The 71,119-nt window shown below is 45.8% G+C and overlaps 3 protein-coding genes and 1 non-coding gene across 4 annotated transcripts in view; 3 read left to right on the top strand and 1 right to left on the bottom strand.

The window, feature by feature from the left end:
* The window catches only part of LOC149364234 (uncharacterized), a 9,760-nt gene extending 1,944 nt beyond the window's left edge, over positions 1-7,816 (top strand). The window contains exons 4-11 of the mRNA XM_089568653.1: positions 1-87; positions 318-478; positions 1,232-1,330; positions 1,979-2,093; positions 2,677-2,749; positions 6,309-6,354; positions 7,147-7,166; positions 7,732-7,816. The exon at positions 1-87 is cut by the window's left edge and continues 26 nt beyond it. Coding sequence (XP_089424779.1) covers positions 1-87; positions 318-478; positions 1,232-1,330; positions 1,979-2,093; positions 2,677-2,749; positions 6,309-6,354; positions 7,147-7,166; positions 7,732-7,816 — 686 coding nt within the window. The remainder of the gene's footprint in view (positions 88-317; positions 479-1,231; positions 1,331-1,978; positions 2,094-2,676; positions 2,750-6,308; positions 6,355-7,146; positions 7,167-7,731) is intronic.
* Positions 7,817-18,622: 10,806 nt separating this feature from the next.
* On the bottom strand, positions 18,623-34,974 carry LOC149364233 (uncharacterized). The gene is made up of 10 exons (XM_089568652.1): positions 34,805-34,974; positions 33,894-33,951; positions 31,917-32,053; positions 29,232-29,344; positions 26,304-26,464; positions 25,384-25,482; positions 24,230-24,344; positions 22,756-22,828; positions 21,226-21,271; positions 18,623-18,730 (listed from the first exon to the last, which is right to left on the bottom strand). Exons 1-10 carry the CDS (start codon positions 34,972-34,974, stop codon positions 18,623-18,625), a joined length of 1,080 nt encoding a protein of 359 aa, XP_089424778.1.
* Positions 34,975-37,183: 2,209 nt separating this feature from the next.
* LOC149364231 (uncharacterized) lies at positions 37,184-58,874 on the top strand. The gene is made up of 16 exons (XM_089568651.1): positions 37,184-37,306; positions 38,831-38,983; positions 39,173-39,445; positions 40,856-40,968; positions 42,002-42,472; positions 43,960-44,134; positions 45,412-45,502; positions 47,945-47,981; positions 49,187-49,297; positions 50,731-50,829; positions 53,547-53,627; positions 54,025-54,096; positions 54,886-55,045; positions 57,011-57,181; positions 57,260-57,397; positions 58,531-58,874. The coding sequence occupies exons 1-16, from the start codon at positions 37,184-37,186 to the stop codon at positions 58,651-58,653; spliced, it is 2,391 nt and encodes a 796-aa protein (XP_089424777.1). The 3' UTR covers positions 58,654-58,874.
* On the top strand, positions 52,190-52,271 carry TRNAL-UAG (transfer RNA leucine (anticodon UAG)). The gene has a single exon. It is a non-coding gene; the product is annotated as a tRNA-Leu (tRNA).
* Positions 58,875-71,119: the final 12,245 nt, after the last annotated feature.

The following is a 71,119-nucleotide window of genomic DNA, read 5'->3' as shown; positions in this document are numbered from 1 at the left end:
CGTCGCAGCAGTGCTTCACGCTCGACGTTAACGCTATTCCCCAAGAGGAACACCCTTTCAAGGAATGCCCCAAGCAGTGGGAGTGGGGTGAGTGCACGTACTCAACCGCCGCTGGTAATTCTCGTCGAAGAGGAGTTATGTTTATCCGGGGGGGGGGGGGGGGGGGGGGGGGATTGCAGATTTTCATTGAGACTGTTCGTGAAGAATAAGAATAATGCCGTACTGGATTCAGGGCACCTCTAGGTGCGATTTTTGTAGACCCGCATACTATTCGAAGTTGTAAAGGGATAATCTGCATGATTTAATCCACCTTGCAGAACTGGAACTGAGCTACGGATTTTCCAAGCGCGACACGATGATGCTGCTCCCGCAACGGGTGTACCCTCTGTTCGTTCACCAGACTGGACTCAGTCCGCCCGATCAGCTCTCTGCAGTGCAGCTGCTCCCAGGGAAAATCATGCACGCCACCGTCAAGCAGGTGAGAAGCGTTTTTCTAAAAGCGCAAGTACCCGGTTATAGCCATGGCGATGATTGGGGGTGGTGGAATCGTCAGTACTTGCATTATACTCAAGACATTGATGTGCGTTAAGAGATATTGCTCCGAAAATCTGAATCCGTTCACTAGGCCATGGTTCTTGCCTTACAAGTTACAGAGTTGTCCTGGGGGGTGCAGATGAATGACTGCATAGATAGATCAATCGGCGAGTGAATGGATGAATGAATGAATGAATGAATGAATGAATGAATGAATGAATGAATCAATCAATCAATCAATCAATCAATCAATCAATCAATCAATCAATCAATCAATCAATCAATCAATCAATCAATCAATCGTTATTCAGCCTCCTATGAGAGCTTCTACAGACGTGTGTTTGTTCGAAGCCAGCCGGCATTGCATAACAGATTGCTTGCTCTCAGTATCATTTTATTGGTGATAGTCAGAAAAGTAAGAATGTTTTTCCTGAAGCATGCATTGGGGCAAAGTCCAAAATCACGTGGCGTATACGTTCTGAGAATTTTTTCGTGAAAAAAATAGTCTTCATGTTTGACATCGCGATAATGAATGGCGAAAACGAAAAATAATGGTTATGATGTCGCTTTGTTACATGATGGCGAAAAATAAAGTGATTTTCTTGTACTGCGTCCATAATTTTTACTTCCTTCTCTCTTCGACGAATCGTTCTGAGAAATGCTTCGACGCGTGCCCCACGTTTTACATGGCACGCAGCTTCGCACTTTCAGGCTTCCGGCGCCTTACAAAAGCAAGTGCACCGACTACAAGGCACTGGGTCCTTTCCCGGAGTTCAAGGGAATCCTGAACTACGACGTAAGCATTTTAAACTGGCCGAAGTTTAGTTGTTTTTTTTATTTCGAGGACTTGCCATGTGGCAAAAGATGAGGCTGTTAATGCGCTATAAAAGGTCGTGTAGGCTACTTTGTCCACTAACCACAGGGTAAAGTGGTTTTTTTATTTAAAACCTTTTACACTTGGCACATGCATGGACGCCCTCCTGCAGCTTAGAAGCCATCGTAATCATCGGGAACTCTTAAATATGTCTCCATAAGTTTTATGCTAATCTTCTAGGAGTACAAGCATCTTTCCTGGGCGTTCGAGATAACAGAGAAAGAAAAATTATCGATCTATAGCATGCATGGAAGCGCTGTAGTGTATCTCCTGCGAGATGTTGAAGCGTTACCGAATAGATGAACGTACCCCTTCATTTCTTCTTATTCGAGACGTTTGCCATTAGGAATAATAAGAAAGGGAGTGAAAGTTAGAAGCAGGAGTGTAAACAAGCCTCGCTTGCACGCCTAGCTTGTACAAGAGGATGCACCGACGCGGTTTCTGTGGCATGCCATAGTTCATGACAGCCGCGCGATCAGCCATAAATCTACTGTGACCAGATCGCCCAAGCATGAGAACTTTAAAATTCGAAAGGCAATCTCAGCTTTCGCGTCCTGGCGGTGTTGCCAGCTTTGCATGCAGAAGTGCGCCATGGAGCTGGAGGTGGTGCACTGCGGCTGCGTGCAGCTGACGCACGAGTTCACGGCCAGCTACCCGGCACCCACGTGCGACTTCGCCGTCACAGGTGAGCTTCTCTCTCCTTCCAACCGTGCCTACTGCCATTCCAATAACAAAGACATGCGGCACTTGGCGGCTGATTTATTAAGCGAGGGCGAATTAGTAACCACCGTTTTAACTGGAACGACGCGAAAACGTCAATGCGTTGAGGCGTAAACGATGAGGAAAAGAAACAAAAAAAAAACACCCGCCTTATGCAGCGAACAGCAGATGCTTTCTTATCTTTCAAAAACCTCTTAAGGCTTTACCCAATCTTCTGCCGACCATGTATCCCGTCCTCAAAGAGCCGTACTTAGCTGATGGAAGTGCTTCTATAGCAGGAGTAGTAGAAATAGGCAGTGCGTCCAACTACTAATATTTTCTTTCCATAATCGGGCTCTTACAGCATCCAGAAAAATTCGCTTCGTGAAAATATAAGCGTTCCATATGTGTATGTGGTTTTTGCGTTACAGTTATGTCCCAAGAAAGTAACTAATTATCCCAAGAGGTCGATTAAGTGAAAATACGTATAATATGCTTGAGGAATCTGTAGGTGAAGCAGTTTGATCTATTATACAAAGGCTACCACTTTTATTGTGATTGCTTCGCAGAGAGCTGCCAGGCAGAATTGGCCGCCAACGGAACGTATGACAAGTGCAAACGTGTTTGCGGACTGCCCTGCGAGTGAGTGCATTTGCCTGTTCTCTGCAGGCGCAAGTGCTTTATTTTGTGACGATGTTGCGCGAATCAGAATATCTGAATGGCACACGAAGTGTTAACACAAGGGATCAAAGATTAAAGGAAGGCTTGCTCGTAAGCATCCGTCCGAAACAAGACATACGGCTATGAAGGAAAGATACATAGCTTTTCCAGGATGTTGGCAGTTCACATACCCAAAAATTCTGAACAAAATAATTTTTGTGCAGGAACCAGTTTAAAAACGCAATTTTTTCATATATAGCAAGAATTAAATGTAACAAACAATGCATCCGCAGATCACCCGACGGCAGTCTCGCATTTGTTTTTTCTCTGAACGTTTTTGCTGTCGTCAAAAGCGTTCCCCGTTGGTTTTCCATGGCAGTCGCAACTGCTCGATGCGATGGCTGGAAACACTTTAAAAGAAAGATTTTGCTACACACCGAAAGAATGGGCCATTCTTCAATATTCCCACAGCAATAGCTTGCAATATTTCAATTTTACAAATTTTTATCCAAGAATGTTGGACATGAAAGATTCGTCCTATAACGGGGCGAAGATTCTGAAAACTGAAAGACGTTCCCGCTCCGAGTTGCATGTTTATCAATTCGCCCTCATTCTGCCAGGTGCTAGCCGTTTTGGTCGGCTCAGTTAATGTCGGGTGAATTGCACAGATGCTTGCGGTGGGATTGATCCCCGACAAAGAAGAGCTTTTCGTAAACTGCTAAGATTCTGTTAAAGCTAGGTATAGTTTTTGTTTGTATGGCTGAGCAGTGGTGGAGGTTAATAGGGATTTGATTAAAATACCTCGATTGAAATACTTCGCCCAGTATAGTTTCCGTAAATATGACAGAGATGGAAGATAAGAATTACATTCGCTTGATATAGGTTACTTTTGAGGCATTATCGGCCTCGCTAAATACAGCCGTGTAATTCTGTATACAAGACTCGTGCTGCTTTAGCTAGCGAGATCAGAATCGCGGTTAATTTTCAGTTCAGTGTACTAATTCACTGGCTAAATAATGAGGCGCGTTATTAAGTTATAACTATAATCGAGTTCAGAAATTCTAGATTCGTAAGACAGCAGAGGTACTCAGAAGCTTGGCTGAAATGTCACCGAAAAAAAAAAAGACAGAATTTTGGCCAAAAAACGGCAAAATGTATTGTCGTTCTGTCGCAGCAACAGATTTTTCCGTGTCATTGTAGTATCTTCTGTAGTTTTGTTGCTACGACAAGGAACGGTACAATGCAACACAAAATGCTGTTGTTTCTACAGAAAATTCTGTTATTATAAATTAATGACTAGAAATTCAGCAAAAATCCTGCTGGGGTGACAGAAAATTTCTGGTTCTAGTTTTCGACATGGATGTGTATAAGTATATGTATTTCATGGTATCAGTTGTTTTAAGCTTTTACTGTGTTGAGGGTTTGCGGGGTCGCAGCGGAGCACCAGAGAGAGACGACCAGCGTGGCAGGCTTCTAGTTCCGGACTGCCCGTGCCGGGCGTGCGCCACGAGCACGCGCTGTCCGTCTTTATTTTCCTCTAGCGCGCGCTGTAACGCCGATCTCAGCGCCGGCGCTTTACAGCGTCGCCGGGCGCTACAGGGCCCCCCGCCTAGACGGAACGGCGAAATGGACGCGCCGACGGGGTACAGATGGAGGGCACGCGATGGAGGGAGGGTCCGGTAAGTTCATGTCAGGGTCCGGGAAGAGCCGTCGGGTGGAGGGCGCGGATTCAGGTGGACGAGCCTGGCTGTTGCGCAATGGGCGAATGATGCAGGGTGCCGAGCTGACAAAGCATATTAGGGCAATGGAGGCCATGGTGGGGCCGTCACCGACTGTAGTGCTGCCCGCTGGCACAAGTGTCATTGGTGCTGGACCGTTGCAGCTGATGTCGGCGGGAAGCTGGCACACAGAGTACGCCGTCACAAGCAAGGGAGTGGTCGAAACGGCTCCGTGGACAGATGTGGTCTTTAGCGTGGTGTCGTGTCGCTGCTGTAGCGCCAGCTTCAAGTCGTCCAAATAGGTGGAAATGGCTGGCTTACATGGCTCAGGTGCCCGTGATGTAGGGCGCGAGCAGTGCGGTCCGGCCACTAGGGTTGGCACAGGTGTGACCGACGAGACAACGGTGACAGCTATGGTGATGACGGAGGAAGTTGCTGGGTTCAATTCCAGGTGCTGGGGTAAAGCGGGAGTGGCCGTCCGGAGCGACTGGCCAGTGCTGATGCGCGTGTAGGCATGGTCGGGCTTGAGAGCAAGCACTGACACTGGGTCAGGAACTGTTTCAGGCAAAGTGGGGCTGGAGGCGATCGCCGTGCTTGTTACTGCTGTCATCGGGTTGGCTTTCTCATCCTGTTCCTGATGACGAGTAGTGCTCTGCGGACCTTCTGAGGGGCTGGGAGTGTGACAAGCAGGCTTGGTCGTTGTCGAGGGCTCTTTATCATCAGCGGGCGACGGCTTCAACCTCACAGCAGAGGCCTGCAGAGCTGTTGGCGGTAGTGACGAGGTAGATGGAGATGCCGGAAGCCTCGGCACGGCTGCTGCCGCAGAGTCGTCTTTGGCTGCAGGAGGCTCTGGCGACAACGCCACTGAAGCGCAAGGAGGCAGGGCCAGAGACGCGGGTACGATAGGAGTGGGAGAAGGACGCGAGGCGAAGCTAGTGCGGATCCCACCTGGTGTGGCGTCGAGAGAGACAGCCGGGCTGGAGACGCTGGACGGGAGTGGCGGCGAGGCGGCGAGGGGCTGCTGAGGCGGGCCGGGTTCTGATGAAGGCTGCGTGGGCGCGAGCGAGGCCGGTGCAGGGCCAGAGGCTGGCGGCGGCGAAAACGGGTCCGCTGCGTCGTAGAGCGGCGGCGGAACGTAGTAGGCGCCGAAGTACGCCAAGACGGCCGCACGCAGCTCATCGTATGGCCGGCCGCCGAAAGCAGAGTAGGTGAGCCGACGCAGGAGGTCGGCCGGGAGGATGTCACAAAGGACTTCGTGTTTGAACGGCTGGATGGTGATGCCGTTCAGGTACATCGCAGCCTCCAGATGGGCGAACCACCCGCCGACGCCTGCAGGCCGGAACGCCGGGAGCGGCGGGTCGAAACTTGGGTGCTGCCAGTACGCCATGCTGGAACGCCGCTGAGATAGAAGGCACGGTTCGCCAGGTCGCCACTGTTGAAGTATTAGCGGGGTCGCAGCGGAGCACCAGAGAGAGACGACCAGCGTGGCAGGCTTCTAGTTCCGGACTGCCCGTGCCGGGCGTGCGCCACGAGCACGCGCTGTCCGTCTTTATTTTCCTCTAGCGCGCGCTGTAACGCCGATCTCAGCGCCGGCGCTTTATAGCGTCGCCGGGCGCTACAACTGTTAAATTACTGTCGAGCTGCTTTTACTGTATACCTGTTTACTGTTTCATAGGGTCTTACTGAAGCCTTCGTGCGCGGCCTCTTTTCTGCCTCCTAGGCCGCTGTACGTGACTGTAATAAAACTTAACTGAAGTGAAATTCATATTATACTTAGGTAATAATGCTGTTTATATACTAATAGGCCTATTCCATCTTTCCAGGCAGATCCATTACGACGTCCGTATATCCGCAATTTCCGATGAACAGGTTTGCATTTCTGTACACTTCTACACACCAGGCATTTAGCAGCAGAGAAAGATCAGGTAGAGGTCAAGGCTAGAACATTGCGGATGCTTAGTGTATGAAAGAAATACGTATATTCGGGGGCATCAACAACGAATGACACCACCATCTTGCAAATATAGATGCGTCATTTCATGTTCTGTCTCACAATTTGTTGAAATGCCTTGGAGTGCGAGCTTCGAGATCACTCTTGCGGTCAGGACTGAGCACGAAAAAATAGTGCCGTTGAGGGAACCTCTTGTGTCATTGCTCACTTATTTGCGCAAACACAATGCTCGTAACATCTCAGATTGGCCCAACTGATTTTCATATCTACCGACGCTCTCTTGAAGGGAAGCGCCTCGCAGTGTTACACTGCGTAAGCACGATCTCGTTCCTCATTGGCTGGAACCACTTTAGTGTTAACGCGTCGTGAGACAGAGTACAGATATGTGCGCAAGTGGGGTCATTATTTATCTCAACTGACGTGTTTTGATCGCTGTACAGCCTGTTTGCTAAAAATTACAAGCGTGTTCGACGAGCCCTCGTTCGTCGTTTAGCCACAGGTATACACTTATTTGTCAGTTGGTCTTTATAGCTAAGGATCAGTTATTTTATTTTATTTGTTTTATATAGTCGATGATCCCTCCGCACGTTAAAGCTTAGCGCTGTTAGGCTGTAGACTACCATGCACTATACACTTCGGTCCCATATGTGAGAGAGATTTAGGGTCGTGTTCTCGAATCACAAACTGTGCGCGCATTTTTCTGTTTACAGGGCCCTGCGCAAGACACAAGGTACGTCACTTTGTACTCGACTTGGTAGCGAATGAAAGTGGACAGATCTTAATTGATGGAGTATTTTCTGGACGCATCTATTATCTCATTAAAACTAGTTCATGATACGGTTGTTAACGATGCACATGCACTTTGCAACCACTTGACTGCAAAAGATAGGCGGTAGCAGTGTAGAAGTCAGTCCTAGCAAACCGTTGTGAATTGATGTCGCATATAACGTTTTTCGATGAAAGGCATGGCGGCAAAATTTATAGACGCGACCTTACGCGCTTCTGCAGGTATGCACGATTAGGTATTTCTGTTCTCACTAAGCTTCCGTGCCGTGACGTTTGTGGAGCTGTACGCGTTTGCGTGAAAATACCGAGCAAGAATATAGTATAAAAGACAAGCGCTCATACAGAACTGTATTGATGTGTATTACATTTGTCACCCGCAGAAATTACGACCGTAAATTCTAACATCAAACACTTTTAAGGGGTAAGAAAGTAGGCGATGAATTCATTTCCTATGTGTGCTGTCTTTATTGCTTTCTTTGGCTGCTCGCTCATCTTGACTTTGGGTGCAGAGGAAAGTTGTTCACCCTGAAACTGCGCTACCGGTCGGACATCGAGGAGCTCGTGCTCTACCAGCCGACGCTAACAGTTGAGTAAAGGCTTACTCTGTAATCATACGTACACAGAGTTGATGTCAACGAACTCTACGAGGACGTGATAAAAACATAAGTGATAAAAGCCTCATTCTTTGCCTTTCAATTTTACTTTTACTTGTGTGCTTTTCTTAATTGATCTAGGGTTCTTTTGTTTGTATCATTAGTTTATTTTGTTCCAGAGTTTTTTAATGTTCAAGTTTGTTTATTTACTTTTCAGCGAGTGCGGACATCGAGAGGAAAAAGATCACGGGAGCTTGACAGGTTTTCGAGCCCAGAAAAGGAAGGCTGGTGGAGAAAAAATATTGTTTTTAATTAATTGACCGTTTGAAATTGCTCTCTTTTAGCAAAGCGAAGTGCACCACTTAAAATTTTACATGGCTTCTCTAAATTACGGTCAGGATTTGTTTTGTAAGAACGAAGCAGATAGAGGAACCTGGCCGAGTCTAACATTCACGCAAAGAATCTGCGTTTGTTTTTCTGCTCAATTCGGTCTTCGCATTCCAGATCGATGTGAAATCTCTATCTTATTTTTTATGTCATAGCTTTTCCAAGTGAATTTCCTTTCTTCCTGCCTTCCACACAAGACTGACATCTTTCAAAGCTAAAGCGTGTCCGTGGTAACGTCAGCGTGAAACAGGTGACGACCTGAGCGTTGGGATCAAGACGATGCTGATCCTGCCCTCAGCACTCTTTCCACCATGTTGTCACCATGAATGCTACCAGCTGCTGCCCAGTTACCATTATGGACACTAAAGCGTATTTTTAATGCGTTACATTACTACTGCCATCTTCGCAACGTCTGTCCACCTGGTGTTGTGTGATGCCGCTTAGTTAGGAGCTACCTTACGCCAGCGTGGAATGTACAGAGGAAGTTAAGGTAATGTGAAGGTATAAACCATACGCTATATGCGGATGACATAACAATATGGACGCATACAGGAAACGATGGGGAAATAGAACAAAATCTCCAACACGCGATCGATATTGTCCAGGATTACGCGGAATGGGCAGGACTAAAATGCTCGCCAAGCAAATCCGAACTTCTGGTGATCCGGGGGGCTAGGAAACGCGATACCAACGCAGGAGACATTCACGTACTGGTAAATGAGACTCCGGTAGCCAGAGTTGACAAAATCAGGGTCCTAGGACTTATAATACAGGACAATAGAAAGAACACAGAGACAATAAACAGGCTTAAGTCCACAATTAACATGACAACCAGGCTCATAAGGCGAATAGCTGACAAAAGACGGGGAGTCAAAGAGAAAGATCTCTGCCGAATGGTTCAGGCTTTCGTGATAAGCAGAATAGTTTACGCCGTTCCCTACCTCAAGCTAGGGCTGGCGGAACAGAACAAAATAGATGGGATCATAAGGCAGGCATATAAAGCAGCATTGGGGCTGCCCCACTGCACTCCTACGGAAAGACTTCTTAAACTGGGGATCTACAACACCACCACGGAACTATGCGAGGCACATATATTTGCGCAATTAAGGAGGCTTGCGACCTCACCCCCGGACAGAAAGATACTGAGCAACCTAGGATTACATGATAGAATTCCGGAAAGAAACGCGCAGGCAAAATTACAGACCAAAGTTAGAAAATTACTCACTATTAAACCACTTCCAAAAAACACGCACCCTGCTTTTCACGAAGGCAGGAGGAGAGCCAGAGCAAAGGCCCTTGAAGCCAAGCTCGAAGGCTCGGAATACACAACCTATGTAGACGCGGCGGAATACGAAGGAGGCGACTCCTTTGTGGTCGTGGCCGTGAACGACTCGGGTGAAACATTAACGGCCGGTTCGGTCAAAACAAAAAACTCAGGGACAGCGGAGGAGGCGGCTATCGCCATGGCAATGGCCAGCACCAAAGCAGTCACCATAATTAGCGACTCCAAGGTGGCTATCAACAATTTTGCGCGGGGTATGATCTCCCAGGAGGCAGAACGAATCCTAAGAGGTAAAGACTGGGACCAAAGAGAGGTGGAACTAATATGGGTGCCGGCACACTCGGGGAACAGGGGAAACGAGTTGGCTCACAGTATAGCTCGAGGTTATGTCAGCCGAGCAGTGAGCCGGGTTGAGTCCCCAAATTTCACGAGAGATGCATTCATATCATTTCACGAATACACCAATCAGTTTAAACTGGAAAGGAGGATCTATCCGCCACCAGACAAAAAGCTCGACAAAAGCCAGGAGGTAACGTGGCGTCGGCTCCAGACGCGAACCTTCTTTAGCCCGTCGAGACTAGCACACATGTATCCAACACAATACAACGCTACTTGCAAACAATGCGGCGAGATAGCCGGATATGACCACATTTTATGGAGCTGCAAAAAGGCGCCGCCACCGGCGGACCTACTACCAGTCCCTTCTCTAGAGCGGTGGGAGGCTATACTGGCCAGCTCAGACCCGTTGACGCAAGTCCGGGCCACTGAGTGGGCTCACAAGGTCGCCAAGAGCCATGGGCTCGAAGCCACCTAGTATAATGCCCACTAGGGCTCAGTGCTGACAATAAACGTTTTCCAATCCAATCCAAGGTAATGTGGAGAGGAGGAGACGCCGTGGCCAATCACAGAAGTGCGAAGGGGTTGGTGAGGCGGACGGAAAGTGGATAGGAGGAAAGCGTTAGCTGAGCATCGGGGGACAGATGGTTGGAGAGGATAGTGAGTGGAGAACAGGAGTATGGAGAGGCTATAAGTGGAGCAAAAGAGAGAGGACAGTGGCCTCCCCACTGCCATGGGCTTGGATTCCACGAAGGATGAACGGCGCGTGTAGAACGTGTGCACACGACGAGCGACATACTAACGCACACTCTGCCGTAGGAATCGCATTGACCGCCTGTGATTTTTTTTTTTTGTCCTATAAAGCGGGGCAACTTAATTCAGCATAGAGAAAAGGGCCTTCTAACCTGAGGTACGTAAGTGACACTTCGGGTACGCATCTCGCAGAGGATCGAGCTGCTCGCGTATGCTGGCGGCTACCTGGGCATATGGCTCGGTATGTCCGCACTCGGATTCCTCCTGGACTTTAACGGAAAGATCAACGCACACAGGTACGTGTTCTCTCTTTGGCCGCTGTAAGCACTTGTTGAACAGGCGGGTGCTTTGAGCAGTAACGCACGTAAAGTCCTTTTCACTACGATCGCTTCACAGAAGGCTTCTTCTGGATCAAATGTCGGCATGTTGTGTGTCGGCCAGGAGCTCACTAGTTTATAAAACAGCGCGGTGTTATCTCCGTGAGCGTAACCCGTAAGGGATATGTAGGTTGCGGCATGAGCGCTCCTGAGTGTCGGACACCAACGGAATTAGAGTAGGCACAATTTCGGCTCATCTAGGTCTGTACCACTCTTACGTCGCCTCATGGTAGGGCGAGAAGCTTGGGACTTTTTTTATAGCCTTTTAAAAGTTTCAAAAACGTTTTCTGACCTTCACTACGTGCAGTTTTACATTTTGTTGCGACTACAGCGGAAGCTTCAAGTATGCGTTGATTATAAGTCCAGGAAGAACAACGACTGAGGCGTTTGATAGCTGAGCACGATTTTGTTCTGGTTCAGTAGCGGCCGCTGCAGCCGTATTGCGACGAAGGCGAAATGACAGGGATCTGTGTGCTAAAGCCTTCGATGTGTCACCTAGCCAGGCTTGCTAGAACCCCTTAACCTGTGGTCGGGGGCCAGCCAATCAGCAGCCGATATCTCAAGCTGTGCGCAAGTTCTAATGGCACATGTCTGACCCGAGTTTTTTTTTTTTTTTTTCTGTCGTATGCGAAAGAGACGGACACGAACCAATCACGACTCACTCCTTTGGTACTTGGGCCCCTACACTGAAGGCGACAGCTTTAGCGCCACCTGTGCCCACAAATTTTGATATAGTGTATGGAATGTCTGCATCTTGCTTGCAGTATGGAATGGTTTTCCTGCAATCCAATAAATTTTTTACTGGGACTAGATAAAAGGTAACTCATGGTTAAGTCGAGATCTTGAGTGTTTTCGAATGTTCTTTAAAAAAAATATACAGGTTAGATGATAATGCAAGCGCGAAGTGTCTTTGAAGGGAAGGGTTCTGCGAAGAAAACAAAATATACATGTTTTTTTTTTTTTTTTATCTCGCAGGAGGACGTTGGAGAAAACACTCAGCAAAGTCTGCACATACAAGGGCCGGAGTATTGGGTATGTTTCCATGCTTGATGGTTTTCTTCACTTGAAGTCTAGCGCGGTGGGCGAAGAGTGCATAACTCAATAACGAAGCAAAGAATTTCCATAGTTATACCGCTCAATACGCGTAAAGGCTGTTGGTAATAAGGAACGCGGCTCATACAATTATTAAACATGGTCGCCTCCATGATTGAGACAACACAAGTAGCCTGCTTCGTGATTGACCATACAAAACATCAGTACATCATCTGACGCTTCCATGCCCCGATCTTACTTTTTTTATTCGCATTAAATGACCTTTTGGGGCATTACACGCATAGGGGGATGTACGGTTACATGTAACGCTAAACTTCCAGTTTAAACGTGACAGTGCGAATACAAAAGCGCACATAATATGCAAAGTAGGGGATGCAAGAGATTAGTAATCTGAGGGTGCGTACCAACGAGGCATCCATAAATTACGCATCCCTGTGCGCCTGTGCAGTTGCGTGCTCACAGGTGCCCTTTTCTGAGTGCAGGTTGAAGAAGAAACGGTGGACTGATCGTGTCATCACCATCCGTTAAACACCCCGATGAGTACACCCCTCAAGCTCGAGAAGGCTGCACTTCAAGAGGTAGAAGAAAACAGTGAGACGTAGCAGGGCACTCTCACAGATCTTCAAGGCAAGCAAGCACGAAAGTCGTCTTACAACCATGCGATTTTTTTTTTTTAATAGACAGTCTATGCTACAAAGAAAGCTAAATTCAACAACAAAAAAAAAAGAACTTGCATGAGCTAAATTAAAGAACACAATGGGACGTGAACACAGTACGACATGCCATATTGACGAATACGCAACTTCTGGGTCGGACAGCTGGTCTGGGCTGCGTCCTCTGTTCCTTCAATACGGGAGACGATGTTCGGAAAGCGACGACACACTGAGGCCCCTCCCGAACGAGGGGGTGAGGGCTTGCATACCGTCAACTCACGGGCTAGTGGGCGCGAACCAGGGTAGGAACCAGACGCATGCGTTTAATGCGCACACTGCAGTTGTCGGCAACTGAGCCACGATTATCGAACGTACCGTCTTACTGGAGGAGGGTGGTCTGCTTCTAGACGCTCAACCAGGGCCTTGGTTACTTCGCTGTGGTTTTGTGGGCAATACATGTGTGCAAATGTTTGTTGAAATTTGTGGTCTTATCCATGAACGGTCGACGAAATTACTGCAGGAATGCATACGCCTTTCCTCTTCACGTTACGTCCCCATTCCCGCAGCGCTATAGGTGTCTTCGAGGTGTACGAGTGCGCGGTTTTCCTTTGTTGTTGCTACTGTTGTCAATGAAGGAAAGGCACATTTCGCTCAGATGCCACCGCAGGTTTTCTCCAGCTTTTCGCCTCCGCCTCCAGTCGCTTAGCGCGGCTAAGTAATAAGGGAATCGTAAGCTCTTCTCCTTCCACAGAAGCTGCCATAGAAGCATACGTATTTAAAAGGGTTTCTTATTCCTGTCAGAGGTTTGTTCATCTCCATCTTTATTTTTCAAGCCCACCTGAATAACTTCAACAGCATATCTTTTTCCTCTTCCTGGAGAGCTCCTCTTGATATTTTCGCTTGCCATAGGAGCCATGCTGACGCGTTCAGGCATGTTTAATTGAAACCTCTGACAAAGAAAAGAAGGCCTGCAGACACTTCAGAAGTATACCTCGCCACGTTCCTCCAAGACACTCTTGTAGTGGGAAAATTAGAGGGGGGATCCCTTATAGTGTGGTGAGGCCCGCGCTAACCTTTTTCATGCCGTTTTCTTCGTTCTTAAAGTCGCGTCGATAAAGGAGGCTAAAACTGGCTTGAGTAGTTCTTATGCAGTAAAACTTTTCCACCGGTTAAGTATTCCTCTATAATTATAACTGCTATAACTGCCATGCTCGACTGCGCCGAGCCTAGTTCATAATCATAGTCAGGCAACCATGGCCACTCACTTCGCCACTTACCAAACTGTATATGAAGAGCCTAAAGGCCCAGCCTCCTTCTCTCTCCATTTGGTAATGCACAAGCCATGTTGACGCACTTTAGCAATGAACATCACTTTCACTTTATTCGTTACCCCTAGTACCTGGCTGCCTTTCCCGAATACAAATTACAAGCACAGGAGAATAGCAGTTTTTAGGACACTCTGAAAGCGCAGAAACTGTGCACGGCGACATTAACTCGGTCAGCTGTGACAAGTACAAGGTGCGCCGACAAGACACACCGTGAGCACCGAGCAAACAAGTCAAGCAGCGTCATTATTTAATGCCATTCAGCACCAGTCTCCGTCCCTCATGACCGCCATGGTCTAAGCCAATCTGTGGGATATGAAACACAGGAGGCACGTTCAGGAGATAGGGAGAAATCTCACTTTATTCATCGGCCCCGAGTTCGCCACCGAGGAGACCCGTCTTCTTCAAGGCCGGTTGGCGAGCTTTTCTTGGAGCCTGGCCTTTGGGCGAGGAAGAAAAAAAATAATATAAAAACATGTCGTGCTTGTATTCTGATTCGATAAGTGGTTTGCTAGAATTTTAATTCAATCTTGCATTCGCATCGATCGCCCGTAGTGGGCCTCTTTTGCCTAGCAGAGAACCACTGCGGGTGGATCTTCTAAATTAGTGCTTCGCTCAAAAGGCAGGCCATTTGTTCTACAAGCAACGAAACTCGCTTGTTTCATTGATCTAAACTTCGCTTCTGCGAAGCAGGGTGCTCCGGACAAGGCGAAATTATGACTCTGGGGTTGAACGATTTTTGAAAACAATGTATGCAGGTTCTTCAGCGAGTTATATTTAATGGTGAATGAGTTTCTCAGAGAGCGAGCATGTCCGCCACTCTAAGAAAAAAAATATTAAAGAAGCTCTGAAACCTTTCTTCATTTAACTGTATTGAACTCATCAGAAGCAGCAGCGGCAGGAGCCAGGTTAAGCCTATTGTAAGGCAAAGGCTTTCCCTATGATCTGCGTGTTTTGCGTCAGCTGTGGTCACCCTATCATAGAAAGCTTTCTAATCTAATTAGTTTTCTAATGTCACTCTTAGGATGCCGCTCTATTTACCTTCTCTCGCTATCTGCTCTGTTACTTAACTGTACATCGGTTTCCTATTTTATGCATTACATGCCCTGCCCAATTAAGTCTATTTCCTTAGTTTCTGCAAGGATATTAGTAACGCGCGTTTGTTTTCTAATTTGCGCTCCTCTGTTTCTGCTTGTTCTCATTACCTGATTTCTTTTCCCATACCTTGCTGCGGAGTCCTTCGTCTTATTCAAGGCGCACAGCGCGATCGACAGACACGGATAAAAGTGGACGGCACGGGCCCAACAGTCCGAACTAGCACCACTCATACAACTTAATATGAACCTAACCTCCACTAACCTCCTGCAGTTTCAATCTCATGGACAGTAATTGCAGGATACATTGGTTGTATACTTTGGGCGATATTGGTAGGCTGCTTTTCGCACCTTGAATGGTCCTGCCAAGAACGCTCAGACCTACTATAAATTTGTTCCTAATTTTTTCTCATTGCTTGAATCTACTACCGCTACGTTGTCTAGATGCATATTTTCCCTAAACTACAGTATACCTCACTACATTTGTCGTGAACTTGTGACTTTTTAAGAAATGGTTTATTAATTCTGTTCTTTTTTTTCATGTCAGTCGTCGAATTACCAGTATGCTTCGCCTATTTGCGCACCATATCCATGCGCTGCAATTCATCTTCTGAGATACTTCGCATGACAATGACATAAAAACGTCGAGCTATGCCGCAATAATCTTTACGCCTGTTTTTCTCCAATGTTCTGAATTCAATTCGCTGTGTCAAAACAACGAAACTGTGACACAGCAACCGCCCGATAAATTGCTGTGCTTTGAAGGTGTCTTTGTGCTGTTACTTAAAAATCGCCCAAGTCAGCTAACTTACAAGAGATGATATTTCTGTTTTGGTATTATCTGTATCTTCAGCAGAATAACTACCAGCAGCAATCGCAAGGCTATATATAGTCCTGCCTGTAGCCAGCAAGCGCGTCAGCTTCATCAACCTCAACCACAACCTGGCAAGAATGGTATAAGAGAGCATGTTAGTGCAGTCGCATATCGCAGGCGTGAGGAAGAGGAGAATTAAATTAGTTGCAAAGAAAGGAGAGACTTTAACTGCCGCACTTCGGGCGGACATCTGAACCGCGTTATGCAGGTATGAAAAAAAAAAAAAAAACTTGAAGAAAGGAGGCCGAACGGAGAAATGTGATGCGGCCTTATGAGAATCTACGCCTATAAATGAATGCTTCTCCAAGACGCAAGAATAGTTTCGTTCATCTCAAGTAGGGATGCATTGTGTTTATGAGCTTGTTTCACTGGAATCCGCTAAGTGTTAGTTGTGCTGTGCTTTTCCTGCGTCTTAAGCTATTACTATGCAGACGTCCTGCTTTGGAGCGACGTAAGCTGTGATGCGTCTAGCGGATGACAATCACTCTGTCTGTCCATCGTTCTTTCTTCTTCAACCTGCCGTAAAAAAAAAGTGAAGGAAGTTCTTTAACAAATGTAGCTACAACAAGCATGAAATTAAAAACGCTTTCACCTACGTTTAACAATTTTCCGTTTGTTTAAGGATATAGAAAAAAAGGTTGAATGATGATTACACAGCTTGAAATGCAGGAAATAAGAGCTAGCTGGCATGCGATAAAGCTTACGCAGAGAAAGTTGCAGCCCGCGGTCGCACTAGGTTAAACAGATTCTTTTTGACTACTACTAACTACTCCTTACCAGGTATTCAAGACAGCGTCCAGCAAATCCCTCTTAAGCCTATCGGCCTATCACGTTCTGTTCTGCAGCCACTCGGTGGTTCCATTTCTTTCTTGCGTCACGGATGATACCAACGCGTTATACGTGAATGTTCAAAGCCATGCGCCACGTAGCGACAACCAAGGAAGCTGAAAGTGCTTGTCCCAAATTGCTGATAATGAGGACGACGACGACAAACATGATGCCCACGAACCTTCGCATTAACAGCATCATGGTAAGAAGCTTCCGAAAAACTGCTAGGAACTGTCAGATAATTTTAAGCTTCATTGCTCTGAGCGGGCGATTCCGTTTTATCAGATGAATCGCGCCACTTAAAATGAAACGTTAATAAAACAGCAGAAGTTATTAAAAATCACGCCTTTTTCATCCGCCTGAAAGGCAAGGAACGCTTAAAGTAGAAAGTTGTAACTCCTAGTTCATAACACGGCTATGGTAAAATAAATGCCCTTATTAGGGCGTTTGTTTTCAAAAGGCAACTAGGACGATGAAAATCATATTTCTGATACACAGTCTCTTCGTTACTTGTTTCTTCAGAGCGATAGCCACTAATTCTGCTGTTTTCGAGTCATAATGCCTTCATGGTTTAAACTGCGCGAAGAAACGAGGACACAGCGGAAGGAAATACACGAATCCCCACCAACTCGCCCAGTTCTCCGTCCTTAATAATGCCTCTTTTTATTAGCGATCATTAGAAAGGCGGTGAAAAAGATGCAGTTATTTCCGTATGCTTGCAAGTTGAAGAACTATAACAAATAATTCGGTTCCTTGTTGCATAAAGCGCAATAAAATATTTCTACCTGCACGAGGCGCCTCGGTAAATCACTGAAATGTTCGCATGCTCACAACGTTTCTTTAATTTTATTGATTTTATTTCTGGCCGTTATTACCGTTGGCGCCCAGCGCATGGTAAGAAGTAGAGGTACGCGTAATTATAGCTTTAAATTACAAGGTTCATCGCACTTACCCCATGCTTTGGCTGCCCTTTGTCCAGATATCACTGAAAGTTTTTTCGATTTTCTTTCTGTAAAAAAGCACATAGATTGTTCTGTTAAACAACTCTGCGGTACAAATGACTAAGAAACTTTTCAGTTCTCTCGATATTTGTAAAAAAAAAATTGTTCATTCGTGGCACTGAGAACTGCACATTTTTTTTCCTCTGGAGTATCAAAAGAATGTACTCACTAGCAGCGCAATTAGAAAGATATATAATATCCGGCGGTTAATTAAGTGTCACTCAAATGTATCGGTGCTTACAGCCTAAAGGGCCTTCGTGAGCTTCACTAGAAGGGAAATTCTAACTAGGGCTCAAAAGAGCATTGTTCTGAAGCTGTCCCGCTAACTACCGTTGCAAAAGAGAGATCTCTCCACTCACAGCCGTCTTCCTTTTCTAGAGTACGACATTCATTATTCTCTCTGTACATCGCTCCCGCTTTGTCGCAAGTTTGCTTTCCCCTTCCGGGGGCGCACTCTCCTCCTTTCCATAATTATTTTCACCCCCATTTTTCTTTCTCAAGGCCCATCGCCTCGCGTCTGTCGAGGCTACACCGGGCGTTGTAGAACGGACATACATCAGGAAATTGTTAAGGGTAAAAGCACAGCATTTAACACTTATGGCGTATTCCAATCAGCGATGAGGAGCAAGATTTCTTGCTACGTGAAACCACAGAGTGTGTCCCAATGGGCGATTAGGGTTAATATCCTGAGGTCTAACTGGACCGCGGGGGTATGGTCCCTGGACTTCGTAGACGTATTGCGCTTTCGCTGATTCAAAGAGCTGCTCCGCATGGCCGATTGGAATATGCGTTTTAATCTATGATGCGTCGTCCAAGAGGAGAAGAAAGTGGCGGAATTTCGCACTCACTTGTGCACCCCAACTTTGCCGTACAAGTCCAAGAGGAATGCGAGTGCCGACGCGCCCAGCCAGATACCCAGGTAGGCGCCGGCGTACGCCAGCAGCTCGACCGACTGCGCGGCGTGTATAGACGAAAACGCAACGTCACCCGCCAGCTCGACACTCAAGGGTAGAAAAGTTCGTTTTCTTTATTGCGCTGAAAGCTTTGAAGCTCGCTTTAGGTCCCTGGCGCTGCTATAACGGCGTTGCTAAAAGTCACGGTGCCCTTTAACTACTCTATTAATTGAGTGACGCAGAAAGGCTTGAAGCGATATTTGCTGACAATTCTGGAAAATTGCAATAAAGAAATAAATAAACTATTTATTAGCTATTATTACGCGCTTATTTATTCAACACAGCACGTAAAAAGCACATGTGCGCACTTCGTTTTATGTGTGTAGTAACATATCAGTGCGATGCCCAAATAAAGTATTTCCGAACCAGGTAAACGACATTCCTTAGAGGTGAATGCGTCAAAAATTACTGAAGTAGTAACCTGGGGAATATATATATATATATATATTTTCTTAAACGTTTCGAAAGGCAGCAGTTTTGCGCACAGAGTTAAAATGTGAATACGAGGGAATTGTGTACGCTAAGCAAGCGACAACGTTTACCAAACGTACAAACTGCGTGGGGAATTCTCCCTTTCACTGTCCTCGATAAGAGCTGGTGCTTGAAAATTGTTGCACTGCTTGAGCGAGGATACACTGCCACGGGTATTTAAAAAAAATGACGAAACTTCGAAAAAAAAATTAAAAGAAGGAGAAGCTGAAGACGTTCGAAGGCTGCCCCGCCAGGTTCGAGTTAGTAGCGCTGTTTTTATTTCGTCAGGCGTTGCTTCATTCGGAATGATTCCACCGGGTTGTCTCTGAATTTTACGTGCATATATACGCCCTCAGGAAGCGGAGCTTCATATACTCAACTGTTAGCGTCGGCTGGTAGAGCACGAGCTCCTCGATGTCCGACCGGTAGCGCAGCTTCAGGGTGAACTTTTCTCTGCGACACCCCAGGCCCAAAAAGCAGAGGTAGCGGAAAGGAAAACAGCAAACGAAAGACGTGTAGTTTTTATCACGGTGGGGTTTATGACAACTTGCAAGGTAAACAACCACAACACTCTTCTGGTTAAGATCCCTGCTGCCTTCTCTCTTCCTCTTTGTCGCTTTTTATTTTTATTTTTGTTTTACAACGTCTTTATCGAAGCGCAGCTGCGTAGCCACCCCCCCCCCCCTCCCCAACACGCACACACACACACACGCACGCACACGCACACTTTGCTCCAGAGGGCGGTACTGGAACGCTTAGGCTAAGGATCTGCTTTGGCATTTCTGTGGGTGTTTGCAGCGTTACATACGAAAAGTGAGTCAAGCCTGTCGCGCTGGGGCCTTTCGGGCTCATTTTTCTGCCAGCAAGTTGCATCGAGCTCGGTTCGGGTGAGATCAGTTTGAAATGACTGTAATAATTAAGTTGAATCGCTCGACTGCCTTAAGAAAGCAGGATTGGGTAGACTTTGAATTTCAATGAACGGGTTTATACAAACGAGACTTTTTGAATCAAGAAAAAAAAATGAAAAAAAGGAACAATGTCTTTCCCGAATTGACACAACAGAAACAGAGGTGATCTAAATTGCAGTCTCGCACTCTGAACTATATGAACCAATCAGCCCACATCACAACCCTTTATGCACTTTTTCTTTTTGTTAAGCGGTGTTCACTGCCTCAGGCAGTAAAGGAGGGATGCTTATATGAATCAAAAAAGCTTGTTGATATGCTTCATAAGTGCTGCTTGCATTACCCGTTCGTGACCAGTCACCTATTCTTGAAAACAGTTATGTAAACAGCAAACTGAGTGCTACCCACACAAAAAGAAACCGTTAACTAAAAAAAGGCAAAATGAAAAAAGCCCAAGGAAGGGAACTTTATTTGAAGCCTACCCAACCTACTTTGTTTCCAGCGGGGGGCCCTGAAAAAGAAAAATGTGCGCTGTAATTATTTATAACGGAGCTGAAAAGGAGAAAATAGGTAATATGTTATCATCGCACTTGTTTAACCGGAAATATACATCACAAAATTCAAGTATGTTCTCATACACTCGTTGTCTATAAGTATAGTATATTGCTTTGACATTATAGCAGGCGAATTAGATTTATGCCCGTCAAGTGCATCCAGGCATCAAATGGTTTGTTTCATTCCTTGTTTCTGTCATCCACTTCTTTGTTTAATATTTATCTATCTGTTTCAAGTTTTTTCCTATTTTACTAATACGGCACATAGAAAAACGAATGGCAGAACAGAATCCGCTTACACGAAGGGCAAAAAAGATGATTAGAGGCTAAGCAAAAGCTTCAGGTGCACTTATTTTTCTACTGTACACCATTGTGCAGATATAATGCCACAGGTTTAGGTTAGTTTCGCCCATTTTACATATATTCTTCGCCCGCTTTTCTTCATCTCCTTTGTACCGCTGTGTGAAAATCAGTCAGGATATTGCTTTTTGCACACTAAAACGTTTTTTTTTTGTGGCGAAATGTTTTGTATGATATTGAATTTATAGCGCCAGCAACACGAACCTGTTCATCCGATATCCCGGATATGCGGACGTCGTAATGAATCTCCCTGAAAAGGAGGGAAGAAATTTCAAGGTTGTCGGAATTATTTTACTCTATGCCAAAAAACGTTTCAAGAAAAACAAAGTATGTCGAACGATGGCATTTCGGCAACTACAAGCAGCACGTAACTCATCGATATGAAACTGCCTTTTCTGAGACCGCTTTGGCTCCGCAGAGTGGTATGGCAGTGTCACCTATCGGCCGTGACGTTATTTCTTTTAAAACGAACGCCACTGTGACTGCCAAAGGAAAGACCGAACATCTCGCTGGTGCTTCTACCTGCAGCAACGAATGACTCCTGTCGGCGTGAGCAATATACCTGCAACGCCTGCAACGGCTTTGGAAGAGTACTTAGAAGACTATAGACACCAACTTTTTGCTTGCGTGTTTTCTTATTTCAATAATGTTAGAGAATAATTTACATAAATCACTCCGATATCTTCAGCTAATACAGTTAAATAACTTATAATTTAATTTCTTCTTGACGCTATGTTGGTTTCGATTTAGCCGAACGATGGTTGTGACACCTAGTTGGCCTTTAGGTCTGTTTAGGTCTCGTGTGAGACACGAAAGAAAATCGGCAATGTAACTACTGATACCTCGTTTGTTGTCATCAGAGCTCTTGAAGCACGCTGACTAAAGTGTTTTAGTGAATTAAACTACGTATCCGCCATTGTACTGCAGTTCTTTTCGTGCCTCAGGTGACCTAAACGTAACCACACGCAGAGCCATTGTTTAATTGTTGAACTCGAAACCGGAACAGCATGAAAAAGAAATCCTGTCATAAATTACTCAGCGGTTGGAGGCGAATACCACGCGATGATCCATTTGCGCTAATGTCTAAGGATCACATCAAAGAAAACACGCAGCTAAAATTAGGTGTCTTCAGTCCTGTAATCCCTCCTTTGTGCCTTTAATTTATATCGCTAAAAAGGCTTCTGCAAGGATGTCGAAGAAGCTTACCATTTGTATATTCGTACTCATTGTTCGTCATATGAACCCCATATCCTGCCAGATATGGTTTCTGGGTGGGAAACCGCGCAGAAGCGATGGCATAGACATAAGGGAAGGTTACACAACACAGCTAAAACCTTCAGTAGATTTAGTTGTTGAGCTAATTGTTATTGCAGATTTAAGTTAGCTTTCCAGCGCAGTGGCACACGGTGAAAGCACTAAACTATCAACTAAGCGATGAACTTAAATCAACAGGCACAATGTTGTGTCACCTTCTCTTATGTCTGTGTCATCGCTTTAGCACCGTTTTCACTCCAGTGCTCAGAAAGCCCCAACCGGCACAACTCGATATTTCAAATCGGGAGCGATATCGTCGTGCGTTTCATTCCTGGACATGAGACATTTTATACAAACTTCAGTGGAGCCAACGCTGTTTCAAAGTTCAGATCAAGGTTTAGGAGCTCGCAGCAAGGTGCTAAACGCTACAGCAGCGTAAAGTTCGTGAAAATTAGAACTGAAAGAAGGTTGTGCACTTACTCGCAAGGCAGACCGCAAATGCGCTCGCATTTAGCGTAGGTGTCATTAGCGGCAAGAGCGGCCTTGCAATTTTCTGCAAAGAAGAAACAGAAACAGTTCAATGTTTGTAATATACTGGCAGGCAAGTGCGGTACATACGCGTATCGCGTCACGTATCCTTAACCTACATTTAGGAGAGGGGAAAAGGCCGAAGGAAGAACTTATACACGATCCTGAAAAAACGTGCAAAACATTCCGCTCGTTTGCAGAATTGCTGAAAAGTCTTCAGGCCAAACAATTTGCTTTTGAGCAGTGTAGTCAGAAACGTAGGGCAACCCCCCCTGCAGCAGCTATAAATGTCCGAAGAGGTGAAGGAAAAAGCTTTCCTTTTCCTCCGTAGATTAGATCTTCGGTTGTTGCTTAACTGCCCAAATAAGCGGTTCAAAACCAAACCCGTCGGCTCTTTCATTTTCTTTACCCGCAGTAAATTGAGGCCGAGATCACTTGCCTGTTACACAGGGTAAGGGTGCTCGTGTGTCGTGCAACTGAATGTGCATTTGTCGCGTACATTGGCTTACATTTATGACTACTATTATGTCACTATAGCATGAGATTGCTTCAAGAAGCCGCGGAAAAATGAAATTGTTGGTTTATTCCCGTTAAAACACGAGAGTTTGTATTGTACGACGTTTTGTATTTAATGGGTACAATACAACTGATTCCCCATCTTCGTTAATGGCAGCAAATTATATTAAGCCTCTCCATGTCAGCCGCAAGATATCCCGCCTATCCTTGCTTCACCAACTAATTCATGGAAAACTAGGCATCTCTCCAGCCCCTATGTGCAGTTTTCAAAAACGCGTAGAACTCGTCGTCATCATAATCACACTTTAGCACCATACTTGGCGCATACTAACGCTTTTAAATTTTCTTTTTTTCCGAGAACGATTCACGAGTGAAACGCCCTGCCTGTGCAAGTGATATCGGCTGTTGATTTTGACAAGGCACTTTGAGAGCTTTTTTAAATCATATATGTGCTACATTGGACAATTTTATTGTTCTCTGTGTTTTACGATCCAGCTGCTCTTGTATTTAGTGAATGTATTTTTCTGTCCTCCCTGTCAATAATGGCTGCGTTTGGGCGAGTTGTCTCTTTCTGTTGTCCGTTATTTTTTTGCGCTTTCCAGGTAAAACTGTCCTCCCTGTCTGGACCCAAATGAGGGTCTGGAGTAATGTGGACATAAAATAGTTGACATCGCCTGTCAATAACTGCAATGGTTCGACCAAGGTATAATGAAACAACTTAATTATTATCAGGCCAACAGAAAATGAACAAGGGTTGTTGGCAGTTAAGGGAAGAGTTTCGACAATAGGGCTTGTCTTCGTCTTAGGATAACAAATTGTAGTTAAAAACAAAGTGGCAAAGTGAAAAAGAGGTAAAAAAAAAGATGGTGCAGAAGGTGGACGTTGGGCCTGTGAGCTTTGGGATGCTCACCTGATTCGTTGAAGTCGCACGTTGGGGAGGGGTAGCTAGCCGTGAACTCGTAAGCAGCCTGGACGCAGCCACAATGGATCACCTCCAGCTCCATGCTGCACTTTTGCACGCACAGCTGGCAGCAGGAGACAGTGAAAAAAAAAATAGATATATATGCTTTCTGACTGCTCGTACTTGCTTTTAAATTTGTTTTCCTTATTTGCGTGGCGTGTGAAATGTTCCTGACGAAAGCAAGGGATGATTTTGGCCTTCATATATGGAAGAATGCTCGAACACCAAGCGCATTTTACGGGCAACAGGGGAGCGATACTTTGAAGGCGTGATTTATTTATTTATTTATTTATTTATTTATTTATTTATTTATTTATTTATTTATTTATTTATTTATTTATTTATTTATTTATTTATTTATTTATTTATTTATTTACATATATACTTTACAAGCCTCAAACGAGGCATTGTGTGTGTGTGGGGGGGGGGGGGGGGCTCAAATACAAAAGTTTCTCTAAAGTAGATTAGAAATCCAAGGCACAATGGCAAGTACACCAAAAGAGACCAAAAAACTGGTGAGCTCAGATTATAAGGTATCGTATTTAACAAAGAATGATATAGAGTATAAGACAAAAACTATGAATCATGGAACAAATGAGGAGAAATTCACAAAGTATCACATAAATGCAAAAAAGAGACACTTCAGGTATACGTAAGGACAATTGAGCATAAACAGAACCAACGAGGCAATAGTCTCAAGTGGCTGAAAACAAAGTTTAAATTAATCATGAGCCTAGAAATGACGTGTTTAGCGTTTTCAGCGAACTGTTTGAGTCGACATTTGCGAAATGTGTCGTGATTGCGCAGCAGGGCAATGCAGTACGGAAGATCGTTTCATATGCGGGTGGGGCGTGGGAGTGACCGATAGTTAAAAACATGTGTACTGCCGTATATGCGGGCGTAGCTGTAGTTATTATGTAGCCTATGGGATAAAAGGAGGGACGTTGTACATGTGTTAGTGGTGAATGAGTGACATGCGCGTATTTTGAAAGAGAGACAAATGTTTTGTCCAGCGCTAGCTTTCCTTTTATGTTTATATTCCGGATGTGCTTATGTACACGTCGGGGAGGGGTTTCCGACACCGATCTGCTGACCACACTTACGTCGTAGTTCAGCCGCCCTTTAAACTCCTTGAAGGAGCCCAGCAGCTTGTAGTCAGTGCACTTGCTCTTGTAAGGAGCAGGCAGCCGAACGGTGCGAAGCTGCGGCAGAAAGTACCACTTAGGAACCACCGCTTGCTAATCATGGGCAACGGAAAAGAACAGTATACAAGTAAGAGGAAGCATTCCAAAATCAGTACGGACGTGAACCAATAAATGCTCCCAGCTTTAGGGTTCATTGTGCCTCGTCCTGAACGTTCTGGTGCACATTCCTGAGAAGACCTTTCAGGTATTTGCAGAATCATAAGGTGCGATATAAACGTTGTGCATATATCTATGTAGATGCATGTTGAATGAGACGCAGTTCTGTCACTGTATGAAAAAAAAAAGAAAACGCTACATATTTACGATCGACTCTATTTAAAGTGGCGAAACGAGATTAAGAAATTTGAGGATTAGATTAAGAAGTTTGAGGGGTACGCTGGCCGCAGCTGGCAAAGGACAGAGTTAATTGGAAAGACATGGGAGAGGCATTTGCCCTGCAGTGGGCGTACCCAGGCTGACGATGATGATGATTCTAGCCAAATGTTGACTGAAGCTAACTTGAAGCTAATCGTGGCAAGCACAGCTACCTATTATTGTCATTCTTCATTTCCTAGGAATGTGGTCCAATGTGAGGCTCAGCGTCCTAAACTTGCACAAAGGGCTATGAGGGCCGCCGAAGTGACTCCAGATTAATTTCGACCACCCTGGGTTCATTAAAGTGTACTGATATCGCATAGTAGCACACAGGAATTCTTGCGGTTCGCCTCTGTATATAAAAATGGCAGCCGTCACTGCTTAAATCTGATCTCGAGACCTTGACCTCGAATGCCAGAGCCACCCAGTCACCGTTCACTGGTTTTCCCAAGGACGGTACTCGCCTGCTGGACGGTCACTTGGATTGTTTTTCCGGGAAGCAGCTGCACAGCGGACAGCTGGTCGGGAGGGGTGAGTCCGGTTTGATGCACGAACAGCGGGTAGACCCAGCGAGGGAGCAGCAGCATCGTGTCACGCTTGGAAAACTTGTAGCGCAGCTCCAGTTCTGCATTGCCGATTAGTGAACGTGTATCTGCTTCTCTTGTACAGCAGAAAATGCGGCATAGCATCATTCGCGTTCAGTAAGACTAAGTTTGCGTTTCGTCTTATCTAGCCCAAATGTCAGATCACTAAAAGCAGACGAAAGACAGGCACTCGTAAAATTAGTGGCGAGGAAGGAAGGTAAGCTCCCCGGTAAACAACAACACAAACATATTTTGATAAGCTTCCGCTGGAAATGAACACATTTCGGTGACAGCTAAACAACCGCCTTTCAGTTTCGATAGAGCCAGAAGATAAGTCGCTGACACGGCAGGACGATGACAACAATGCAGTTGATATTTCGGAACCTCTACAGGAAGCCTACAGACCGACAGCAATACTTAGATTTCACTACCCATCATACAAGACACTGCAAGCAAGACGTATCTGTAGGACAGACACCGTGCCTTAAAATAATATGTACTGACGACGACCACTATTTGAAACATCTCACTCACTAAAAAACGCCCTAATTGACAAGAACCATCTTCAGAACTCCCTTAATAATGCTTTCCAACGAGTAAAATGCAACGGACATGTTCTGACAACGCAAGCCTCATGGCCACCAGCTCGTAGACGCGAAAATTAAAACTCAAACCACTCGTTGGATGACGCACATGAGGGAAAAGATTAGGGACAGTCCGAGGAACCTAAGGAATCGTATGAAGCGCTTAGTTAGGATTACAGAAAGCATAAACGATTGCATGCAAGACGAGAAAGGCAACCATCTAAAATGGAGCGGGGCTAATTTTATAGCGAATCACCCCATCGATGTACAGTAAATGTAGGGGAGCTTTTCAAGCCAGCTGACGCTGCAAAGATGAAAATTTGCAGACGAAAAGTTAAAGAGAAGCCGAAATGGTGTTTAGAGAATTTGAGGTGATTCAAAATTTGAAATGTATGAAACTCCTAGGTAAAGCATACAAAGTAGTTCGGCGCTAGAATTTAAAATGGGGACGTATTCGCCGACTTAAACAGCGACAATGTTTAGGCTTCTCCTGAGAGCGTCAGAGAAGGGCGGAGAAACTCGTGATGACGTCATTGTTGCCAAAATTTTAGATGTCCGCTGCCTTTGCCCACATGCTGCCCTGTGACGACCGATGCCATGAAACAATTCTTCGCTGGGCCTACTTTTCGGTGCAGTTGGCTTTCTTCCTTGAAGCAACTGTTTCTTCGCTGGAAACATTGCGACGCCGTACGTAAGCCATTATTGCAGCCTCTGCCCGTCGTTGATCATTGCAGAGAAAGCTGAACGTCGACGTGGCCTAATTCTCCGATTACGTAACTGTTTTAAATGCTAGCAAAAAAAAGAAGACAGGAAGTCTCACTTGCAGGTTTCACCCATTCGACCCCTTTAACTCGCCGAATTCTAGAACACACGGGCGCTTGTTTGTCTTGCCTTGGTCTTTTCTTTTTCCTGTCGTCTTAAAATGACCTTCATTTCATTATCTGAGCTTCGCTACGGTGGAAAAATTGACAGCGGTGCTACACAAGGCTATAGTAATGCCTGTCACCACAACCCCCTTCAACTCACGAAAGCCGGAGCTCTAATCATATAGTAAGAAGTTCCCTCCTGGAAGCAACCATATAAGTAAATATTTGCCTATTTTTAAAATATTCTGCTCGTCAATAAAATACACCCAGAAGCGGCTTTACACAGCGCAACGCACAAGCGACAAGAAAAAACTGACACCACGAGCGCTGTGTTGACAATAGGCCTGTCTGATGCTGAATGACAGCAGCTGGGCTTTAAAACTGGCTCTCACCAGGTTTGCACACTAAGCAGGATTTTGAAGAACAGATTGCAGAAAAGGGCCCAACGAACTAGAAATTAAATGTAATAAAGCCGCTTCTAAGTATGTACCAACTTTCCCAGATCTCCGCCTTAATTTTATTTATTTATTTATTTATTTATTTATTTATTTATTTATTTATTTATTTATTTATTTATCTATTTATTTATTTATTTATTTATTTATTTATTTATTTATTTATTTATTTATTTATTTATTTATTTATTTATTTATTAGTTACCTGGATCGCCCCGCAGGGCATTACTGCAGGGGGGTACAGACTTCATTATAGGTATAAAACAATTATTGCAGTGCATGGAAAAATGCTTCATTAGATGTGATGCATACAATGCTCGATGGCAAACTGTTCCAGTCCCGAACAGTTCTAACAAAAAAAGAATAACGCAAGACGTCACCCTTGCAAGAAAATTCCCTGACCTTCAAGCAGTGGTCCAGTCGCTTTGATATATAATGAAGTGCTTGGATATATTGTTCGCGGTTTATGCCAGTTTTTGAATAATAAATCTCATGGAAAAATTTCAATCTGATGTACCTTCTACGGTCCTTCAACTCTTGCCAGCTAAGTTTTCGTTTGCTTTCCGTCATACTAACTTGCCGATTATAATTACCAAGAACAAATCTAACAGCCCTATTCTGAATTTTCTCTAATTTTCCTACACACTCAGATGTGTGTGGGTCCCAGCAAACACATCCATATTCAAGTATGGAGCGTACATGACTGAAATACAGCTGTGTTTTTAAGTTACTTGGTAAATGGCTAAAATTTCGCCGTAGAAAACCCAAACGTGATGCTGCCTTATTCTCAATATAATTAATGTACCTGTTGTAACACATTGTTGTAACATATTGTTGTAAAACATTTAAATTGTACCTGTTGGCGTGGTGAAAGGGCGCCAGCTGCTATGGCAGTCCACTCACCCCAGTCCCACTGTTTGGGGCAGTTCTTGAAGGGGTGCTCCTCTCGGGGGATGGCGTTCACATCGATCGTGTAGCACTGCTGCGACGGGATCCGGTAGTAGGCGCTCTTTATCCTGGGTTACTCGAGCAAGGAGAGAGAAACAGACAGACAGAAGAAGGAAAGGCAGGCAGGTTAAGTGGGCATAATGCCCGATTGGCTGCCCTACGGATGGAAATAATTAAAAGAGATGAAAGAGAAGAGAGAGTTGTGGAGTCCGCCTTCTACATGGCACGTGAATATGATTTTGGGTCAGTCTGCGCCAATAAAGGGAATAACCAAATAAGCTCCCTGTTTGCGTCTTGGCCGCCGCTAAAGTCTGTGTCTTTTAGATATCTGAGGAGCAAGATGCACGAAACACGAAACAGACGAAACAGACATAGGGAGGTATAATGAAAGCCTTGTTGCTACCACGTGAATCGCGATGAGCACTTTGCCGGCAAGTTTTTTTGTTTTTTTTTATCTGTGCGAAAGTAAAATTGCATGTCAGAGTAGAGGGGTGTCCGCAGGTAAATATGCAGCCTTTGACAAAAGTAACCAGGCTGCATGGTATGCTTTTGAGTCGTATATTCAGGCTGTTATGCCAGCCCTTAAGCTCTATATATCTGTATGGTAAGGAGCAAGGAAGCCGTGAGGGCTCTACTATACGAATGAGAAGCAAACCATCCAGCCTGGTTACTTTTGGCAAAGTCTGTACCTGTGGAGAGTGTTGCATTACAGCTAATTTATTTGTATGAATGCTGCATTCCTTTAATGAAGTCATTTTGGTTGCCTGAATTCTAGTTCCACTCCTTATAGAGTGGCTGTCCGTAAAAAGAGTTTGTAGTACGTAATACTGAAAACGTACGAACAATTTCCTGAAACGGTCACAAAAAGCGCGCCTACGCAATCGCTCACGTTCAATAAATGAGCGATCTTCGGCGAAAAGGAAGAGTTAGCCTTACTATTGAGATTATTTTTTGAGGTGATTGCTCAAACCAGTCCTCGGCGTTACTCCTATGCAAAACATTTAAACGAAATTTCGTAACCGGTCGTAAAACGAGCACACGGCGCTAGCTGCCTTCGTAACACAGTCGACGTCTCTGCACCTGGTCCAATCGAGACCGGAAAATTCAGTTCCACGTCAGTACTAAGTATCCGAAGCTTATTTGAAACGACGGCTTCTGAATTCGCGCTTACTTAAACTTCAATTTGCTAGAAATACCTCTATTGGAAATGCATGCACTCGCGCTCGGAAGTGAGGTGTATGCAACCTAAGCAACGAAACAGGAAAAAATTCGGTCAAAATCTGATTACAATTAAACATTTATGAAAGAAGTATGATGTGTTCTAGCGTGGTCGACCTTTTCAAATTCGTACCCGCTGAACCGCTCTATGCCGCTGTTTGACGCGGTTTTTGGACGTCGTCACCATCACCTATGCTGTCTCGCCCGGACAGTGCAGCATTATATTACGCGTAGCATATTACAATCACTCAGTTCAGCCCTTGGGCGCGGCCGGGCAGCCACCAAACCACATGACGTGACGTCACGCCACCACGTGACGTGACGTCTTTTTGTTTTCTTTTGTAAATACAGTATTATATTTCCGTAAAAGGGATGAAGCTGCAAACACTCCCGGTTCCACCGGACATTGCGTGAGGAGTGTGCGTGGTGGTACCGTGGGTAACTAGCAGGTGCATTGTGGTTGAAAGTGACGTCATGACAATAGGTTGACGCCATTCGTGTGAGAGCCAGATTTGAGGCGCACATGTGTGCTGCTTTGTTCTCGAGGGGTATCAACAGTAAAAATAAATTTCAAAAGCAGCGTTGCTTGGTGATAGTTGACATGCAGGAGACAAAAATTGAAGCCTGCGTAAAACTCATGTGTACAGCCTTTATAAAAACTGATAAGCCAAATCTATGAATCAGCTAACTTCCGGATACGTACGTTGTAGGACCCCTGATTTCTGATGCTTCGGACAGTGTGAGGAAACCTCAACCTCAGGGCTTTTTAGAACAAAAAATAGCTTTGTTAGCCCCAGTATAAGGTCCGGAGTCGTCTAACTGCATGGATTGCATGACGTCACAGTGGCAGCTATGTTGGAAAAACAGGAGCATGGCGCAGGTCTGCGCTAATCCGCTTATCACCACCCCCTCCGTGGAAGCTTACTGCAAGCTTAATGTAAGCTAGGTGCGGTTCTCCATGATGCCAAACTTCACGTTACGCTCAGGTTCTCTGATGCAGTTTAATGATAGTGAGAAAGAAGTTAGTTAGAAAATTAGTTACAAAGAAGGAAAGACAAGAAGGAAAGAAAGAAGGAAAGACGAAGACAAGTCCCCTTGTCGAAACGTTGGCTCAAGCAACCTGAGGTTTTCCCCTCCCTTGTTCATTTTGTGATCGCCAAGGACCATCTACCACACCCTCTCTCTACAAAAAAGTTAGTTAGTTAGTTGGTTAGTTGGTTGGTCAGTTAGTTAGTTAGTTAGTTAGTTAGTTAGTTGGTTAGTTAGTTAGTTAGTTAGTTAGTTAGTTAGTTAGTTAGTTAGTTAGTTAGTTAGTTAGTTAGTTAGTTAGTTAGTTAGTTAGTTAGTTAGTTAGTTAGTTAGTTAGTTAGTTAGTTAGTTAGTTAGGTATAAAGTCCGATATGGAGAACAGTCTGGACTCACGTGCCAGTGCAGTTGAAGACGGCACACTCCGGGCTTCCAGCTGTCATGAAGCAAGTGAAGAGCTCGTCGGTTTGAAAGGCCGTCGCTACACGTAGCTCAGGCATCACCTGGGCTATGTAGACACCAGGGGCGTAGATCTGCACCAGGTTTAGGCAACCAGGTTTAGGCAGCGCTTATAGGGTGTGGCCTAACCATTAAACAGCATCCAACGAAGAGATCACCATCATCGTTATCCTCAGCTATGCAATTTAAAGCGCGCTACAAGACCAAACTCTAAATAACCATCTACTGTGCCACCTGCCACCATTCTAATCCCGGCAGATTTGCCAGTCTCATTTTCCCTAATTATCCCCGCCAGGTTTATCTTATTCACTCTTTTCACTTAATCTCCGCAGCGGTGGCTCAGTGGTTACGGCGCTCGGCTGCTGACCCGAAAGACGCGGGTTCGATCCCGGCCGCGGCGGCGCGCCGTCAGTGCACGTTAAAGAACCCCAGGGGGTCGAAATTTCTGGAGCCCTCCACTACGGCGTCCCTCATAGCCTGAGTCGCTTTGGGACGTAAAACCCCTATAAACCAATAAACCAATCCTTTCACTTAATAGACCACCGGTTATTCCTTCTCCTTAACATGTGTCCCGCCCAAGCTTACAGACATGTTATGTAGAAAACCAGCGAAAAGTACGCATTCACAAGGAGGAGAAGTACACAGGACAACTGTGTACTTCTCCTTCTTGTGAATGCGTCCTTTTCGCTGGTTTTCTACACAGGACAACTGTGTACTTCTCCTTCTTGTGAATGCGTCCTTTTCGCTGGTTTTCTACATACCATGCACCAACTGGCCCAACAAGCTACGCTTCTTCAAAGCTTACAGACTTCCTCTCCATAGTTTCAGTGAAGATACCAATAAATTGCCCTAATTCTTCAAGCCACTCTCTATCTCTAAATGTTTGTCCAAACTGTTGGCTTGGAGTGAATAAATCTCTGCATCGCAACAATACTACAATGCACTATATTATGCTATTCTGTACTTCATTGCGTTGTAATATACCGTTCTACAAACACGGTACTGTGCATTGATATACTATGTCTAACAATTTGTTAGCACAAATGTGGAAGCAACATGTGGCGTCAGGAAGCTTACCAGAGATGCTTAAATCGAATGCTTAAGACCTGCCGCAGCGGTCGAATTTCGATGGAGGCGAAATTCTAGAGCCCCGTGCACAGTGCGATGTCAGTGCATGTTAAAAAACCCCAGGTGGTGGTCGAATTTTCCGGAGTCCTATACTACAGCGTCCCTCATAGCCTGAGTCACTTCGGGACGTTAAACCCCAATAAAAAAAATTGGCGGGGGGCTTAGCTTTGGTTAAGCCTGGTAGGTTGCGAAAGCAAAAGCACAGCGCCTCCAACTGAAGGAACGCAGTGCGCCGCGTCTACCGGTCACGCGTGGCTACAGGCCGCCGCTGCGCGACGACTCAAAGCGTCTTCGGTAATTTTTTTATATTTTGTTTTTGATGTTGTTGCGACTGAGAGAAAGAAAACATAATCTACAGCTGGTATGACGTCACAGCGGCAGCGCGGCAAACACACACCGTAACGGCAGCTTGGCTCTCTGAAGGAGCGAGTTGGTCGCCCATAATGTACAGCTGGTATGACGTCACAGCGGCAGTAGCGCCACAGGTGCGCGGCGCGGCGTAACTGCAGCCGGGCTATCTGAAGGAGCGAGTTGGTCGCCCATATTCACTCCGCTAGAGGTCGAACGTAACAGCGGCCAGGCCACGCGAAGGCTCGAAAGGGCGAGTAGTATTGCTTTCGCAATAAAAAATGCGCAAGACGAACTGATAGTCTAATGGAACGATTTCATACGCATTGATTGCGAATAGTTGCAGTTGGCATGGAGAGCGCCTATATAGCGCCAAATAGCGCCTATCATTCTCGCGTCTTATTCTTGCGCTCGCTTTAAGGTTGTAGGCTCACGTACCATGTCGTGCTTTTGACACTTGTTGTGTCTGTAGTTGCAGAGCTTCTCAATGCTCAGCCTGCAGGAGAAGGAGCGGGAGAAAATAGAGAAATTTTCACTTTCTGCTACAAGGCCGTCACAGGCACGCAGACAAAGGAAAATGCACTGTGATCAATCTTTACAATAATTTTGCCAGCCGTCGCATCATTACGGAATATTGGCATTTCTTTTTTACAGCATTTACAAAGGTGAAAAAAAGGCTTTTGATGCAAACAGGGTAGAACCATTTGTTACATAGCTTTCGCATTTTTTTGTTGTATTTTTTGCACTTTGTCAGAACGGCCAGCCATTATACGAGGCCAGCGAGGAACGCCTTGCTTTGCATGAAGAAAAGCGTGCTACCGCAGTCCCCTATATTAAAGTTATGTGTCTAAAACGAGCCCGGATATATGAAAGAAAAATGAAATAAGAAATGCATGACATTCTCGACCATATCGACAGAGGCAGAGAAAGCGTGAGAGAAGTTCGTCAGAACGGCTTCAAACATGTGATGACATATGCGTGACCAGACCGTCAGGTGAACAAGTCTCCACCCTTATAAAAATGGTCTATAGCGTTTCCATTGACCGCCCATATACTTCTTATAGACTGTATTGCCTTCCTATTGATACTTCCGTTTGTATGTTCATAGTCTATGGAGTGTCTTTAGACAAAAGTTTTCTAAATGTATATGACCATAAATCTACGGATCGTCTATACACTATCTATAGATTTTATTAACAAAAGACTTTGGAATCTCTGTAAACTGCCTAAAGAAATTTTGGTATGAGCAGAGCGAATAAGCTTCAAGGAATCACGTCAATATAGCTATGCGCTTCGTAGAATCGACGAAAACGTCATGGGTCGAGGAGATCCCATCATGTCGCACTCACCAGCCATCGACGCACACGGTGACTGCGGGAAAAACAATGTGGTTGCCCCTCTGTCTTTCATCCATTGTGACGCTGAAGTTATACTCGAGGTAAACAGCCAACACGGTGTAGAACTGGTAGAGGAAAGACGATAGGCACACGATGCGTACGAACAGGTGTAGCCGATTCATACTTGGAACACGAGCGGCTTGCACTGCGCTCCCCTCAGCTGACCCAGTGAAGGAAGACTGCTGCCCTTCTTTCAGAACGAGAGCTTATTGATTCAATTATATCTCATAGTCATTTACCTTTATCTTGGCCAATGTCATCGCTTCTGAACTCATCGAACAATGTTTTCTTTTTTTCGTAATAACAGAGCGACTCGCGTGCTTCACTTCCCTGAGAACGGAGGACAACATTTCGGCAGACTGTTCTTTAAGAAACTTCAGGTTCTACCATTAGTGCTCTTGGGGCTATACACTGTTTGCAACAAAGGCAATTCTTTTGCTTCTACGTACGCTGCAATATGAGTAGAGGCGGAACTCCAATAAATCCAGCGGACGAGTGTCTTTCTCCTCGTGATGAATGGACTGTACTTTAAGCGCACCATTAAGGTTGAGACATTTGTGTTCTCCCCCAGTGCTAAAGTGTGCATCGTGGTGACAGAAAAGAAGGTTTTAAAAAGAAAAGCCAGCACAATGCGCAGACTGCTGCGTTTGTCCTCGTCTTGGTCTTGGAACAATGGTCTTGGAAATAAATGGTCTTGGAAATATAACGACGAGAACGAAGCTCCTTCAGTATACTTCACCAAAACGTGTTTTGTAGCTGAAGCTGAAGACGAAGCATGGGCCCAAGGCGCACAGAAAACCCGTCAACCTTAATCAATATGACGTTTCATTTATGTGGCTTCTAGATATACCGAAGAAAGCTTAGAATACAATTTACGAGAAAACAGGCTTTTCGGTGCCCACGCGCCGGGAAATCGATGATGTTAGGTGAGTGCTCCTTGTTGTAAATGAAACAACGCTCATATTTAAGTCTAATTATTAGTGATGAGTAATTCACTGCCTGCAGTTGCTTTTAAAAAAAAGGCGTAATTAACACTTTTGTTCGGTTTGTTTCGCTTTCCTTGTATTTCCTTAGTTTATTGCCTTAACCCTTGATTATGATGTGTTTTCTTGCATGTTTCAGTGCTGTTGTAGTGTATTCATGATGCCGTCATTGCTATCTACTTAAGCCTTTTGTTAAGATGTATTCCAGCAGGATCATTTAAGTGCTTTTATATTACTACTGCATTGTCTTCATTGTTTTTCTTGAGTGATGTCATTTGCCCCTGTGGAATGCCCACATTGGCCTTTAGGGTGAAGAAACGAAACACAAAAGAAAACATCTATATGATCTTGGCCATTCGGCTACAAAGAAACGTTGGAAAAGTATTTGTCCGCAGTTCAAGGAAAACTCGCATCTGTTCAAGGCTCCGAACCGGGGATCATCGCTTACCGTATGCAGTCACCTTACCACTCTCCTAACCATGACTCATGGTGAGGCCGAAAGGCAAATCATTGTGTTTTCTACGAATTTGACCTTTTGAGGACGTTTCGTTGTTTACTCTCATCTCTGTCTCGTGGCACAGGTGTCTTGATGGCGTGACTAAATGTGTGCAGAGCATACTCATCTGTGGCGGGTGCCCAGTCGCTGCGATAATCTCCAGCTGAGCACGATTTCGCGGGATCGATCCGGTAGCGCCGTACACGTTCTGATGGAAGTGTATGTAATGTCGGCTTTCTGAGATAACGTGCCAATATGACTCGATCGAGTAAAGCCTTCGGTCGTAATGTTTTTAAACCTTGTTAAACACCCGATTGTTCCAGCTTTAGTTTACGGCATCCGTGAGAAATTTGTATTTTTACGGCATCCGAAAGAACTTCAATACATAAGTTTTATAGGCAGCTCCGCAATTGGTTATATCAAAAAACTTCAGATAAGGATAGAAAGCCGGGCTAGTTGGTAATTGTTAATTGTGGAGGGTCTAGCTCGAAACGAGACAACGCTCGTCTGTATATGCATTCCTCCTTTTTCACCCTGTACCGTCCACAGTGAGCTCTGGATAACACTTTTAATGGTGAGCCACTGGATACGGAAGTTTTTGTACCTGACACACTACGTCACTCTTTACCACAAAGAAGCTTCCATATGCACCATACCTATGAAATGTGAGGAGAAGGTAGGCCTAGAAGAGGACGCAGAAGAAGACGATGACGAAGAAGAAAAAGAAGAAGCACGCACGCGTTACGCTCTGGGCTCCACTGTGCTGGAACGTTTCTACACTGGAAATAGTATCAGGCCTTGAGCCACGCTGACCCGTTGCGGAGAGGTGGACAAAGACACAGCGGCCAGTGGATGCCTGTGCGCATCACGGAGCGGAACCGGCGCGGCGAGAGGATATGGATGGTGGCGGTGTACGTCCTGAGGTGCGCGGCGCCTCCGGTCTGCTTGAGCCCGATCCTGCTGCTCGGCAACACGGTGAGATGGTCCGAGTTCCAGCCAACTGCTGGCTTATTCCCTGCACTAACTCATGTCTTCCACACTGTTTTGCTGATAGCTTTTCGGGGAAAGTGGTCTTGGCATCTTAGTATATCTAAACCCTCTCTCAGGCCCACCCAAACCCCATATCCGAAGATAACTCCGGTGCATTAATACAATGGGGGAAGTAAAACCGTCTCCAACTTCATTTATGCGCAATGGCAGTGCGCAGGCTGTTCTCCTCCGTTCCGAAGTAGGAGTGAACACAGAATTTTACTCTTCCGTTAAGTTATCCTGAGTGACAGCTGGCTACAAAGTTTGTTGGTTGGTTTATAGGGTTTAACGTCCCAAAGCGACTCAGGCTATGAGAGGCCCGTGTGCTGTGCGATGTCAGTGCACGCTAAAGAACCCCAGATGATCGAAATTTCCGGCTACGAAGGAGTAAACAGCTGCTTGCTAGAGCAAATTAAGCACCTGGCTTACCCTGTCTGAGGGGAACTCATTTTTTTAGCGCGTAGGCAACATTGTTTATCGGCATGGGGTATTTAGCTATGATATATTGACCTCAACACCCTGTACTCCGGCGAAGTTTCTGGCACAACTTTTGCTCTAAAAATCGTTTAAGACATGCAATAGTGTAGTGTGATTAACCTAAGACCTAGAGTACTGCATATTCTCGGCTGCTGTGATCCTAGAGTTGTAGAATCCGGTAAGCTAGAAATGCGAGGAAAGGAGGAAAAGCACCTGATGCGACGAGTGCGCAGCTTTGACTGGAATTTGGGACAAGCCCTTGAATTTCCTTGGCTGCAACGACGTGGCACATGAGTTTAAACATTCAAAAATAGCGCGTGGACATCATCAATGACGTAAGAAAAATAAAATGACCAAGCGGTTGTCACTGAAGTGCCATAGTCCGTTAGGCTTAGAGATACTGGCTGGGCGCTTTCTCGAATTCGTGCTAATGTGGGCTGCACTTAACGAGCGCCTGTAAACGCTGCTGCAGGTACAGTGGTGTTTGCTACAACTTTATTGTGATTTTGAATAATATTAGACCACGGTAGTATTGTACTGTAATTGGCGAAACCTGCTAATCCCCATTAACCTGGACTAACCATGCAAAACCTGAGTCACGTGACTTATATTATTTTTATCATATATGTATTTAGTTGGACGTGCACGCTATGCCGGCATCAATCATAACAGCCAAAGAGGCAGCGGCAGCTGGTCACGAAATAAGTAATCTGATCTAAGAGATGATTGATACATCTGAGGCCATAATCTTATAAACGATCAAAATAGTACTTTATACGTGCGCGGATTCTAAAGTAAAATGCGTACTTTTTTGGTTATATACGTATATTCCATGTTTGCTAAGTGCTCGATTAAAACGACGTCCGATTCGATATCCAAGTTTTCGGCCGTACAGTTAACTGTCGAACAGTGGCAGGTGCCATTTAAGCACGCAAGGCACATCGACCGCTGACGTGGCGGACGCAACCTAAACGGGAGCCTTACGTCTTGCAGAAGTCCGGCAGCGCCTACTGCATGCTGGTGGTGCTCTGTATGTGGCTGCTGCGGCTGCTTCCGCTTCCTGTGTCGGTGTGCCTGCTGTCGCTGCTCCTGCTTTCGCTGACGGGCGTCGAGGCACACGGGGACGAGACAGTGCACGGCTTCGGAGTGAGTACGAATCGCAATAGGGCACAAACCTGGAGAAAGAGAAAGGGCTTGCATTGACACGCGAAGCTCTGTTGTTATGCTTTCACGACCTAGCCTGCTCTAGCACTCGTCGTCTGTCCGTAATGTTATCAACTGGAACCGACTTCATACTTCGGTCATGCTCTTCATTCGACGTTTCGTCACGTCCAGGTGGACTCGGTGCTGTTGATTGCGTCCCTCTCGCTGTTGGTGGCCGCCGACTCGACGAGCCTTTCGCTGCGCACGGCCCTATGGCTCCTGGGCACGTCAGGGGCGCGTCTGCGTCCCCTGGTGTTCGCCTTCATGACCGCCTCCTTCTTGGGCGCCCTGGTCTTGCCGGACTTCCTCGTCGCCCTCGTGCTCAGCTCCGTCCTCGAGAAGGCCGTGCTGCACCTGCGCTCCAAGTTCGTCTCGAAGCAGTTCCGACCACCGAGCCAGTCCAGGGCACGTGCCTTGTTTCTCACGAAGTATTAGTCTTGGTGCTACCTGGAGCAGCAGCATATGTTCCACAGACAAAAGTTCGTAGTCAAGGCGTAGTCTTAGGGAGCACTACATTCGGTGACAACTTTTCTTGACAAAAAATAGACGGCTACAGGGGCGGAGCATTCGTAACTGTCATTCAGCCAAATAGCTAGGCCTTACGGCGGTGCGCTTGGCCGTCTGGCGCGTTGCTTTCTTCCCGGCAGATTCACTTGGTCGTCGAGGCAGCTGGCGCCATCTATGGAAGGTTCTCGCAACAAAACGTGCCGAGCTAATTCGTTTTAATCCAGAACACTGTCTTTTCCTTTAATTTATAACGTTGCCTGCCGGCAGTTGTGTTAGAAATGGGCTTTAAATAACGAATATCAACACTACACTATGTAGCAGTAGTATTAGTACAACATGTAACACCTTGACGTTCGGTAGTGTCATTCAGTGTTCACTCACATATACCTATGGCTTTCAAGCGTCTGGGGAAAGCGACCCGGCCATTGGTGGGTTTAGCGATCGGACCTCACCATTGGATGCACACCGTAGCCAATCGCAGCCAGTGGTCAAGTCCGGTCGCCTGCTGTTGACAGAGCCCTGCGATGCACCTCACCATTGGCTGCATATTGCATACAGTTTCAGCAGATGGTAAGATCCGGTCCCTAACCACCCAGTGGCCAGGTCGCTTGACATAGACGCTTGAAAGCAACGGGTATGTGTCAGTGACCACTGACAGAGGTCCGTGATCTTTATCTTAGCGGCTTTTAAAGATTCTCGCGCCTCAACCGGTGGCTCGTTTGCGGTGAAACTGAACACAGAGCTTGCATATTGAGGTAACTCTGTTCTCGTGGTAAGCTTGACTACAGCATTTGCTCGGTTCCGCCACGCATAATGCGAGGTCGAAACTGCTGATGATTGCAAACGACCACAAACCCTGCTTTTGCGGCTTTCGATCCGTCGATTTCTGTGCAGACGATTCTTGGCTTGCACCGTACGCTGCCGAACCAGGTAAGTGTCTTTGTTAAGCCTAGCACGACAAAACCACGACAAAAGCTGTCGCAATAGTCATGTTCCGAGCGCATTTTCACCGCAAACTAGCCACCGGTTGAGGTGGGAGGATTTTTAAAAGCCCCTACGGTAAAGACGCATGTCAGGGTACACTTAAGCCCATCCCTTAGGCCTAACGGTTAAGTCGCGAAGAATGTAGGCCTCCAACGACTTATGCAGAAGCGGGACATGTGTGCAATGAGCCTAATATTTGCCTGTTAGTTCCCAGTGAAGAAGCTGTGTTTGTATGGCACCTTTTCAGAACATCCGTAAACAAATCTAGCCTCCAACACAATGGAGAAAGCAACCTTATTCGTACGTTGTGTGTTTCTGCTGCAGACGCCAATCCGTCGGCCCTCCCTCTCACCTGTCCACTACGAAATCTTGGTGCAAGAGATGGACACCATCCTGCAAAGGAAGATTCAGTCTGCACCTGCGACGGATAGGTCGAGGTATACCGCGATAACTGAGATAACTAGCTCTTTTCGCAAAAAAGAAACCCGAGAAGTGTAAAAGAGATAACGTTTCAAGTTTTCAACAGATTTTCTTTTTCGATCGCTGGGACACTGTATGCAAGTATTTCGATCATATGTGAGTTCATTTACGAACCATGAAACACATGACCCTCTTCAACTTATATTACACGTGCTAGCGACGACCTTCATTTGCTGCTTGGCTGCATCCCCGAGCCTTCCTTCGCGACACTTTCATTTTTTTTTGTGAGCAGTTTAGCGAATAACGTTGCATTGTTGCTGCGTGCAACATATTTTCATTAGCTAAAATTTTAAACCCTATATAAACGAGAAGACGTCTAGGGAAACTAATTCGAAAAACTCCATCAAGAATGCTATCAATATTTTAGCTCCTTCCAGTACGGGATAATAACGTTGTCTTATTTCCCTGACTTTTTTTATTGAGGTCCGGTTAGGACGCATTTCCAAGCCCCCTTGAAACAGCGTTAAGTCCAAATTGCTTTTTGTCTTCAAATAACACACAGTAGAGCACAGAGTACTCTACTGTACTCTTACCATTCTTAGGTGTTAAGACTTAGCTGCAGCGTTGCGTAAGGAAACAGGAAGGTTTGCTGCTTTCATGTTAAAACGCAAAAGTAAATTTTACTTGCATATGCATCAACCACCCTTCAGTTTTTGCAAGGTAATTTCTGAGAGGACTTCGACCGCCAAATCGTGGTCAGAATTTTCCTCGACTGTAGCTTTCAGCCTGAATATTAAATGTGGCCCCGCTAACAAGAGGAAATGTGAAGTTAGCGACGTTGTCGTCTGGATAACTTTGATCGTGGCCAAGGTGCTAATCAGGTAACATAAATCAACACTTTTCTGCTCTTAAGTGTGTTCCCCACGTGAAAACCTTAGTTCTTTCGTGTTATGCTGCCACTTCGAAGACACTCGGCTTTACAAAGAACCGAAATCAACAACGGGAAAAAGAATCACTACATTGACAGCTCTTCTCTTTATTCTGCTGCAGCTCCAAGACAGCAGCGTCCTCGCACGGCCGAAGCGATCGTGCCTCACTACGCAAGATGGCGTCCCTAATGTCAGACATATGCGGCAGGGTGACGTTAGGCGTCGCTTGGGTATCAACGGGCCTCAACACGCCGGGCTCGCAGTCACCCAACGAGTCGCCTCTTCAGAGCATCGACGAGCCGCCGTTAGTCGCCACGTCATCAACGCCGATGGCACACTCAAAGTCCTCGCCTGCTATGTCGACGTGCACTCCTTTTGAGCAGCCGCAGAGAAGCAGCCTTCCCCTGGCTCCCCGGAGGGCCTCGCCGCGCCGCAAGGGACGTAGGACTTCGTGTCCCCCGGTCGTACAGCGTGACATCGCCACCGAGCGCCGCTCGGACCCGCATGCTCGGCTCAGTGAACGCGGCAGCACGAGTGATCGAAGGAGACTCGCGCGTGAATCTTGGGACCGCAGCCACTACTCCGCGAAGAGGTACAGAGAGCCCTTCCAGCTATTTGCATGAAGGAAAGAAAAGAAAATAACTGCGCGAGTAGAACAGCACTAAGTGTAGGTCTTTAAGGTGCTGGAACCATTGGAAAATATGATCTATTATACTCTGGCACAACTCAAGAACGAAACGGCTTTTCCCCGTCAGAGGACCCCCTTACAGCCAATGGCGTCGGCCGATTCTCATGGACCTATTAGCGTCAGCAGGGAACGGCGGACAATAGAGGGATGTGACTATCGCCACTCCCTGCACTGTCGCTCTTGCAGGTTCATGAGAATTGGCCCACACCATGCGCTGGAAGGGGGTCCTCTGACGAGGAAAAGCAACTTCATTCTTTAGTTGTATGCGGCTATAGTTATTCTTCGCCGTTTTTCATTGAAAGAACAAATTTCCTTGCACGAATTGTGCGGAAGAACTTTATCCTTCACCTTATTGTTGTTTCAAAGTTGTAGAAGTTTTTTTGTTTTGTACCATTTGCTTTGTTCGAGTTTATAATCGGGCCGGTCAATGCAAATGGGCCTCTTTGAAGTATTGTCTAGGTTCTCCGGGTATTTCTGAGTGTAAATAAAGACCTTAACATTACATGGCGTCCAACAGCCACTTCGCTCCTTTCATTGAAGGAAAAAGCCATAAATATATCAGCTATTAGTTGAGTTTTCGGACTATGGACCAGGCGCAGCCATAAGTAACTTGAGGTACAGTGCGACAGCAACGCATTGTGTGCGTTTCACAAATTCTACCGCGTAAGCTGTGTAAAGCTTACGCCTATGTGTGTTTGCGCATGTGACGCGAATATCACGCAAAATTCAAAATTATTTTCGAATGATGTACTACAGAACAGTTTTCACTCATGACTATAGTTCTAATCAGTTGCAGTGAAACAACTACGTAATTCATGTGATGCGTTAGTACTTGCAGTTGGAACCACACAAAGGGAATACTGAAAGCGACATTGCAGACGCTCAACAACAATGCTTGCGCTGCTCCTCAGGAGCAGCAACTGGGACGTGCAATAACGGTAACCGCACATAAAACGAATTACTTCTGTCTAGGTAAATTAGACATATTCTAACGCGAGGTGATTACAAAAGTAATAGGGAATGTTTTTGCAGCAGTTTTCTCAGCAATCCTACTTAAAAGGGCAAAGGAAACTGTGGGTAGGGTCCTGCTGTTTTTTTAAACTGCTACAGGTTTTTTTAGTGAACCTCAACTTCTATTAACGCGGACGGTAATATGTGTTTTCGTTAAGCCGGCGGTTGAATTTCTTTGGAGGAGAAATTCTAGAGGCCCGTGTACTGTGCGATGTCAGTGCATGTTAAAGAACCCCAGGTGGACGAAATTTCCGGAGCCCTCCACTACGGCGTCTCTCATAGCCTTAGTCGCTTTGGGACGTTAAACCCCATAAACCAAACCAAACCTTTCGTATTTGCGTGCCTCGCCCTGCAGCGACACTTTGGTTTTCTGCGTCCAGGAGTTCGTCGAGGCTGAGTTCAATCCGACCTCGACGCGAGGGCTTCAGGGGCGGGCGTCCCAGTAACGTGTTTCCCGGAGATTCCGATGTCGAGTACCACGAGTCAGGGAGCATCAACGCCGAGTTCAGTGCACCTCACTGGTGCAGGTCGAGACGACCTTCCATCCTTCAGCAGGTACCAAACGCCTATAAAACGGCATGAGCCACATGATGAATTGTCTTGAGCTGATGCACGCCGATGTTTTCGTGTGCCGCTTTTCGTCACGTACACGCAACACTGCTCCTAACATAAAGTACAATTTCACGTGAAGTTTTTCCCAAGGACTTTCATTAACTTGGTCTTATGAACGAAACCGTCTGTACAGACAAGAATAAAGTAGCAAAATTTCAACTTTTTATGCTAGTGCAGCAGATTCAGAGGTGCATCCTACGGAGCGTATGTATATCTACTCCCTCACTGAATACTCATGTAGGGGCTATTGACTTAGCCGCAGTGCAATCCACTTTACTTCCTTGTACCGTGCTAACGTGCGGGTTATTTGGCACGTAATGTTGACTTGTGCTAAGGGCCACGGGAACAGCCTTTCGTTGGCAATTAAAACGACGGATCGACGCTGTGCGTGGCTGCTGTCGTTGGAAACGTGGTCACTGTCGCCGAAAGCGTCACCGAGCGGTCTGCATTTGTTTTCGGTGCCAGTGTCATCGCGGTCGCGGGTTCGAATCCCACCGCTGCCGCATCATATATCAGTAATTTATGCTTCTGTGTACTGCCAACGTGTCCATTAGTTTCCTAACCTGGTACTGTCTACCTAGCCTGGTGATTTTGCTATTATTTGGGAAGCTAACACAGGGTACAAAGCTGAGTGAATGTAATATCGTTTTCACACGTAAACTAATATTTACCAAATGATCAGCGGTCTTTTTTTTTCTGTGTACAGGGGTGTCCAATTTCCGTTCGTGGTTGTGCATGTGCAGTTCGCGTGCTCATCTACATATTCATACTGCCACTCGGTTAGTCACTCCCCTGGCCCCGTCATGCGGTCGAAGAAGGTTAATTGACACCTCCCTGACTTCCTCGTCTTCCCTGCTCGAGAGTCCGTCGGCTGAGCCGTGCTCTGCAGTGCCTAGTGCTTTCCGTGCCTAGTAAACACTCTTCAAAGTTCTACCGACTTCCGATGACAATGTGCTTTGGACAATGTGCGTAGTATGCCGCTTTGTGTTCAGTGTAGTAACATGGATGAGGCGAGGCACGTTTTCAAGTCGTCAAGTCATCTTTATTTCAAAATCACAAAGATGCTAGGGGCGCAGCCAAAAAGCCGATTAAAGGCTTGACGAGGGGCTGGGCCCCGTACAAAAACTTGGTAACTTCGGCGTAAGAGTTGACTATGCAATGAAATATATTTTTAACAGAAACAACAGGGCGAAATGGCACTGTCTATTTTTCCCTCCAAGACGAACTTCGTGGACACGGCAGACGCTCGCAGCACGCGGAAGCTAGTGCCCTGGAGCTACTCCCGGGACGACCACACGCGCAGCTCATCTCGTAAGCCCGATTTTATATGCCTTATCACTTTTATAAATGCAGAAATGCACTCTGTGGCTTGCACGCCAAAGTTTCCGGTACTAAATTTGTCGCCCTCACTGCCAGAGCTTGACACAATAGAGGGTCAAGCGCACTTGGAGAATGGCAAGAAGCACCCATTCTTTTGAAAGCCTGCCCTGTACACTGGGGTGACCTTCAATTTATTTAAATATCAGCCTTACTCGATTATTGCGAATTTTCTGGTTTAGACTGAATTTCAAGAAATCCGGTTAGCGTTTGGTTTTTGGGGCGTTAAACCCCATAAACCAAGCACTTATCTGATTTCTTGAAAATTAGGCTAAACCAGAAAATTCGCCTTCTAGGGGACATGCGTTTTCCAGTTTGCATGCAAAGTTAAAGACCTCACACGAAAATCAGCTGATATCTTGGGGAGCAGCTACGTTGGTTTTTCGAGGTTACCATTTTGTAATCAAACTCACGATGTAGGTTGTGTTCTCGTTCCTGATTACTTACACCAAGTTTGGCAGCCATGAGACATTTCATTTTGGTGCAAACCGATTTTATAGTTTGCCGTTTCCGTGGCCTCAGTTCAGATTACCTCTACGGACAGCACTGCATTTTCGACATTAGAAAACAATCCCCGCACGTTATTACCCGCTCCTCGCCTGGAAAAGAAGATCTTAACTCTTTTTTAGGTCGTATCAGGCGTTTTGTGAAAGGTATGATGATTTTCAGTCGCTACTTCAGCCATTCAACGAGTATACGAATGTTTTTCTAGTAATGTTTGTGACGTCATTCCTGCATCACTAAAAACATAGTCCCTGACAGCGGACCGCGTTTCAGTTTCAGTATTGGTTTGCTGTTATCGAAATTTCAAAATGGTTCCACTAGCTATTTTCAGAAACAGTTCGTTGTAGTAAAGAGAGGAGAGTTTAAGGAATGTGATGTGCGTGACTGTCAACTCAAACTATTAGAGAAGCGTCCCCCCCCCCCCCTCCGAAATTTCTTTTAACAATTGTTATTCATGACGCGGCGTAATCCGAGGATGAGTTCGAACAGTGAATTTTAACGCCAGAGGCCGAAGCACCAGACGCCTTATCGGCAGCATGATATCAAGCGCTACCCACGCTGACGACGTCCTGGTCCATGACATCCTGTGACCTTGAAAAGTTACTGCGATGCTGAATGAATGTTTTCGCAGTCTACAAACAAAGGCAAAGAGGTCTTGTATGATTGTGTTGCGCAGGAGGCAGCAAATACCCGACTAAATAATTGAAACAAATGTTAAAAAAGAATATCTAATTTGGTAACTGTACATTTCCATATCGTTTATTAATAATAGTGAGCAAAGATAGAGCATTTTATGTCCTGCACAAAAAGGAGCGAAGTGTCTTCTGCTGCGAATAGGAAAGCCCCAAAACAATCAGAATTCTGGGACTTTTGCTGCATACCCTCGATTTTTATACCCGAATTTCAGCGAAAAAAAAATCGCCCATTTTTTTTACCTCTTATATTACAGAAAATGCGTAGCCCGGAAACGAAGGGCCCTATGTATACTCGGCAGCGTATGGCGTATGCTGCACAATGGGCGCGTAGGCGGAAGAATTATTATTCATGTTACTAGAGCGAAGCTTGAAAGAAGAGAAAGAAGAACGGGTAGGCGTGGTTTACAGCCTTGATAGGATACACGTCCTTATATAAATAGCTCTCGTATAAATAGCAGCGCAGGAAAGGTTATTTCTAGTCAGTTGCGAACCGCAGCCGGAATCGATAGGAATACAGTCGTGCCTCGTTAAAGCGGTCTCCGTTGATACGACTCAAATTATGGATAGTTTTCCTGAGGGACCAAACTTTTTTGAGAAATTTACGCCTCTTTATTATGAAAATTTGCCGTCTGGGCAGTGGACAAGGGAAAAATGCGCAGAGCTCATTGGCGCCTACGTATTTTTCTCCCATTAAAATGGACCGTGATCAGAACAAAATCTTTCCTGCCCCAAACAGATAATTCTCTCTCTTCTGAGCACTGCACACCAGAGAAATGCGGCGGAAAAGTTCGAATGATTGACACCCCTTTTCTTTTCTGGTCTCGTTCTTCAACGTGCCAGTTTGCCGATTCGGCACCCCTTATTACCATTTGTAGTACTGCATGAACAGCTGCGAATGAAACTCTTGCCGCGGATTATGCTGCGCAAAGAGTCTAACTGAGCAGCTGTCAGTAGAATGAGCTGTGTGTTCGTAGAATGTGAACAGACGTAGTAGGACTTGGGCTATCAAATCATTAGATATCATCAAGCGTATCATACATACGCTTGGCGTGTGAAGCTGTACCACATTATTTCAAGCATAATGGTGACCAGGAAAATGGATTTGGAGCTCGCTAAAAACTCCATGAACAAGGAAAACAAAAACAAGACTAATTTCTGGTCCGTTCTCTCTCCTCAGGCATTTCAGAAGACTTGGAAGCGCTGTGCGTTGAAAAGTAAGTCTTCTTTTGTTGCACGCATATATTTTGTTCTGCCTTAGCACACAAGAAATGATCTTAATAAAGAGTAAATGAGGGAGAGAGGGAGAGACAGCCACTGGGTTGGTGACAATAGTATTCAATATCTGAATATGAGTCACTAAGAAAACAAAAAAACAAATACAGGCATTGCTCCTCACACTTGAAGCCAGGCATATATCCTGTGCAGTTAAGTACCCGAGAGGGCACACAAACACAAAGAAGCTGAGCCGCACAATTTTCGTGCCATGTCCAACATTCTTTGATAAAAATTTTGAATATTGGAAAATTAAGATACCGGCATGGAAATCGATATTGAAGATAAGGATTCATTCTTCTGATATGTAGCAAAATTTTTCTTTTGTAGTGTTCTATCGTTCGCATCGAGCAGTTGAGATTGCCATAAAAAAAAAAAAAAACATCGGGGAGCGCTTTTGACGATAGCAAAAACGTTAATCTAAAATAAAAATGTAAGCCTGCCGATGGGAGAACTGCGGCCATATTGATTGTTATAGTGAAATCTTAGAATATATAAAAAATGACGTTCATTAACTATTTCCCGTTCAAAGACGCTTTTATGCAGGACTGTTAGGTATGGTTTCATATTTTTTCTGCTTGCTCATCACTAAAAATTATAGTGCATTCAAAATTGCAGTTTGTTTTATCGATATAAAATTGTAACTATAAGCTAGCCTGACCGCTGCCATTTGGCGACATAGTGTTGTAATCTTCACGGCTTTCAGAGTTGATTGATTTCCTTGCGTGTGTCTGGGAACCTCATTTTTTCTGAAATAAGGTTTAACTGCACGAAAGTGTGTGTACGTCTTTAAAGTTTTTAAATGGACTTAACGTCGCTGGCAGGTTTGCTGCAATTATTAGCCTGTAATGAGCATCCTGTAAACGCAGATATATATACGCCCCAGTGGACGTTTGACGGGGAGATACACTGCATCTTTAATTAACCTTTAGTTAGAATTAAACGTATAAAGAACTACAAGCTACTCTACATTTTCTTAAAAATGAAAGAATTAAAATAGACTGTCGTAAAGCGATAACCGAGGTATTTGAGGGCGCAACACATTCTCATTACGTAAAACAGCACTTCTAAGCGGCATCATTCTGAGTCATTTACGGTCCTTTTTCGACGGAAAGTGTGGTTTTCCCTACGTCGTCGTTCTCTCCAGGATGTGCTCCACCATCCGAAAGACGTTCATCATCGGAGTCGTCATGACGTCTACGCTTGCTTCGTCCTGCGCCAAATCGACGAGAGCGCTCATAGCTACAGGCGTTCCCAGGTATGCATGCACACGCGGTATTCCAGAGCCGCTGAAGGCTGGTTCTCAAAAACATGCTGGAATTCCGCCGCTGCCTGCACTCAGAGCGACAGTCGTGTAATGTAAGCACACGTCACGTAGTGTAACGCAACGCAAATACCGCTATTGAAATAATCATGTTACAGTGGTCTTTATACGGATGGGCAGAGCACTTCCGAGGGTGCAAATTGATAGTGTATTACGTTCGTGCTCAAAACGCCTGTCTCTTTCTGTGGCTGCAATAAATGGTAAAGGCTTTCAGGAAAACAGCGAGGCCAATAAATGCAATATATGATTAGCAGTGGCTCTTGAAATGATGCGAAAATTGCAGTTAAAAAATGGCTGTGGCTTAGCTTGGTTAAGCCCGGTAATTGCGAAAGCAATATCCGTACCTACGCCATGGTTCAGCTGGTAGTGTAGCTGGTGATAATGCTTGTGGTTAGACTTGTGGCGATGCATCGGTTATACGATCCAATCCATTCCAATCCAATCCCATCCAATATGCTAATATGGTAGCCACCGGCCTCGCTACGCGACGGGCTGAAAGTGCAACTACTATTGCTTTCGCAATAAAATGTGAATATTTGCGCTATTAAATTAGCAGCTGAAAAAAAAAAAAACATTCGATGCACTACTCATTGAAGCAGAAATTTCAGTTTCCCTGTTTTAAATGAAAATGATAGTAGACTGCCTCGCATTAAATATCCCGTGTGATCAGTAGGCATGGCTGCCGCGGGCTTTAAAAGTCCAGACCAATCACCTCATGGCAGCGCGCTATTTTTGCTAAAGAAACCTGCTGAACAACTCGCGCCTCGAACATAACTGCATTGAACAGAACTGCCGCTGGCGTTGTCTTTTGCCCGAGAGTGCAGTCTATTCAAACCAAAACGTGCCCGGCATTCCCGACGCTCATGTCCACTGTTCAGAGCTTGGCTCCATGATGGAAACTGTTGAGGAATGCCTCGTTCAGTTTTCTCTTCAGCTCGCCCTGATAACAAGCGACCTAACCCTCATTATAGTGGTCTATAGACCGTGTATAGGCTTCTTATAGACTCTATTGCCGTTCTATAGATATTTCCTTTTGTCTATTCACATTCTATAGACCGTCTATTGACAAAATTCTACTAAAAGTGTATGACCATAAATCTATAGATTGTCAACACACTGTCATAGGATTCAAATTGCCAATCGACTAGCCTATAAGATTTGTATATAGAAAGTTTATAGACTTAATAGAAAAAGTTTATAGACAGTCTACAAAGAGTTTACAGACTGTGTAAAGAAATTTGTGCAACCCAGAACTTCGAATGAATACACGCTGAGTGAGAGTATGCTAGATCTACTACGTCCGCGTGCGAAAAACTGCTCTCGAATCAGGAGCATTGGGAAGCCCGATGAATGTAACTGCGGCGCAGGTATTCGTTCAAGGCGAGCGCGCTGATTGTCCTGCCCACGGCCCTGTTCACCACCGTCCTCTGCTGGGCGGCGCTCTTCTTCGCGTACCTCAGCGAATAGTAAGTGCAACTGTGACGACCGCTTGATGCAGCGCCTTGACAGAATGGTCTCCGTTTTCGGAATCACAAGCGTTTATTTAATTTAATTCTAGTGAGCACTTTTCGATAAAGGCAAAAACGTAAAAGGCGCCTGCGTGCTGTGCGATGTCAACGCGTGTTAAGGAACCCAAGTTGCTCTAAATTAATCAACGGCGCCCCTCTTAACCCATGTGTCGCTTCAGTTTGTTAAGACCAAATTTTCAAATCGCTTTAAAGAGGCTTCCTCTCTTTAGCTAAATAGTTCGCTTGTTCACACGCTTATTATCTTGCTTGTTTACTACTGGTCCAATCCCTTCTGCATTGACAAACTTAAATTATTAGTGGCTCGCGCAATTATTTTTTTTTCACTCTCGCTTGTTCGCTCCTTCGCTCACTCAGTCTCCTTCTGTATGACAAGGCTACAGTGTTGATGCTGAGGGCCTGACGGAATCCCATCTGGTCGGGATGGTATGACGGAAATAGAAGACGCCGACGAAAAGAAAGGCAATGAAAAGACGTTCCGGTTCTTCCACGGGAACCTTGTTCAAAATCCGAAGCTGCAGCCTTCGGAAGTAGAATAAATTGAGTCTTCGCCCGCGTATTGCTTGTACTGAGGCATAAACATGCTTTACCAAAAAACAAAATTATCTGCAAGTACGGAACTGCCTGCCATGAATGAGGATGCAAAAAAAACAAAGCCATGGACTGAGAATGCATAAGCCAATGTCAAATAGGCAGCAGCCTGTTCCTTTTCGACGCGTTTTTAACGTTGGTCGGGGAAAATCCGACAAGAGGAGGTTTTATAGACCCATTGACGCCATCGGGCTTAATCGTACCTGGACGTATGGAAGTCTGTGCAGCACTGAGGGCACCTTGCTTTTCGTTGTTCTTTAGCGTGCCCTCCTATAAATCACTCCTTTTAGCCCACTCCTCCTCCCGTCGAAAATTTCGCCAAATATTAAGTATGGCCCATGTAGTACAGAATAACTTATGTTGAGTTTAGAAAATCGCAACGCCGACTTCATTGTATTATCAGCGTATTTTGAGAGAGCAACGAATAACTTTTTTTTTGCCGCGAAAAATTCGTTCCCGTAACGCTCTAGAGCCTTTTTCTACTGTCACGGCTACACGTTAGCAACTGCGCCTGTTCATTCAGTCGCGGGCGCACTCACAACACGTTTGGTCTATTACCCCCTTCTACCCCTCACCCCGGCCGTTTTTTTCTCTCTCTGGGTCACAGAACGCTGGTATCCGGTTTGCACGGCTAAGCGCGGTCAAAGCACCGCTCAGAATCAGTGGAACGGAACACTGCTGGCGACGACGAAAAGATGGTGGCTCTGTCGGTAGCGTGGCCGAGCGGTCTAAGGCGCTGGTTTTAGGCACCAGTCTCTTCGGGGGCGTGGGTTCGAATCCCACCGCTGCCATAGCAACTCGTTCTTTTTATAGACTGCTAGGCTGTAGTTTTTCTCATGGCTGCGACGTTTAAAAAAGATGCTCCTGCTTGGGTGTGCAAGAATGTCTTTCACATTCTTCTTTTTCTGTTCAGTATGCTTGGGCTGAAGCCGCTAGTGCGGACTCTGATGCTGTGGTGAAGCTGAAACAGCTATGCACAAATTCTTTACTATGGTGTCATTTCATATGCATACTTTGAAGAAGCGGTATCGTCAGCGCAGTATCTTCGCTTTGTTTATTTCAGTCGCACCAAGAAGCAGTGTCATTCCTAAGCGACAACTGCCTCGCCTAAACAAGTGTCGTCGTTCGTACATGGAGAATGGTGGCGGCCATTCGCATCCGTTGCGGCAACGCAATAACTGCAGTGCTGTGGCCGCGCTGCCTGTCTCTACGCATAATCGCGAGCCAGTCGGTAAATCTTCTAGTGGAAGATTCACACTACGTATCAGTACGTGTACTGCAGGCAATGAGTGAGTGAGGCGCAATGTGCTATTTAGCTTGACAGGCCGGTACTTTCAGATTAGAATGAACAATCAATCAATCAATTTTTTGAGCAGGGACCGTGGTCATCACTTTTGAAAAGTCCAAGCCGTTCAAAGTGAGCAGTTACTTCGTCACCCTCGGCAATAGCAGTAGTGGGCACTTGCAGCTTCATAATTTGCGTGGACGGCCTCAAATGTCGCTTCCTGTGTCACTTGCATGCAGGGAAGCTATTCTGTAGCTTCATAAAAGCTGTGCATGGTCTTGGAACATAGAAATCGCACTTAGGAGCGAAACTCATGAAGTAGCTTCGGGGTGCCCGTACGCTTCCGAATGACATTGGAATCTCTTGAATTCGAACTCACTTATTTCGGAAGTCCGGTTTATTCGAATTTGACGGTTTTGTCCCGTCTCCATCACGATTATGAAAGGGGGTCCGACAGGGCTGGCCTCGACTGACTGCATAATTAGAACACATTTTCAGTCATCATCCAATTCCGGTGTTCGATATTCGAATGTGCAATAGCCAAACCTCCGACCAACTGCGAGCCACCTGTATTGGCGATTACAGCTTTTTTTCGATTTCGACATTTATTATTAGTAGACGCAAGCTACAAGCCTCCACTGTACGATTTTGTAAACGGAGTGTAAATGCACCTGCTTGCAGTGAAAACCTAATGCTTGTCTATGCTGCCGATAATCATATTGCGTTAATGTATCCTTATTGATTTTGGCCGCACTCTTTTCTTTTTTTTTTTTTTTTGCAGTGACGAACTCCCACCGCGGTCATCCGCTCTCGCCATTCACGACGTAATGCGAGCAAAGCTGTCCACCATGGGCAAGGTTGAGTAAGTAATAGCACTTAGCACTGCGCAATAATTATTTCGTCTTATATCTGAATAATATCTGAATTAATTTATTTAAAAGGTCCCAGAAAGATAAACAGCACGTGCTGATACTTTCAGCATTTATTTACCGAAATTCTCACCTGACTGAAAACATTCCGATGATTAACGTAACCTCTGAACCTTACCTGTAAAGCCTAAAGTGCATGCATTATTCCGAAACGTTTCCTATCTGTGACTCAGATTTCTCAAGCAAGCCTTAATTTCAAGCAATGATAGCTTTATACATAAGGCGTTTTTTTCTTGTCATGGTCAAATATCAAGAAAATACCAAATATCATTTTACAGCATACTCTTCCTGAACTAAAAGAACTACACTGAATTTACACGTTTCTTGCAGGTTACAAGAGTACCTGTGCCTCTCCGTTTGCATCGTGACCGCGGTGACATGCTCTGCCATGTTATTCACTAAGCAAGTGACGCCTGAGTACCTCTTGTCGATTTACTTTTTGTTCTCGTATCAACACGAGCCTATCTACATTAGCCGAAAGCAGCTTGTCAGAAAGCGTAATGAACCTGGTAATACATCGAAGGTGCCTATTTCTTGCAGAAGAAACTCGAAGGCGTTCGCCTTTAACGAAGCTCTTGCTTCAGCGTTTTCCAGTTGTTTTTTTTTTTTTCAAGGTGCATCGGAACAGAGAAATGGTGTTTTCTAAATAGGTGCTGCACTTATTTAAGTAAGATTTTTTGGCAGAGAAACAAAATACAACCATACCCCGGATGAAAACTGCGTTTATGGTGGGCACTCATTTCTGAAAATTACGAAAAATCGCTAAAGAAGTTTTAATCACGGCTTTATGGCTGCGTAAGAAAAAAACATATCAAGACTCTGAAAAAAAAAAGTTGCATGATCTCACAATTCACTTACAGCCCTCAGCAGGTTTTTAATCCGAAATCATATACGCACACGCAGTTACACTCTAAGCATAAGGAAAAAAAATAAGCAAAATGGGACTAACTGCAACGCTTAGCCATCGCAACGAACACAGCGGGGAGAGTTATCGCGGCTTACCCTTCTTATGCAGTTAGTGGCTTTGGAAGTAATGGCTATTTTTTTAGGGTCTAATGGTTGTGGCGGTGCAGTTAGTACCCAAAAGGGCTACATTTCGTGCACGGCGTATACTCTTTTCTTTCTCTATCTCTCTTTCTATTCAGGCTAGTTTTTTTCTCAGCGCGTTCACTATCCTTGTCATGACCGCAGCCGAGCTGAGTTAGTCACCTGTGTGACGTTGGCGGCGCTGGCGTTGGTGTTCGGCGTGCCCAGTGTGAGCGCCTCGCACTTTCGGGACGTGATCGCACAGCTCCCCTGGAACATCATACTTATCCACGGCGGCAGCCTGTGGCTCTCGGCCGCTCTCAGGGTATGGGCGTCCTTGTTCATGCCTACAGTCGACGACTGCACTCTCCGCGTTGCCGTACTTGTCAAGCGATATGATAACTTGATAAGACATAGGAGAAACGAATATCTGTGAGGGCTGATCCTGGCATATTGTATCCTTTTGCTTTTCTTTTGTACCAAAGACTTGTGCAGTGCACAGGTAGCGGTGATATGAAAGGCAACAGTAGATGAGCATTCAACCAATGATTTCTCCATTGTTATGACAAGCACTCATTTTTTTCGGAAACGTTTTTCTATGAGCGGATAAAAGACACCTTTAGCATACCGTGTACTGTGTTACCATTGGCGTAGTACAAGGAGCTCACCCACCGCCAGTGTACACGCGCTGATTGGTCCAGATGCGGCAGGCGTGCGTGCAGCTGCCGGATGCCTGACGCCACCTGGCGCCCCCAAGACGACCTGCGCATGCGCACTGACCACGCGCAAGCTTTCGGTACTCCGGTAACGGTAACACAGTACATGGTACGCTAAAGATGTCTGATAACCGTTAAGACATCATCATCATGAGTGCAAAATAACAAAATCTGTACTATTTCATTCCTTATTGCAGGAAGTCGTATTTACTACTTTGTTTGCTACAACCGCCAGATATGTTTGATGCTCCGATGGAACTTATCTCCGATGGAACTTGCGCCAACGGCGGTCACCCCTATCTCAGTCGCCTGTACATACGTTTCTCTTCCTACATGCCTCCTCTGTCACGCTAACGGACCATTGGTTCTTTGTTGTCTCCTGCCTAGAGCCATTTAGTTGTGTCAATATTAACAAAGACGAACTCGCATAATGTTGAGTGCGCTAGAAAGAACATCACCTTTCTTTCCTTACTGTGTTGTTTTGTTATGGTCGAGGAGTTTGGTGTATTGATTCAGCAGCGACTAATAACCATTATTCATTATTATTATTATTATGAATGAGGTCATAGGTCCCAGTCGAAAAAGACAACAGGAAATTTTCTTTCGTTACAACAAATTTTATGCAATGTTTTTTTCCCATGTACTCGTAGTAGCAACATAAATATTGGTAGTGACAACATAAGTTTTTGTGTTTACTGCGAAAAATATTGCAGTACAACCGAAAATTATTTCAAAACCGAAATTTGTCGTTACGAGTATTTTTGTCATGGTTCTGTCGCTTCTCCAACTGGGGTGTGCTCGTCGTTTTTACCGTGGAAGCTTGTGAAATACGTAACTTCTACTAATCTTTGATTATACGCGTAATGCTTGATGAACATGAACATGAAAAGAAAACTTCGGGCAACGTTTCGCTTCCTGCGTCACTGCATCTCACAGTCGCCGACATTCTCATTAAATTGCCTAACTTTAGATGGGGATGCAGCGTTTCAGTACGTTAGAGGGACCAACTCGGTCAGGAGCTCGGTACGGGGAGGAACAAACTCGCCGAATTATTATTTCATCCCGCTTCTCCCTTTTGTACCATTTCGTACATGAGTCCATTCACGCATAGAAAATATCTTTGTTGATGGCGCAGGTGGTCGAGAGACTTGTCCTCGACTGTACACTCTTCGTACGCAGAGTATGTACATTATGTCCTTATAACTGCACTCAGGGCAGAAAGCGATGTAAGCAGGGCCCGGCGATGAGCTTTGTGCTGACAGATGTGAACGGAGACCTAAGAACACCCTAAACAGGAGGGGTAAAGAAGGAGTAAAGTTGTTCTCTAGCGCGCACGCTTTTTAAAGGGAGTGCGTAAGAGGAGAGTTTACTCAATTTTTACTCCCATATAGGCGTATTCGTGTTTAGAGTGAATGTAAAGACTTGGCTCCTGTTTCTTCAAAAGAAACACAAAGACGTTTGAATCGTCTGTCGCCCAGATTTTATCAGCACACCTCAGCGTGTAGAACATGTCCTCATCGATCACACTGCCGGCAATCAGTGACGTGGGTTCTAAAACTCCGCTACCATTTCAGGAGTCGGGACTCGCGGTGTGGATCGTCACTAGCTACACGAAGGAGCGCTTCCGTGAAATGACGGACTTCTGGCAGCTGATGGTGATCCTTGCTGTGGCCTCGCTCCTCAACGAGGGCGGACAGGAGCCAAGCACGCTCAGCGAACAGCTCGTGCCCATCGTCTCCGATATGGTCAGGGACCGTCGGATACGTGACATCTGCTGCGAGCGCAGGCAACGTCATTTATCTCAGTACTTTCCGATTACGCAGGGACTCGAGATACAGGGCAACCCGCTGTTTTTCGCCGTTCCCGTAGCCGCGGCCTGCTTCTTGCCCGTGATGACGCCCATCTGTCACCTGGGGCTCGCCTTCATCTACGAGCACACCGCGGCGAGCTTCGGCGAGATGGTAAATCTGAAATATACATTTCTGTCGGGCTACGCTTAACGAAGCCAGGACAGGATCGAGTGACGGTGAAATCCTTGTGCTGGCAGCGTTAACACTTCGCTGTAGGAGATCACAGAGTCTATTTGTTAGAGAACGGGGTTTGCCTCTTTTGTAGTGATAGGTTGCACGGGCAGCGGTACTCTCAAATTTTAAAAAGTAAAGCGCAGCGTGACTGTCTGGCACAGTGCTGATGGCCATTGCTGGGGCATCCAATCAGGTGACAGTGCAGTCGAGAAAGCCAAAGGATAAAATAACTTGGTCTAGTTAACGCCGGGCGTAGTTCGCTCGGTAGCTATCTATCTATTATTCCTTCACTCACTGACACAATAAGTTACTGTTTTTGGTATGAACACGGCTCAAGTTTTCGCCCCTACATATTCAACGAGAAGTACTATGCATTACGGTATTACGGTAAAAAAATAAAATGAAACGGAGGTGTCACTCACAGAGTTATCTCTTCATTGTACAACGCGGAAAAGAATTTTTTGGAGCGGTTTTGATGGATTGCCGCGCAGGGTTCGATTTGCCTCCTTATCCTCTCTTTCCCCTCTTTGTAGGCACGTGTGCACACTGCCTATAAAGCGGTACTGAATCGAATAAACACCAGTTGATAGTTTGCGCTCTTTCAGTCACCCTCGTGTTTTTTCCTGTGTGTGTCTTTTGTGCGGAATTCGTTCCTACAACAGTATGCACCAACTCGCCCAACAAGAAGTTCTTCTTAACTACTCATTTCATTACCGCTATTTTTTCTTTTTTCCCCTTTCTTCCCGTCGCCAAGTGTAGGGTAGCCTACCGGGCATCGCCTGGTTAACCTCCCTGCCTTTCCGTCCATTTCTCTCTCTCTCTCTCTTTCTTCGATTAAAACCGAATTTCAACAACTAAATTCAGCGTATTTTTATCGGTCTTTCTCAGTTGAAACTGAAAAGTCTAAACCCTAGCCATTCAGTACCCCTGCAATATCGTGTCCATACCACACCTGTCCAATCCTCTCTAGCAATCTATAGTAACAAAAACAACGTCCCACGAAACTGACTGTGTTTCGCTCAGCAGATGAAAAACTTCGGGGCTCATCACAGCCAACCTCTCTCTCGCAGGCACTTATCGGCCTTTTCCTGAAGGTGGTGACGACGATTGCTCTCACACTGACCTCTACCAGTTTCTTCGCGTTCCACAAGGCGTCCAAAAACGACACCCAGACCACTTTCATCCCTCTGTGATCTGCCGCCAATGCGTCGGACTGGCAGCAGTGACCACAATGAGCCCGTGAACAGCCTGGTGACTCCCCGCATCTTAGCTTACTCCATGGGGCTCTTCCATAACAGCGGAGTTTTCGGTTATTCCCGCATGGACGCGTTCAACGTCCATGCGCTGTTGCGACACCCGCCTGTATCTCAGAGGCAAATGTGTGGGAGTGCATATGTTTGTGCGCGTGGAAACCTGGTACTGATGACCTGTTTTTGTTCACATAGAACTTGTAGTGACAACGTCCTTATTTTGGCATAGTAGGAACTTGTATACATGTGATATATGATGCACCGTACTGGACTGCGTAACTTATACTGGTATTTCGTACTGACCAGCCGCTCTTCTGCTGAGGTGTCCGCTTTCTAGGACAGCCGCAAAACGCTTGAAATGAAAGATGAGCCTAGTTAATATCTCCCAATAAATATTGCTGCGATGTTGCAGAATTTACGCTTCACTGAAGCTAATCGCCACCAGTGCCTATTTTTTCCAATAGCCACTGTTTCTGTCTATTTTGCTCATGTGCCATTGAAATACTACATCGATGTTACTTTTTGTTTGGGTAAAACTTTATGACCCTGTTCTTAGTGTTGCTTTTTCAAGATAACGTTAAGAGCCCCGTGTCTTCAGAAAAACTGGCGTCGTCGGCGCTTTTGGCTGTGAGCGAAAAATTCAGGAAACATCTCCAGAGAAGCAACCAATCTAGGTGGGCCACCTTTTCCATGTGACATTGTTACGTCATCATGATCTGCTCAGCGGATTGTGAGCGAATTTCCTTCGGGGCAGGGGGCAGTTAATTTAATGATCGGCCACGAGAGGTTGCTCGGGAAGAGCAACCTTAGTCTCACAAGCCCCATCAGTGGCTTTGCTTGAAACAGGCACCTGGCGGGCAGTAGCGCATCGCTTAACCGCTGCACCACTGCGCCAAGAGTGGTATGAGAACTCCGATGGATCTATGAGTGTAAAGTAGAGGATGATACATTTATGAGCATTATCCCATTAACTCTACCGCACCATACCCTTCAGTCGGAGCTCAAGTGTCCCCCACCAGTTTTTCCCAGGTTTCCAAAAATTTCCAAATGCTCACCAAACCTTGATAAAATATATGCAACATTCGCTAAAATGTTAGTATCCCTGCATGACCAGACATCGGCCAGTTGTGAGAGCACAACTTAAATCACCGCGGCAAAGGATTGATTCCATTGCCCCAGTTTATAGAATAGCCAGCCGTGAAGGTTGTACTTTAAGTGATAGTAGTCAGAGGACAATATGCGCAGATTTATGATGAAATTTATGGACTGCGCATTCAGTCGATGTAGGTCAGAATCTGAGATATTGAATTCAAAGTTGCGCTGCTTCCAACACATTATTACTGTAACAACGGCGGCCAAACTTCAAAGATAGAATGCTTGAAATTTATTGGAAACGTTTAATATTTATGATTTGAAAATTAAAATAAAATTTCGAACAAAGCGTTAGTTAAAGCGTAAAAGTTAGAACAAAGCGTCACTGTAGGGCCTATAACGTTATTTGTACATTTTTTAACATACAGCAGAGTGTTAAAAAGTAACATGTAACATCAGTGCAACCTACACGACAATTTTTTTTAACATTATTCTCATGTGTGGTGCTTTCTGGGTATGCACGAAACGCCACGTAACTGAAGCTAAACTTATTCTGGTTCGACGAAAACTGTGTTTGACTGTGACCGTTTACGTGTCTGTGCCTGCTGCCCAATGGTTGACCGCACCCTGTTACACTAGGAATCCTCATTCTTAACTCATCAGGCCCACAGTGTGAACTGAGAAACCATTAATGTGGACAGGAAGAGATAGAAAAAGGGATGTGTTGCTTAGAACCGCAGTGTACAGGTGACTGCTGTTCCGTGAGATGTTTAGATCATGTGCCTGTGTCTGCGCCAGTGTTTCAGACTGTGTAGAGTGGCGCCGCCACCTCGACAGTGCCGGACTTGCCGAGGCAGGCATGCCGAGGGAAGAGATGGTACCTCAAGTTGCCATGTCAGTCCGTGCAGGATTACAGCACTGTTGCATGTAGGAGTTGATGCAGAAGCGGGACGTTTTATTTGATCAGTAGTATTTTATATCTTAGCAACACCGAAGCACCCTGTTTGAAATGGATGTATAGTATTTCGGAGTCTTGCGAAGAGGCGATTGAAAGAGCTAGTTAATGTACATGAGAAAAATGAACTCATAAGCCCAGTTTTTATGTCGCCAAGGAAATGTGCAGCCTTATGTTAGGTGGCGCAATTGACCCTAAAGCCATATGTGCAAACTTGCCATCACTTTTACCAGCGCACAACAGAATCAATATATTGCAACTGCCCAATCCTGTTCTTAGATAATTTCGCGATTTAGCTGCTGAGATTACTATGTGTTCTATGATTTTCAATGCACAGTTGTTGCCTCTCTCTCCTTTATTTTATTTTTTTTCAGAAGAATGGTGTTTGCTTTTGCTACTCAATTGTCACAGTCGAACGCACAAATTCAGCTGTGCTGTATTCCCGCAGTCTGTGTAGATTTTAAGAATGATAACTTTTGATTTATAATTTGAATCTTGATATTTACTAGAAACTGCGCCTAATTTTTCGAGATGCATGGTTTATTTTTTTTTCATTTGTATTGTTTTATTATGATGGCTGTCTGTAGATTCATATTATTTAAATGCTAATCTATAGTGGCGTTTTCTTCAAGGCATCATTACAAGACATCCTGTGTATGTACCTTGTATAATGCAAAATCCTGGTAACACTTAGTTGAGTACAGCTTGTTATGAAAAACTGTGCCAATCACAACTGCCTGATGTCGGAAGGAGGGCCACAAAAGAGCGAAGCTGTCTTGGTTAGCTTTTGGTGTCACATTAAGGTGCATATCACATGCTCGCGTGGAGCGCCTCTGACCTTGTGTTTAGCATGCAACAGCCCTGCTAAGGTGATTCGCATTTTATTGTGTTTCCTTGAATGTCTTCATTGTGCATGCAGTTATTAGCTGAATCATAGATGCTGTTGAATGCTGAACCTAATGTATTTGAAATGAAATGGTGAACTGGAAAACAGAGTTGAGTTTACATGTTTAGAATAATATGCTTCAGAGCACTTAGTTAGGAAGAGCATAGGTTGAGTAACAGCTGGTTGAGAGCAGGAGCTTACAGATGATCCCTGCCATCCACCTCCTCATACACGCCTATAATGTAGATCGCTCACCTAGCCCAAGTTTGCAAGTCTCTCGGGTAGATGATTTCCCGTAGTTCTTGAGCCATGGGAGCATTGCTGTTGTGTTTTTATGGTGTGTCAGTCTTGGATGTGCCAAGGCAGGACTGTACTTTTGTCTCGAGCTTATGAGTGCAAAAACCTTTACTGAGAAATTGTGCTCTCGCGATGTTTGTCTTGAGGCTTGTACAAGTTGTTGCTCGAGTGTTATTCTTCTTCCTAGCTGTGCCTGTGTTTCTGCCACATTGGCAGCATACCTCAGAGGGCTGTAAAAGAGGGAAAAAAAATTATGGGGCACAAAACAGTGTACATAGTATCGCTTTATAGGCACAATGATTTATCAAAAGCCTCATGCCTTGTAGATATGTGAATTATAATTTGAAAAAGTTTGGGTGAGTGCATGCATAAGAAGAACTGACCATTGTGTCACTTTGTACCATATGCTTACGTGTCACTCTGGTGCCGCTCATTCTCCTTTGCCGGTGTTTCAAGCATATGTTGTTGAATCGTTCAGACAATAGCGTCTCTTTGATGATCCTGGTGATTGCAGTTAAAAGCAGCTTTGAATTTGTGGTATATTCATATGACCATTGCACATCTAAAGCTGTTGTCATAAACCAAACCATTTGCTCTACACTTCTGAGGAAACTATGTGAGGGTGGTCTTTTATGCAAAGTTTTTATGAACTAGAGGAAAGAGACATTGCCATGTTTGATGCACGGGGGCCGTCAAATAAATGCGGATAAGTTGCCTTGGGTACTACGCGCTCAACCCATAGTTTTAGGGTATGTAAATCTAGCAAGACTATTGTGGTGTCATGGTGTAGTCTAGGTATGCAGAGGCGTGCAGTGGCTTCAAAGCTGGAATGCTGCCTGAATCATTTTGTATATAGAAAAAGAAACTTTTTGTTTTTGTTTTTTCAATCTAAGAACGCACCTTTGTCATCTGCGAACCAACCAACCATCTGTATTTATAGCGATGTCATACTGCCGCTTTAATGTTTTTCTGTTGTCATCTTTCTAGTTTTAGCTTTTTTTGCTTCGGTGTGTATATTTCACATTTTGGGAAAGGTAGTGCTGAGGCCCATTCGTGTTTTTCTTTTTTTTTTCATTTGCAACCATTGCACTTGCTACTGTAAAAAATAAATTTGTATGTATAGCCTGAATATTTTTCTTTGTCTCTTAAGGGTCGCAACCACATGTTCATCACGTGAACCACCCAAGAAAGTCTGCAATATGCTGTATGCTTAAGATGCCCTGCACTCCATACAAAGTGTTTCACCTAAGACTTTCTGCAATTTTGAAAAATAGGCTTTTTAAGTTACAAGAGCGTTTTTTTTTGGCATAGCATTGTCAGGGGTTTAGCACATCGGAGTATAGCTAAGACGTGCTAATTAGCAGTCTGCTTAACTAATATTGAGTGGTTAGCTTTTTAACTATTATTGTTAGGCTCCTTAATTATTGAGAGGCGTGTCGCTCACCGTAAGAAATATCCTTATCAGTTTTTAGTATTTTGAAAACGCGGCTACCTTTGGCGCTGCGGCTCAACAAATTTTGGCTGCATCGCGACAAAATACGTTTTTTCGAGAAGCTTGCAGGCAAAGCAACCTCTCCAGTGCACGTAGCTCGTCGAAATAGCCGAAATTTGTTGGGCCATGGCGCCGAGGGTAACCACGTTTTTGAAATTCTAAAAACAGATGGATATTATTTACGGTGGGCTACACGCCTCTCAGTAACTAAGGAGCATAACACCAATAGTTAAAAAGTTAACTATTCAATATTTGTAAACCAGCTTGCTACAGTAGTGTGGCTTTGCCACCCTGCTAGTCAGCACGTCTTAGCTGCATTCTGATGTGCTACACCGCTGACAATGCTATGCCGAAAAAAGCACTCTTCTAACTAAAAAAAACCTGCTTTTAAAAATTGCAGAAAGCCTTAGGCGAAACACCCCGTATACATTCTACAGAAATCACGAAAGGCTCTTGGGAGAATTTTCTGTTTAACCCAAGAGGCATCTGGCTGCACTTAAGGTAGCCAACAGTTAGGTGGGTGGATGAGATTAAGAAGTCTGCGGGGATATCATAGCCACAGCTGGCAAAGGACAGGGTTAATTGGAGAGACATGGGAGAAGCCTGTGCCCTGCAGTGGGGGTAGTCAGGCTGATGATGATGATGAACGTGCATTAACAGTCTTGCTACTTACTACACCTCAAGCGCACTGTAAGGGAAGGAACGAAGTTCAGAGTGAAAGAAGTTTGCTACTGAGCCTGAGGACGCAGCATGAAATTGCAGCCGCTGAAACGCAGACACCTGTGAAATTATTTCGATGTTCATATTCTGAAGCAACAGCTCTGTACAAGTGGTCTCTCTAAGTATTTGAGTAAAATGTAAAAGCTCTTCGTAGTTGTATAATTTGCAAATAATTTTTTTAATTTGCTGCTCGCAACCGATCAGGGCAACACCGCACCGCACTTTATTAGCTGTCCCTACCCCAGTCACGTGAACGGGCAATCTGGGCGAGTCTCGCATGGTGAGCCCAATCGATGTGGGCGGAAGGGGATTCGGCGGCTGCACCCCGACCTGTTTTTGTTTTTTCTAGAACCGAATTGTCACTGCGTTTTATGCTTTCAAATGATGCGTTAAAAAATTGGAATACATGGGTAACCGCGTGGCATTCGCCTCCGACTGCTAAATAATTTATAATAGGATTTTGTTTTTGTTTTGTGGCGAAAATTTAGTGCCTAAATGAAGCTAGCTCAAATATTTTTTGCGGTGTGGTGACTAGTGATGAAGTACCGATCTCTCGTGCGCTTTTCCTAACATTAAATATTTCATGGTCCTTTCCCGGTCGCGGTGGTCGAATTTCGGTGGAGGCGAAATTCTTGACACCCGGTGTACTGGCACAGTGGTTGACGCGCTCGTCTACTGAGCCTGAGTACCTGGGTTCGAACCCGACCGCGCCGGCCGCGTTTCGATGGAGGCGAAACGCAAAATGAGAAGGTGGCAGTTCTTAATTGCGCCTTTCCTCTCGTCGCAACCAAAATTTTCATCTATCCCTCCCAAGGACTACTGCATTTAAGCAGCTCATTGCCCTGGCCCTTCGGGTCTGGGAACTAGGGGCTTTCGCCGGTTGTGATGACTCCTTGCCACAGCGGGGATCTGTTGCTAAAGCCATCGTGGTCGCTTCGGCGGACGCGGTTGTTACGACGTGCGTCTATCGATCTTTCCTCTCACACCCCTTTCATCTGTCCTCTGTCTGCATGAGGCAGTTATTATGGTTTATGGGGGTTTAAAGTCCCAAAGCGACTCGGGCTGTGAGGGAGGTCGTAGTGAAGGGCTCCGGAAATTTCTACCACCTGGGGTTCTTTAACCTGCAGTGACATCACACCTCACAGGGGCCTCTCAGCTGGAGTCAGTGAACAGGCCCGTGCGAGGCGGGTATATGGAGAAAACTTGAGATTGGGACGTACCCGAATCTGTATATTAGGGAACATCATTAATCCCGCGGTTTAGCCGGGTGTATGACCGTGGTGTGGTGGAAGACCCACGATGTATCATATAACATGGGCATGCCAAAAGACTGACGTTGTACAAGTAATGCAGAACCGTAGTGCGGAGCAATGGGATGTAATGCTGGCTGGCGACTACTGTGAAAACCAACGAGGTGTGGTACAGCGTGCTCTACGGGAGGCAGAAGCAAGTGGAGCACTGGAATAGGGGCACCGACCAGCGCTGCACTCACTGTTTACTATTCAGTATTAGTTAACCAGCCTGCTAGTTAGCCCGTCTTAGCTGTATTTTATGTACTAAACCGCACACAGTGCTATGCCGAAAAAGCGCTCTTCTAAATCAAAAAGCCTATTTTTAAAAATTGTGTGGTCTTAGGTTAAACACTCTGTATACCGGATCGACATTAGTTTCGAGTTGTGGTGCTAGGGTATCACGCTGCTGCCTGTTCCTACTTCGATTATGTAACCACCTCGGTTACCATGGCAACCACTGGGATATAATGTCGGTGCTATGAAGGCCGCCATCTTGGAATCAGCTCGGATACCAACCCTACTTCCGCCATGTTTACCCAGATTGCACTCTCTGCGGAGGATCGCACGCCACCCTGGACCACATCCTCTTCGGCTGCCCTGCCGATCCTCCCCCGCAGGGACAGCCCGCCATCGGTACATGGGAGGAATGGGAGGCCCTCCTTGCGTCGCAGGACCCGGACACGCAACTTCGCTGTGTGAACCGGGGTTCCAGTGCCATGGCCCTACGTGGCCTGGACACATGCGCGTAATGTGAGGGCTGTGCGGTGGCCCTGAGACCTTGCACGGTCCAAACTCGCTTGCGAAATAAAGTTTTCCACCCCTATCGAATCTTACTAACAAAAAAAAATTTGAAGGGTTGTCCTCAGTGCCACCCCCCAGGTGATCGAAATTATTCCGGAGCCCTCCACTAGGGCACCACTTTCTCCCTATTTCCAGTTTTTCGATATTCGTGCTTAGCAATGCTAAACCGCCAGACACTTTTTTTTTATTCGCTGTTGAAACCTTCCGTTCGTTTTGACAAAAGGAAAGGCGCATAACTGCCGCACTTTGTAGGTGTAAACCATCGCCACGCTCCTCAAATCGCGATTGTGGTGTCCATTGACCCAGGGACCCAGTTATTTACCAAAGGAGGCTTTCACCCTTCCTCCCTTCCCTTCCGGCGCGGATCGGGTGTCCACCGAGATGTGTGAGACGGTTACTGCGTCATTCCTTTCCTCAAAACAAATTTTCATTTTCATTTTTTAGACTGCGAATAAGTAGTAGTAGAAAGTGGCTTTATTAAACATGGTAAATGGAAGGAAAAACATTATTGCTAGCCCCGGCATCTGCTATCGGTGCTGGAAGCACCTGAGCTGAGGCTGCGGAAATAAAGGATAGGAGGCAGTGTGTACAAGTGAAATGAAAGAGGTGAGGGGATAGTAGAAAGGACAGGGGAGAGGTACACTATAATGAGTCTATTTACATATTAACTGATGTACAGGCCGCATGCGCGTGATGATTTGGTTGAGCACACTACGCGCACACGCGCACGACACAATGCAAGATTGCGAATAAGATAAAACTGGGAATAGATTGCTTCGTGCAAGCGGGCTCTGAGTCCGTGAAGTGTGCCGGGATCGCGATCGAACCGAGGACCGCAAGAGGAGGGCCGAGCATGCACGTGCGCGTATAGACGCCAAGACGGGCATGGGAGACGCCCAACCGGGCAATCGCCTTTGAAACATCGAAGTGGGCCTGCCACTATAGTAGACCTCTCGGCCGCTAATTCCAATCAGCGATGCAGTAACCGGTAAGCTGAGGTCTAATTTCTTTTTTTCGCGTGCCAGGCCACGCATCGATGGAGGAGGGGAAGGAACAAACCTAATTATTAGGCCTTTTTTGTCGTCATTCGGCCACTTTCGCCCAAGGGGGCCTCCATGAAGGGGCGACCTCGAGGATCCAATCTGCGATGTTCGCTTGTATGTGTCCGTTGCGCATGGTATTTTCCCAGCGGTTAGCTGTGGGATGTGGCAGGAGCTTTGGGGAGGAGGATTTCTCTCGCATCCCCGGAGAATGTGGTCATCATCCTACGCGAGCCGTGAGCTTGGCACCGGAGTTCAATACCGTCGCCTGCGGCTCTTTTCTTCGCGGTCGAACGACGCTTTCTGTATGTAAATACCGGAGCAATACAAGTCTCCGCCTAATTTCTTCAATTTTAGCTAGACAATTTCTGCTAGGTGCTTCTTGAAATCGTTAAAAGATCATGTCAATTATTTATTGCAAATAATGTGGCCGTTTCGATTGTTGACGATGTGCATTTAACCCGTCCATGTTGGAGGCATGGCGAGCAGGACGTTTGGACACAGTGTTACTAGTAAGTGAAGTCAACTTTGAGCAGTGGCAATGTTGTCCCAGCCGTACATATACATGAAATAGCAGTGTGGCCAGTCTTATGGCTTGTGAGATTGTAGAGAGAGAGAGAAAGAAACTTTATTGCAACAGGAATTCGGGGCACGCCCCAGGGTCCCCGCACGACCCCACTGCACTCAAGTGTTTATGTTCCTAAGGTCCATAGCACTGGCAGCCCGGCCGGTGGCGATGGTCTGCACGGCCGGGTCCTTCGAGCGCAGCAGGGTCTCCCAGGTCTTGAGGTTCTCTAGGTTCCGCGGGGGAGGGTCCGCTGGGCAGAGGGAAATGATGCGGAGGGAAGAGGCGAAGGGTTCTGGGCATAGGGCGCATGCCGGAGTAGGGAAGGAGGGATGATAGTGGGCTAGGGTAAGGGGTGAGGGGAGATGGTGTGTGTAGTCTGCGCCAAGTGGAGCTGATATGGCTGCCTGCGCACTCCGGGAATCCCGGAAACGAGGCCGCCAGCCTTTTAGCCCGAGGTTCTTTAAACTGGGCTCAGGTGGTCTCGGATCGGGGATTCACGAAGGAGCGCATGCACTCATTCAGCGAGCTGACGCAGGCATACAGAACCTCACGCCAGCTCTATCCCCCGCCCCACCCCTCCCTATATAACAAACACGCAACACTCTGGCGCAGATTACAGACACACTCTCCCCTCTCCCCTTAACCTAGCCCACTATCATCCCTCCTTCCCCAATCCGGCATGCGCCCTATGCCAGAACCCTTCGCCTGTTTCCTCCACATCCTTTCCCTCTGCCCGGCGGACCCTCCCCCGCGGGGCCTAGAGAACCTCAAGACCTGGGAGGACTGGGAGACCCTGCTGCGCTCGGAGGACCCGGCCGTGCAGACCATCGCCACCGGCGATATGTAGATAACCGATCCCGCACCATCGTCTCCATTAGTTTGCCCACACAAGGGGTGAGAGAGATGGGGCGGAGGTTATCTGTGTCAATCGGTTTGCCAGCTTTAAAGGGACAGCGAGGAGAAATTGAAGCTGGCTTGTATCGACAGAATACCAGCTCCTGATTACAAAAACTCCACTCATACTGACAACAAAGCTCTTGTAACGTAGAAAAGAGCAAGAACCAAAATACAGGTATCGCCGCCACAGGCCAAACTCGCAAGTGCAAGCGTGATGACGTCATAGGACAAAACAGTGTTGCTAGAACCAATGGTTCTCGAAACACTAGAACACGAGAAGCTACGAATCACTGAGGCGCAGCCAATGCATGCGCAAATCTCCTTGACGTCGCCAGATGGCGCCACGTATCCGGCAGCTACGCGCGCTCCTGCAGCATCGGGACCAGGGTTGCCAGGTTTGGCTACTTTGCGCCAAATTGGCTACTTTTGAGAGCTCTTGGCGACAAAAATTTGAGCTTGGCTACTTGGCTACTCTTTGGCTACTTTTGAAGTGCTATTTATGAACACCATTATCCTGTTGTACCTGCCTTGTTGTCGATAAGTGGGGAACAATTTAGCGGGGTTAGGCCAAATGCGAATTAGTCGCGCAGGCACTTCGGTTTTCACTTCGGTTTCGGTTCGAGGCTCGATTTTACACGTCAAGCAGGCTTCAGACAAAGATCGGCGACTTAATCAGACTTGAGCTTCGTCTTAAGGGCATGACGAGATAGCATTAATGGGTTAATGCCCAGATATGTGGAATTGGTCATTCTATACATTTACTGATCGCTGAGAGTCCTACCACTCCTGGCGCCGTGGTGCAGTGGTTAAGCAATACGCTACAGCCCTGCGATGGCAAGTGCTGCCATTGGTGGGGCTTGTGCCCAGGTTGCTCTTCCCAAGCAACCAGTCTCAACCAACCAGTAATTTAACTTCCACAAGCCATGGTGGGGAGAGTACTCATAATCTGGTAGGCAGTGCGTCACTCCTAGAGTTCCACGTACGCCTTCACGTAGGACTCACAAGGGCTTCACGTAGGGCTTCACTTTGTTTACCCATCGCGAAATCGCGACATGTCCCCTCTAATGCTCACGCATTAATAACTATGACTGCGTCAAAAGAACACAAAGTATTTGCTCTGCCGAAGAGAAAATGATTTATTCTGGTCACTTTTCAAGTCATGTCATAAATACCTCTTATGCTTCCAAGTCATTTACAAGCACTGTTGCGCCATAGGTTGCCCCCTGTCTTTAAACTGTAAATTTCCTGCCTCTGGTGACGTTTTTTTGGTGTCTTGGCGCCAATTCTGGCTACTTTTGAGACCATGGCCGTAGACTGGCTACTTTTTGGCTACTTTTATCATTTTCTTGGCTATTTTTTGAGATTAAGAGCTGGCAACCCTGATCGGGACCAATAAGCGCCTGCTCACCGGCAGTAGTAGGCGGGCTCCCGGTATTCCGCTAGCGGTAACAAGGTACACGGTATGCTAAAGGTGTCTATTTGCTAGAACTTCCTTGGCGACTTCGAGAACGGGATCAATCGTAACGCTGGCAAAACGCCGGTGCAAACGTAAACAAAGCGACGGCCGCAATAGCCGATAGATGCCTTCAACGTGCTGCCGGCGGTAGCTTTCTTTTCGGCTGCTGCTAGGCCGCACTGCTGGCCGTCAGAAATCACGGAGTCTGCGCTACGTCATGAGCACGTCATGTTTCACGTCACTTAGTCCTGTGTCGTCATAGGAGAATCCCAAGTTTGAATCAGAGCGGCGGGAAAAACTTTTTCAACTTCGAATCCAAATTTCTTAGAAATAAAGGCATATTTCGCTGCCGGCCAAGTGGCAACAAAGCCATGAAATGCCAAACTATCGGATTTTGCTGTAAAAAAAAAATATTGATAGAGCTCTCCTCACTGTCCCTTTAAGAATAAAAGTGACCAGAGCCGTTGTCCATTCGATTGGCAGGGGGGTGTCCCCGCGCCAAATCGCATTCACGTATTCCAGGAGGGACTGGTATGCCAATACGGGCAGGTTCGTCAAAAGCTTGACGGTGACCTTATCCCGTCCTGGCGCAGTGCCCTGTTTCATTTTGGCGAGAGCCGCACGCAGATCATGGAGCTGGAAAGGTTGATCCAGCTCCGTGTTCTCTCTGCCTGCATAAGTGTACGCAGATCCACGGGGGTCTTGGGCTGTACACAGATACTGGTCCCAAAGTTTCTGTGCCAGTTGAGTCGTGTTGCCAGGAAAAGCGTGCATGGCTCGCTGTGCGTCGAGGCGGATCCGCGTCACAGTGCGTGGCTTTTGTCCCATGTCTGCAGCGGCGTGCGTTGACAGCTTGAAGCGCGGTAACCAGGATATTGCCACGCTAGCTGCAGGCATGAGGAGCGACGATGCG

This window comes from Amblyomma mixtum, chromosome 2, assembly GCF_055824585.1.
Source record: "Amblyomma mixtum isolate Tamu chromosome 2, ASM5582458v1, whole genome shotgun sequence".
NCBI lineage: Eukaryota > Metazoa > Arthropoda > Arachnida > Ixodida > Ixodidae > Amblyomma > Amblyomma mixtum.
This window is presented reverse-complemented; position numbering and strand designations above follow the sequence as displayed.

Bases quoted from the DNA above. Each gene is read 5' to 3' on its own strand.
- LOC149364233 (XM_089568652.1), bottom strand. From the start codon at position 34,974: ATGAATCGGCTACACCTGTTCGTACGCATCGTGTGCCTATCGTCTTTC. The intron at 33,952-34,804 runs GTGAGTGCGACA...CTTCTCCTGCAG, and splicing joins ACCGTGTGCGTCGATGGCTG to GCTGAGCATTGAGAAGCTCT. The intron at 32,054-33,893 runs GTACGTGAGCCT...AACCTGGTGCAG, and splicing joins AGTGTCAAAAGCACGACATG to ATCTACGCCCCTGGTGTCTA.
- LOC149364231 (XM_089568651.1), top strand. From the start codon at position 37,184: ATGCCTGTGCGCATCACGGAGCGGAACCGGCGCGGCGAGAGGATATGG. The intron at 40,969-42,001 runs GTATACCGCGAT...ATTCTGCTGCAG, and splicing joins CCTGCGACGGATAGGTCGAG to CTCCAAGACAGCAGCGTCCT. The intron at 49,298-50,730 runs GTATGCATGCAC...ACTGCGGCGCAG, and splicing joins ATAGCTACAGGCGTTCCCAG to GTATTCGTTCAAGGCGAGCG.